This window comes from Triticum urartu, chromosome 5A (genome assembly GCF_056163025.1).
Source record: "Triticum urartu cultivar PI428250 chromosome 5A, HENAU_Tu73, whole genome shotgun sequence".
NCBI lineage: Eukaryota > Viridiplantae > Streptophyta > Magnoliopsida > Poales > Poaceae > Triticum > Triticum urartu.
In genome coordinates, this window is record NC_141877.1 from 675,925,520 (window position 1) to 675,997,608 (window position 72,089).

Genomic DNA, 72,089 nt, shown 5'->3' on the forward strand with positions numbered 1-72,089 from the left:
AGAAGAGCGAGGGGCAAGTTTGTGGGGGCTAGTGGCGATGGTGTTAGGGAAACAAAGACATCCAAAAACACGCATGTGATCGTACGTGGGGTGTTTGCCGAGGAGACGGAAGTAAGGAGTCTCGGATGCAATGGCAGTGAAGGGTCGTCGGTTGAGAATGTAGGTTGCGGTGTGGAGGGCCTCAACCCAGAAGGCGGGGGGTAGTGTGGCATGTATGAGAAGGACTTGAAGTATGTCATTGGTCGTACGGAGTAGGTGTTCGGCTTTCCCATTTTGCGGCGAGGTATAAGGGCATGAGAGGCGAAGGGAGGAACCATAGCGGTAGAAGAGGTCGCGTAGGGAAGTGGTGAGGAATTCGCTGCCATTGTCGCATTGCATGCGCTGGATGGGAACATGAAATTGCATGAGGACGTACGCGTGAAAATGATGGATTACTTCTACATGGTATCAGAGTAAGAGGTCTCGAGTTCAAGACCCGGCTGGCGCAATTAAAATTGCAACCCACTTTTGGTCCACGTTTAGGCCTGAGGGAGCCACGCGTGAGGGGGAGTGTTGACGTATAATGTGCTGCCTAGTATCTTTCATCAGATCGGTCTTTTGGTTGCATTGGCTAGAGCATGCACTTCTACATGGGAGCCGTGCCCACGGCCACGACCGCGCCCGTGGCCACGCTCGCGACCGCCGGTGTCGCAATCGGTGGCGGGAGGGGTGGTGTCGCCTTTGCCCCTGTCGGTGGACGTGCCCGAGGATCCCGAGGACCCCAAGCCGGATCCGATGGTGAGGGCGGTGGTGGTGGCCTCCGGGAGGGCGTCGAGGTGAGCGCGCTCATTGGTGGAGATTTGCTCCATCAGCAGCCGGGAGCGCGCCTGCACGAACGTCGGGAAGGGTGTCTGCATGGGGAGCAGGGTCACCATGATCTGAAACTTGCGGTTGAGGCTGCAGATGAGCTGAAGGGTCAATGTACGGTCGGTGATGCGCTCGTCGACGTTGCCGAGGTCCGTTGCGAGGGACTTGAGACGCCGACAGTACTCGGCAATGGAGAGGTCCCCCTGGACCAGATTGCGGAATTTCACGCCGAGGATCACCGCGTGACCAGCTTCATTGTCGCGGAAGAGAAAATGCAGTTGCTGCCAAATGTCGAAGGCGGTGCTATTCGGCGTGGCGACCACGTCCAGGAGTTCGTCGGCAACGATGCCGTGGAACCACAGGACGATGATTAGCTCATCGTTTCGCCACATGGCGCTTTAGAGAAGTGGCTCGGTGGCCACATCGAGATGGTGATGCACTGGATACTTGCAACAAACGACGTAAAAGATCTGGCACCATTTGGAGTAGTTACCCGATTCGAGTTCGAGCCGGTGGTGGGAGAAGTGGTTGATGGAGGGTGGCAGGCCAATCGCAGCGGTGGAGGAGCCGACGTCGGGAGCGTCGGGACGGAGGGCCAGGGCGCTGCTGGAACCGCCGGGCGCGAGCTGTTGAACGGGGATGCTCCCCGCCGTTTGGAGAGCAGCCGCGGTGGGCTGCGCGGGTGGCGCGGACGCCGGGGCCGAGGAAGTAGGGGCGGCCTCGGGCACGGCCTGTTTGCTACGGAGGACATCATGTGCGAGGAGAGCCGCGCGGGGCGCGGTCGGTCGAGAAGGGGTCGCCAGGGACACAGGCGGAGGAGCTGTGGCTAGAGGGAAGAGGGCGAAGGGGTTGCTCGCCGGCGTGTCGAGGTCGCCGCCGGAGCGCGTGCGGCTAAGGAATTGATGCATGGCGGAAGCGAGGGGATAGGATTGGATGAGCGTCTGATACCAAGCTAGGTTTAGTAACTCTCACACTCTGTATTCCTTGGCCTCGAGGGCTTATATGGTGTTACAAATGAGAAGTACAGAGGGGGAGGGAGAGTACAATGACAGCCCTGTATGGCAGGGCGTGCGGGGCGCAGCAGGCGCATGACCTACTCTAGTCAGTTGGAGACGTGGGGGAGTGGAAGAGGAGGCCGTTAGACTAGCCACAATGGGTAGTAACATAGAGCAGTAATATGTTCATGTTACTATATCTATAGTGGGGAGTAACATATGTGTGGTAAAATGCAATACTTTATTTATTATGCTATAGACTTATCTTGTTTTGATATAACTCATACTAGTAGTAACTAGCTATGTTACTACATGGCTCTCTTTCTTCATTTATTGCTTGTCACATCATCTATTTTATCTAGATATGTGTGATGTTACTACCTATGTTACTCTCACTATTGGTAGTCTTAGCCACCGGAGGGGCGACCTGGAGTGCTGTCGAACAGATATATCTTTACTTGGTCAAATTTCTCTCGCAGTAGCTGAGAATTTGCAGGATGAGGCGACGACATTAATGGACCTGCCTAACCAAAGGGGAGAGATATGACGATCTTAGTAAGAGAGTTAGCATCATCTTGCTAAAAGTTTTATCATGAATAGTTCATGGCATAAATCTAATTATGTCGGTTGCCTTTCCTGCCTAGGTCATGACACCAAACCTCACCTGCCCCCCCTTTTTTTAGAGTAAATAGTGCATCCAGTGACTAGGTTGGGAGGCCACTCATAAACTGATTGATTTGTCAGAGGTGTGCATTTGTAGGTTTGATAAAAAACTGATCAAAATATTTCCATCAGGCGAATAAAATGCTTATATAAAAAGCTTTTGTTACAAAGAACCAACTCAGATAATAATCATTTCTTGTATATTTGTGCATGTTGTCTATATATGTCGGAGCTGGTTTTTGAACCTGGTGTTCGGTGTGCCTAGTTTCTAAAATGTAGCAAAAATCATATTTCTAGTTCTAAATTTAAGAAGAACAAATAACAATCATATGTTTTTTTGATGAAATAGCCCCCCCTTCCCCGCTTTGTATTACAAAGCAAACATCACCGATACAATCAGATAGGTGCCGGAGCGGAAGCAACACAGGCACACCTAAAAGAAACAAAAGAGAAAAAGAAAAGAAACAAATGCCGACACTGGCGGATCAACAAAAATGAAGAAGCTTCACGACCGCCGCACCCATCGGGGATCCTTCACTAAGCTCCTATACTCTGAAATGCCGGTACCAATCAACACTCCAAGAAGGGACGCGATGATGACGACACTGCTGCCAAGGGTTTCCCCCGATACGCGACGAGGATAGAGGAAGGGTACCCCCGACGCCCTCCAGGAAGGTCCGGCGGCACCCTCACGCACCATCGCGTCGGTGTCGGCTCGGCCGACAGGGATTTCTCCCGATCCCAACCTTCACCTCGGGCGCTCCGGGTCACACCACCAAACAAACCACCACTCTGCGCCAAAACGGTCTTGAAGCTTCCGCATCGTCTCACCAGGACACCGCGAAAGGGGCCTGCTCAATGAAGAAGAGGAGCCGGGACTCAGAACAACAACATCGTTGGCACACGGGAGGGCCCAACCTCCACCGTCAACGACAGTAACCGACCGGATGCAACAGCAGGAGCATACAAGGCCTGTAGGCCCACAGGCCCGGCCGGGTCCGCAAATGCCCGTAAATCTCTTGCCGTCACGCTGCAGAAGGCATGCCGTCGGCGCCACCACCACGAGTCCAAGCTCCTCCTCCTCTGCTCCACGCAGACGTCGAAGCCATGCCAATGGCCGGCCCGCTAGGACCCAGATGGGACTGGGAGGGGACACATCTGGGCCGGGGGCATGCTGCCGGCCACCGCACGTCACCGCGCCGTCCCGTTGCCAAGGGGCAGCACCACCACCTCGCCCGCCGCTGGTGACCGCCGCCGGGTCGCCGCCTAGCCGAGCAGCACCGCCGCCGTCCCCTGCCTCGGGAAGGGGAGCCACGCGCGCGGGGGCAGGAGGTCTCGCCGCCGCCAACACCACCCGAGCCAGCGCCGGGGGCGTCCGCCGGCGGTGGTGGGGATGAGCTGGAGGATGGGGACGGCCGAGAGGGAGAGCAGGGGTACGCCGTCCCGGCCACCTCCCGAGGAGGCGGCGCAGGGGCAAGACCGGGAGGGGGGAGGAGGAGGGGGGCGCGGGAGGGGCCGGGGTGCCCGCGCCCGGCGGCCGGAGAGAATCCCTAGCGGAGAGCCGCGAGGGCTGGAGCTGCGGGGCATCTCATATGTTTTTTTAGAGAATAAGACGCCTCATCAATTTTCATTAAACAGCCGACTAATCAGATTTACAAGATTTTCGAACCAAAAGGAAGCTAAAACAAGGCATGCAAGAAAATAGAGCTAACAATATATTTGCCACCGGACTTATCATGAATAATGTTAGCACTAATTTTGATTCAATGTATCCGCATATTTAGTTTTGCTATTTGCATGTAGTCGTAGATGGTTTAGGGAGTAGCTAGCCGGCAAGGTTTCAGTGGAGGCGCGCGAAGGACGCGAGATGCCGGACTGCCGTGCGATACGGCGAGCACGGCGAGATGCCGATGACAGTGTGAAGCTGCAGTTCTGCGCGAGACAACAAGGTCGTGCGATACGGCGATGTTGTGTGAAGCAACAAGACGCGTGATGGAGTCTGACGGCCGGCTGGAAGAATAGCTAAAGCTGAGAAGATTCGGTGAGTTTGTTAGTGCATGCGATATACTAGCTAGCCTCCTGCGTGGGTTTGCACGATGGCCGGTCTTGTGTATATCCTGGAGCGATTTCAGGGGATAGAGACAGAGTCATGTGGTTAGTCTGTTAGTGGTGCGTGCGGGCGTGCATGGTGTGTGGTGACCGAGAGTGCTGACTAGCCAGGACGTGCATAAGGCTCTCCTATGTATAAATAGTTCCATCGAGTAATGAGAATTAAAGGCCGTGAGGGCTGGTGAGAAAATGTAGCCATTGTGTTAACCAAGGAGAGAGCCTCCCGGCAAAGCTAGCAGCAGGTTTCTTCCTTGGCGTGTGTGTGTGTTTCCTGAGAGTTTCTTTCATGGGTGTGTGTTTGAGAGAAACCACAAAAAGAAGAGTAGTCAGAGGTAGAAGAAGGAGCGGCGCTGCAAGGAGAGGCAGCGCCAACAAATAATACTATGCACAAGATACAATTATACATTTAACGATGTGTGTTAACAACTTAACATACATACGATTAAAAAAATCATGGTTAGAAATGTAATGGAATATCATGAGTCATCCGAGTGATATGAAAAAAAGAAAGAAAAATATTAGATTGCTTAGAGACGTTAGAGTCTAACACTATAAGATGGAGAAGTAGTTATCGGATGGGGTCAATGAGGAAGAAATCAAGGCGTGTCATTCCATGCATGAATGCACCTTGCTAGCACAGCTATTATATACTCTCCCCGCCTCGAATTACTTGTCGTCTGATTTTAGGCACGGCCTTTCTTGACTAGGCTCAACTTGTGTGATTTGTTAGAGTACAAAATGCATCTAATGATATTAATCCGGGTGGCCACTCATAAATGATTAATTTCTTGGAGGTATGTGTTGGTAGTCTTGATACAGAAAAGATGTTTCCATCAAACAAATAAAAAACTTCTAGGCGTCAAAACCTAAGCCATCTCCACCGTCGGCCATAGGGCCCCGTCCTATCATCCTTCCCTTGCCGCCATCGGTCGGCACCATGCTGACAAAGCACCGAGTGGCGGTAGTTAGCGATGGCGTGTCCCTCCCCCCCCCCCCCCCCCCCAACTCCCCCATCTATGTGGGTTACTCTAGACCCCAGCAGTGGTGCCACTGCTAGCCCATGCTGTCGGAGGTGGGCCAGTTGCTTGAGGAGGTATGCCATGACTAATGGGGCCGTGTTCCACCTCACTTGTGTCTGTGGATCAGGGAACTTTGACCGAAGTTGACGCTTCCCCAAATCAAGGGCAGCATCATGGTCATTGACCTATGAGGGGTGATTGCGGCATGCAAGGTATGGCCGCACTCCACTGCTCGTGGGTGAGGCTCCTCCGATGGTGAGCTCCTCCATGCACCAACCTGGTGTGGTCATATGGGCTCACTAGCAGTCTTGGGCTTGACCGGATCTTGTTGTGGTTGTGGGCTTGGGTCGGGCCAAGCCTTGCTAGGGTTTGATGTCCTCCAACGATGATCTTGGACCAGCATGTTGGTGGAGGTGCGTAGGGCTGGAGTGTCGGACGCCGGGGCGGCGGCCTTAGATGGCAGGTTGCACGTTAGCTCTCCATTGAGTAGCATGTCGGTGTTTCTTGGCCATGGGGGTGGCAAGGTGCATTGTGGCTAGTAGTCTTGGTGAAGTTGTCACCGTTGGTGGTGGCGAAGGGCTTATCCTGATCTTAGAGTTCTCGACCTATTGTGGTGGTTCTGGTGGCCTGATTCCCCCTTGGCAAGGTGTCTGGGAGGGTCTGAGTGAAAGCTCGGAGCCTCAACGCCCGTGGCCGTGATGCTTGCGGGTGTCATGTCCCTCTTGGGTGCATCGCCATGGTTCTCTCCTCCCTGGTAGTTCAGGATGAATACGCTTGTCCGCCCCGACAGACATGGTGGTAGTGGCGCATTGCGTTGTGACCCTCGTGGGGGTGTCGCCGGTGAGTGACTATCTTTCATCGCGGCTGCGTGTTCAAAATGGTGGGGGAGATCCAATCGACCCTACCTCAACTCCAGTAACTCGTTATATCATTTGCACGCATCTTTTACACACGACGGCGTCCTCCCTTCGTCCTGCCTGCTTGCCGATGTGGATGTCACTTCTTGATTCAGAGCAAGAGGGCAGAGGGTCCTCTCCAGCGGTAGTTGGGCCGTGACGGTACAACAAAGCCGAGTGGTTTCTCCTAGGTGGCATGTGGTATGATGTTAGTGGCGGTCCTGGTTGGGTAGGTGGTCCGGCCTCTCCTGTGCTTCTTCTCGGCGGCATGCTCGAGGCATCTAGTTGTGCACTTTCTGTGCTTGTTAGCATGTTTGGCTTGTTTTGCTATGCTTTTCTTTGATCATCTTGTATGAGGATTTACTCTACACCATGTATCGTTTGGCTATGTAGCTTCATTTATAAAGCGAGCAAAATTTTGTTTCAAGATAAAATGATTGTATCAGCAGCTTGTTACGAAGAAACAATTCAAATAATAATCATATTTGGTGGTTCAATAATAATCGCTTCTTTTGTATATTTATGCATGTTTACCATATATGTTGGAGCTGATTTTGGATCCTGGTCCCCGGTGTGCCCAATTTCTAAAACTTAGCAAAAATCATATAGTACTTAACATAAGACAAAAAAATAACGGTCATATGTTTCTTGATACAACAAGCCACCTCATCGATTTCCATTAAATAAACCGTCAATCAAACATACAAGTGTTTTGAACCAAAAGGAAGCTAAAACAAAACATGCTGGAAAATCAAGCTAACAACAACTAAAGCAAGTTAGATAGCAAAGGGACCATAACTTACTTATTACATGCACCAGAAAGTGAGATACCTCAACAACAACTCCAGGAAGCAACTTTTGCAAAATTCAACATTCACATATCAATCCTGAGCACAACCGGGTTCCAACCATGGCATACTTCACATGTATTGCAAGATAATCCTTCGGACGTACGGCATCTTCGCCTACTCCACGAGCTCAAGTCCACTACTCCCTCTTTCTACTACGACGTCGACATCATCGAGGAGATTCCATTCTTTGGGACTATTGACCTCGATGAATACCTCAAGTGGGAATGCAAGATGGACGACTACCTCAAGCTACATCAAGTACCCTTCGACGATCAAGTGAAGTGCGCCACAAGTACCTTCCACGACTATGCATTGACATGGTGGCTTCATAGACCTTCAACAAGCTTCACCATGACGTGGCCCACGATGCGGCAAGAATTTGTGCCTTCCACCTACACGGAACATCTTCAACGCCAATTGGAGAACATCATACAAGGATCCAAGTCCCTTGACGAGTACTTCAAGAATACGAAGGAAGCCTTGCGACGTGCCGGCGTGGACGACCCCATTTGGGTGAAGTTCTACTTCATGATGGGATCGAACAACGCCATCTCCAAGACTATCTTCCTCGAGAACTACAAGTCCCTCGACGACAAGTACATTGGTGCTCTCAAGGCGGAGCAAGAACTCATGAAGCTAAAGTCTACTCGACCCCGAGCTCACTTCGCAATGACCATGCTACATGACAGCGAGAGTGATGATGTGCCATCTTCGGCCTTCATCCATGACGAGAGCGATGATGTGCCATCTTCGGCCTTCATCCACGATGAGAGTGGTGATGTGCCATCTTCGGCCTTCAACCACGGCGATGACTACGAGACGGTTGAGCATGGGATTTTCCCTTCGACCACGCTGACGTATGATGACTTGAGTGACTTTTGCCACCATATTGAGAGAGAGCGTGACTTCACCACTAGCCCCATATATGATGAGTTGCCCCAATTCCCATGTGAGGAGAGCCACCACCCCCACCACTTGAGTGAGATGAGTGACTCCACCATATGTGACATTGAGTGCACCTACCTTGAGGGAGTGAGTGAACCACCACATAGAGAGAGTGAGGTAGTTGATGAGGCATATGAGGCCATTTTGCTTTCTAACAACTTAACGTCTCCCTCTATTGTGTCTTCTTGTTTGGTGCTAGGTCCCATATATGATGACGCGCCGATCCTCGATGACTCCGTCCTTCCTTTGGACATGACGATGGCCATGGTGGACTATGATGCACCCCCACATGGTTCCATCAAGATGAAGATGATGACCACCATTTGGTCTTTCCCACCTCACGTACATCACATGACTGGAATGAGAAAGGTAACGTAGGTGAAGGTGATGCTCTTGTCCCACTAGTGGACGTTCTTGACATTGATTGCTTGCATGATGTTGATCCCCCTATTGCCATGATTCATGCTAGTATGATTTCCCCATGCGATGATTTACCCATTTATGATGAGTTTGATGATTGCCATGTGGAGTCTATTAGTTGTGATGCCATGTTGCATAGGATCACTTGTGATAATTCTCTTGGTCACATCATGTTTGCCAATCCGCTTGACTTGTCATATGCTATGCATGAGATCCATCATATGTCTTATTTGCAATCTCATCGTAGTGACTATGCATATGCCATTAAAATAAACCCAATTTGCACATATGGCATAGATGACAAGCCTATGGTTATTGGCATTTGTTTCTCATGTGATGATATTGACATGCTTCCTTTGCATCATTTATCTCATATGCCATGCCATAGCCACCTAGCTTCGGATATGCATTGTTTTGGATGTCGTCCATTTTCTCCATATGATGTTTCCAATATTGCTCATGAGGAGACCCCCATAGTTTCCTCATACATTTTAGGAGATTTTGATTCATCCCATTCATTGCATGATCCCAATACTTGTGTGCACAATATGCTTTCCATGAATGATCTACCATATAATTGCATACTTGATTTGCGTCCTCATCATGTCATACATAACAACTATTCTTTCACGATGGAGACATGTTCTTATACCATGCATCAAATTTCTTTAAGCGATGCTTATCTTGTGCTAACTCACACACGCACATATAAATTATGGAAACCACTGACATATGTCCCTTGTGTGGTTCGGAATGCGAGGATGGATTCCACGCAATGTGTAGGTGTCCCCGTGCAGTGGAGCTATGGACAGCGATGGCTAAAGACTGGATGCTCCCGGACATCCAGTTTGTTCGTCACACAGGCCCGGAGTGGCTTTTTGATGTGCTTGAGCCGCTGTCGGAATCGTCCCGCATGGCTCTCTTCATGACAATGTGGCGTTCGTGGCATGTCCGCAATGAGATCACTCACGACAAAGCTCCTCCACCAACTGAAGCATCTCGTCGATTTCTGCACAGCTATCTAACATCGCTTTTATGCATCCAGCAGTTTCCTATGAAAGATATGTGCAAGGGTAAAATGGTTCTCATGGAACCAGTGATCCAAGCTGCACCTGGGATTAGTAGCAGCAGCAGCAGCACACACGGCGGTGTACATGCCTATAGCAGCAGCACACACGCTGGCGCATGGACATGCAGCAAGACACATGGAGGTGTACGTGCTTGCAGCAGCAACACACACGGAGGCGTACGTGCATGCAGTAGCACCGGCCCGCCAGATTCCAGCAGGGACGATGCGCCAAATGCTAGCCCAGCTCACCCACCAGCTGACAGATGGAGTACGCCACCTCAAGGATGGCTCAAACTCAATGTTGACGGTGCTTTTCTAGCGCAGGCAGGAAACGGCGGCTCTGGCATGGTGCTCCGGGACAACTTAGGCGGCATCATTTTCACTTCCTGCTGTCATTTATTCATATGTGATAATGCTCTTGCTGCGGAACTAGAAGCATGTAAAGAGGGAATCGCGCTAGCTTTGGAGTGGAGCACACTTCCGTTTATTCTAGAGACGGACAGTACCGAAGCTGCTGCGATGATTTCAAACCCTTCAGGGAATAGATCACGACATGCTGCCATCATTCAGGAGATCGCCTCCATGATGAGAGGAGGTAGAGAGGTAGTGGTAAAAGCTATTAGAAGAGGGTGTAATCATGTTAGCCACCATTTGGCTCAGATGGGTAGATGTGAGATAAAGACGGCCGTATGGTTACGGTCAGGCACTGAGAGGGTTGTAAACTTGTGTGAACTGGACTACCGCGATCCAGCTTAATTAATATACAACCCTTTTCCCCCGCAAAAAAATGTATGGTTTAATTAGATGCTCCGGAGAGCTATACGTTGTTCAATGAGAACTATGTATGTACTTTGGTTTTAATGTGATGATGAACTTCTATTAATTTGGTCACTTATCTATCCATGATGTTCTGTAATGGTTTTTGACACACTTAATTATATATAATGCATGTAGATGAACCGGCAATGGATGTACGGTGACTGACACACCTCTGAGTACATTAAGGGCGTGCATAATTTTCTCGAAGTGGCTGAGGCGAACAAGCACAATGGTTTTATGTGTTGTCCATGCCCTATATGTGGGAATACAAAGTCTTACTCTGACCGAAAATCCTTCACAGCCACCTGCTTTATAAGGGTTTCGTGCCACACTATAATGTTTGGACCAGGCATGGAGAAATAGGGGTTATGATGAAAGACAGCAAAGAAGAAGAGGACGATGACAACTATGTGCCCCCTGAATACGATGATGCTGCAACGGGGGAAACTGCTGAAGATCAAGAGGAACCAAACAATGTGCCTGATGATGATCTCTGCCGTGTCATTGTTGATGCAAGGAAACAGTGTGGAAGTCAAAAGGAGAAGCTGAAGTTCGATCACATGTTAGAGGATCACAAAAAAGGGTTGTACCCCAATTGCGAAGATGGCAACACAAAGCTCGGTACCGTACTGGAATTGCTGCAGTGAAAGGCAGAGAATGCTGTGCCTGACAAAGGATTTGAGAAGGTACTGAAAATATTGAAGAAGAAGCTTCCAAAGGATAACAAATTGCCCGACAGTACGTACGCAACAAAGAAGGTTGTATGCCCTCTAGGATTGAAGGTGCTGAATATACATGCATGCCCTAATGCCTGCATCCTCTACCGCGGTGCGTACGAGGATTTGAACACATGCCCGGTGTGTAGTGCATTGCGGTATTGAACAAGTCCGGTACCAATTCCACTATTGTTTCATCTCACATTGAGTGATACGAGATACATCCTCAATGTTGGGAAAAGGTAGCTTGGTATTGTTTATCTCATTTCCTACTCACCTTTGCTCGAGTCTTGTGATGGATAGGCAAAGCACATCATCTCCAGTCTACAACCACGACGATGAGTTTGATGCTATGAAGAACTTCATCGACGCCAAGATGGACAAACAAATGGAGGATCTCAAGGCCCTCATCAAGAACCACAAGCGATCTTCCTCATCTTCAAGAAGACGCTCAAGTGCAAAGACTCCCGAGATACCATCTTCAACAAGTACACAGAAGCATCGACATCGACATGACCATGATGAGCGAGCTTCAGGACACACGTTGGCTGCTCTGCCAACCCCATGCACACGGGACTTCGACCCCCGTGCAAATGGGACCCCGTGCACACGACCTCCGGCAACCCCGTGTGCACGGGCTATTCAGAGCCGCGACATCAACTACAAGGCTGCGGCTTATTCAACACCTTTGGCATCTTCGCCAAGTAACTTGAAGGCATCTTCGCCTTCGGACGTACGGCATCTTCGCCTACTTGAAGGCATCTTCGCCTTCGGACGTACGGCATCTTCGCCTACTCCACGAGCTCAAGTCCACTACTCCCTCTTTCTACTACGACGTCGACATCATCGAGGAGATTCCATTCTTTGGGACTATTGACCTCGATGAATACCTCAAGTGGGAGTGGAATATGGACGAGTACCTCAAGCTACATCAAGTACCCTTCGACGATCAAGTGAAGTGCGCCACAAGTACCTTCCACGACTATGCATTGACATGGTGGCTTCATAGACCTTCAACAAGCTTCACCATGACGTGGCCCACGATGCGGCAAGAATTTGTGCCTTCCACCTACACGGAACATCTTCAACGCCAATTGGAGAACATCATACAAGGATCCAAGTCCCTTGACGAGTACTTCAAGAATACGAAGGAAGCCTTGCAACGTGCCGGCGTGGACGACCCCATTTGGGTGAAGTTCTACTTCATGATGGGATTGAACAACGCCATCTCCAAGACTATCTTCCTCGAGAACTACAAGTCCCTCGACGACAACTACATTGGTGCTCTCAAGGCGGAGCAAGAACTCATGAAGCTAAAGTCTACTCGACCCCGAGCTCACTTCGCAATGACCATGCTACATGACAGCGAGAGTGATGATGTGCCATCTTCGGCATTCATCCATGACGAGAGCGATGATGTGCCATCTTCGGCCTTCATCCACGATGAGAGTGGTGATGTGCCATCTTCGGCCTTCAACCACGGCGATGACTACGAGACGGTTGAGCATGGGATTTTCCCTTCGACCACGGTGACGTATGATGACTTGAGTGACTTTTGCCACCATATTGAGAGAGAGCGTGACTTCACCACTAGCCCCATATATGATGAGTTGCCCCAATTCCCATGTGAGGAGAGCCACCACCCCAACCACTTGAGTGAGATGAGTGACTCCACCATATGTGACATTGAGTGCACCTACCTTGAGGGAGTGAGTGAACCACCACATAGAGAGAGTGAGGTAGTTGATGAGGCATATGAGGCCATTTTGCTTTCTAACAACTTAACGTCTCCCTCTATTGTGTCTTCTTGTTTGGTGCTAGGTCCCATATATGATGACGCGCCGATCCTCGACGACTCCGTCCTTCCTTTGGACATGACGATGGCCATGGTGGACTATGATGCACCCCCACATGGTTCCATCAAGATGAAGATGATGACCACCATTTGGTCTTTCCCACCTCACGTACATCACATGACTGGAATGAGAAAGGTAACGTAGGTGAAGGTGATGCTCTTGTCCCACTAGTGGACGTTCTTGACATTGATTGCTTGCATGATGTTGATCCCCCTATTGCCATGATTCATGCTAGTATGATTTCCCCATGCGATGATTTACCCATTTATGATGAGTTTGATGATTGCCATGTGGAGTCTATTAGTTGTGATGCCATGTTGCATAGGATCACTTGTGATAATTCTCTTGGTCACATCATGTTTGCCAATCCGCTTGACTTGTCATATGCTATGCATGAGATCCATCATATGTCTTATTTGCAATCTCATCGTAGTGACTATGCATATGCCATTAAAATAAACCCAATTTGCACATATGGCATAGATGACAAGCCTATGGTTATTGGCATTTGTTTCTCATGTGATGATATTGACATGCTTCCTTTGCATCATTTATCTCATATGCCATGCCGTAGCCACCTAGCTTCGGATATGCATTGTTTTGGATGTCGTCCATTTTCTCCATATGATGTTTCCAATATTGCTCATGAGGAGACCCCCATAGTTTCCTCATACATTTTAGGAGATTTTGATTCATCCCATTCATTGCATGATCCCAATACTTGTGTGCACAATATGCTTTCCATGAATGATCTGCCATATAATTGCATACTTGATTTGCGTCCTCATCATGTCATACATAACAACTATTCTTTCACGATGGAGACATGTTCTTATACCATGCATCAAATTTCTTTAAGCGATGCTTATCTTGTGCTAACTCACACATGCACATACACATCATGATGGATGATGTGTACATTTACCATGCACACACGTTCTTTCATTTTTGTCTCTTTTGTGTTGGTACCCATGAACACTCGTCAACCTCACAATCCCATGAGTTGACGAAACGAGCTCTAGAGAGCAATGATGACTTGGGATTCCATGGATTGTCCTTACCACCGTTCCCCTTGCGCAACGACTTCACACATCTCTTCTACATGGCCCTCACATGGTTATGGGTTATTTACCACCTCTCACTTTATTCCCATATTGCCATGTTCACTTTGCATGATATGCTCTTTCCTATGCCTGTGCCATGCATTTGTGACCCATGCTTTGAATTACACATGATGCTTGATTCTAGTACTTTTATGTGTATTTGCAAGCTTGGTGGAGATATCACTTGTTATTACCATGTTTGCTTTGTGCCCCATGCCTATAATGATACTATGATCTTGCTTTGTGTTCGTGCTTGCGATATGTCATGCGCATTGCCTATGCCTATGATTTTCTCACATGACATGATTGCCATGATTTCCTCTAGTATGTTTCATCTTCGCACTACTAGCTTGCATGACTTGTTTACTATGATTGCTTTCCATGTTGCATCCAATTCTTGGATTACTTGCTCCTATCATATCTTTGGTCGCAACAATGTCACTTATTCACATACGCCATCTCCCATTGCTTGTCACATGATTGACTTGATTGCCTCACTCATGATGAACAATTGCTCTTTCCATTGTGTTGAGTGCCACACGATTTTCGCTACACCCCATGCACATTATGCTTGGATTGTCTTGCATTTGACCCGTGTGTTTAGATCCTTCATTTCCTTTGGTGTTGTGAATGATTCCTATGCCTACCATCGCCCTTTTGTTGAGCACATTGCGCACTCTTTCTACGACCATGAGGTAGATGCTTATTCTCTTAACACACATATTTGCATCACTTCCTCCCATTTGCATGCTTGTTCCCATGATGTCCTTGATTGTGCTCAACTTATATGCTTAAATGCCATGCCACACTTCTTTGTCAAACCATATGCTTTGCATGATGACGACACTTATTTGGTGACTCACCTCTTGAATGCTTGGTTTTGCTTTAATGCCAACCACATTTGTTTTTCCAAGTGCTTGTTATTATTGCTCCTTTTGAAGGAATTACAAGATGGTGCGACATTGGAGAGTGCCCATTTCAAGCTACAAGATGATGAATGCTTGGTGATCGTCAACTTCTACAAGGCAACACAATCTCTTTCCCATGGTGATTTGGATTTCGATCCGAGGTTGGATCTTTCCCGGGGGGGGGGATGATGTGGAGCATCCTATGGACACACTACTAGAGAAAGGCTAATTAGTGGCGCAGCTGTTTTGGCCATTAATGGCGCACTACAGGTGCGCCACTATTATCACGCCATAAGTAACAAATAGTAATGGCGCACCTCTGGTGCACCATTACTGTGCCTATCTGGCTTAGTAATGGCGCACCACATAAAAGTGCACCATTACTAACAATTTTTTTTCAATTTTTTTTCAGAATTTTTTTCTTAATCTCGGATCACTATGGCTTAATCTCAAGTCAAATCGCACTCTGTGGTCCGGGCAGTTACCGGGGAGGTCACAGTCTGTGTTCCAATTAATCAGATTATTTCCTGGGCATATCTTTTGATCCTCTGATCGCCTCCCTCGGGAAGCCAACCAGAGTCTCAGGGGCTACTATCTATACACAGGTGTATTTTGTGAATAAAACACAATCGAACATGTTCTAGTACAAACCTCGAAGCCTCTTAGCAGGCCCATGAAGGCCCCATTCAATCCGCTTTTCACGGATAAGACCTTTTCAACCACTGTGCCAATCAGGGTACGATGTTCCTCTAAGACAAACGCCTGCCGCGGCATGTTTGTCAATATATCCGACGCTTCTGGGTCTCTGGAAGCTGCTAAAGGAGTACGGCCTCCCTTTAAAGGAATCCGTTTATTCGTATCCGGCTGTAGACCGGACTGCTCGGGACCTCCATTGTTGGTCTCCGGACCCTGGGCCACCGAAGTATCACCTTCGGGTAGTGTCGTCGTCATCCTTTGCACCACTTGATCGGGGGAGACCCACCGCGACTACACCTCGAAGTCGTCTGCCCTATTGGGCAAGGAGACCAGTGGATGCGTCTCGCTTTCCATCATCTCCGGGAGAAGGTCCTCCAAGGAAGAGGATTGTTGGAGAAGACTGCGTGCCGAACTACAAAAACATATATTCTAGACGTTACAAGAAAGGAACGGGACATATTTGAAACACCCTTGTTCACTTACGATTTGGCCTGAGGTTTGTCCTCGTCATGGGACTGCGCGATGACGTCGTCCTCCAAGCCCGAGCCACCTGACAGAGGCATCTGGCCTCGCTTAGGAGCCTTTTCCACCCAATTTTCGGAGGAGGCCCTTCTCTTTCCATGGCGGGAAGAGATGTTGACTTCCCCTTCATTTTTATCTTCGAACGATGGAATCTTGATTCCCCCGGAAATAATGTCTGATATACTTTTGGGATGGAGGCCATCTTTGGTCCTCCCACTCTCCGCCTTGCTCTCCCTCACAGGCATCTGGTATGGAGCCGGGGCCAGCATCCTTGTTAATACGGGACCCACTGAGCCTTCGGGAAGGGGGGCCGAACACCTAATTAGTTCCGCTTTCTTTATCCAGCCCTGGAAGAAGATAGTTTGCTCAATAATGTATTACGGCATACTTACATACAAAGTGTTCGAAAGTCAAGTGCTTACCGGGGTGTCTAGACGGTTGCAGTCGAGGCCGGTGTCCACAGTGGTGTCCGGCCAATGTTTTCGTTTCCCAAAAAACAACTTCCACCTCCCTTTGTGCGTAATGCGAAGAAGTGTTGGAGGGTTCGTGGTCCTTCTGGATTAAACTACCACATGCGGAGAGGCCTACGTTGGCATGGCAGAGCTCGGCGGACTAGCATTACTTAAACCACGTCGACAAGATCGATGTCCTTCTCAAGGAGGGTTCGGATGCGGCTCTGTAGAGTCTGCACTTCATCAACTGATCTCCAGTCCAACCCCTTATTGATCCATGATGCAAGCTGTAATGGAGGGTCGGAATGAAATGCAGGTATAGCTGCCCACTTGGTACTACGGGGTTCCGTGATGTAAAACCACTCTCTCTGCCATTGGTTGGAAGTTTTGGTGAAAGAGCCTTTTGGCCAGAGAGTGTTGGTAAGCTTGCTTACTACAGCACTGCCACACTCTGCCTGTTCCCCGTCGACTACCTTCGGCTTCACACTAAAGGTCTTGAGCCATAGGCCAAAGTGTGGGGGGATTCGGAGGAAGGCCTCACACGTGATGATAAATGCTGAGACGTGGAGGAGAGAATCCGGAGGTAGATGGTGAAAATCTAGTCCGTAATAAAACATTAGCCCCTGGACAAAGGGGTGGAGAGCGAACCCTAGCCCTCGAAGGAAGTGAGAGACGAATATGACCCTCTCGCCTGATCTGGGGGTTGGAATAACCTGTCCTTAAGCAGGAAGCCTGTGGGGGATCTCTGCGGTCAGGTATCTGGCCGCCCGAAGCTTTGCGATATCCTCCTCTGTAATGGAGGAAGCCATCTATCGACCCTGAGGGCTGGGCCCGGACATGATGGGGAAGCTTGGAGCAATGAAGTCGAACCTTGGGTGCTAGAACTTGAGGTTGGATAGGCTGAGGAGAGGTTTGGAGTAAAAAGACAGCCCTTCATTCCTTTATAAAGGCACCGGGTATTGAACGCCTCCTCCTGAGCCTGAAGACTTGCCTATTCCTAAGGAATCTTTCCAACAGAACGGTTGGGTTACCCACACTCATATTGATGAGAATCCCGCAATAAGGGGACACGATCTCTGCTTCGACAGGACGTGCCAATAACAACAACGCCTCGAAACGTGGAACGGCGGGATAGGAAACGGTTCGAAATAAATAACCGGGTGAGCGTGATGTCACATTATAAAAATTATCAGCAGATTGGACTCGTAAAATACTATACTCTACGGCTGTGGTACTTGTGTTGCAGGTCCGGTCACTGTCGTTTCGTACGAAGACTATCCTGAAGTATTCGGAAAGGGGAGCCCGCCTTGCAATGCCGAAGACAATCTGCGTGCCGGACACCTCGTTATTGAAGCCTGGTTCAGGGGCTACTGAGGAGTCATGGACTAAGAGGTCCTCGAGCGTCCGGCCTGTTGGACATGGGTCGGACTAATGGGCTGTGAAGAAACAAGACCGAAGACTCTCTCCTGTGTCCGGATGGGACTCTCCTTGGCATGGAAGGCAAGCTTGGCGACCCAATATGAAGATTCCTTTCTCTGTAACCGACCTTGCACAACCCTAGTCCCCTCCAATGTCTATATAAACCGGAGGGCTCAGTCCGGATAGAGGCTCAATGATTACCATAGTCATACATGCTAGGCTTTTAGGGTTTAGCCATCTCGATCTCGTGGTATATCAACTCTTGTAATACTCATATTCATCAAGATCAATCAAGCAGGAAGTAGGGTATTACCTCCATAGAGAGGGCCCAAACCTGGGTAAACATCGTGTCCCCTGTCTCTTGTTACCATCGACCTTAGACGCACAGTTTGGGACCCCCTACCCGAGATCCGCCGGTTTTGACACCGACACTCACTGCCTCTTGACAAGGTGGTCGGGCGAAGCCCTACCGTCGCTGGCGGCGGTGAGGCCTCTGGCTCTTCTTGCTCGTGTGGGGTTGGTGAGGGTTGGCGACCAGAGCCAGAACATGGTCTGTGTGTGTGTGGGGGGGGGGGTGCCGCGGCAATACAGTGGGCGAACACGGTGCTCCGGCGCCCTGCTGCCCACTTGCCCGATGGTTTGGTGGATGGGCGTGTCTGGGTGCTGGCGACAGTGGTGATCTAGGCTTCCAGATCTTGATCCAGACGATGCAGGTTGCGGGTGGCTGCCCTCGCCATGGCCTCGGCTGGTGGTAGTGGAGGCGTAGCAGCGATGGGATAGAGGGCAGGTTGGTCACCTCCAGTAGCTCTTACGGCGAACAACGACGAGCTCAAAGGTGGGCATCCCTCGGTGAGCAGTTTTGGTCGATGGCGGTGTTTCATGGGGTTGTCCTTGCCAGTGGTCAGGTGTCATTGGTGGTATCGCGTGGAGCTACATCAACCGCCGAGGTGGGGTAGCACATGGGTTGCTCGGTGTTGAGGTTGGCGAGAGGGATGGCGGCGCCGACATGGTCGGGCCACCCATCACCGGCACAAGGGTGTACTAGACGTGGATGCTTCCTCTCCCCTTCCTCCTGCTTTCTATGCCTCAGCGCGCTGCCATAGCTCCGGCATTGTTCTAGGCGGGACATACTCTTCGGCCCCGTCGGTTGGGGGCTGCCTTTGGACCAAAGCCAAACACTTTGGCTGGTCTTGGAGGGGTTTGGATGCAGGGCAGCGGCCCTGGCGGCGGGAGGTGCGACATTCGTAGGCGGATCATGCGTCTCAGGTGCGGGCGGGCAACCATGGCCACACGGCTGGCTTGGTTGCGGGTGTTTAGTGGAGCTAGGGTGTGACAGAGGTGTGTAAACGCTAGGGTGCACCACTTGCCCAATCCGTGTCCTGGCCGATGGTGACATCATTGATATGTTGACGTTGTACCCTTCCTGTAGGCTCCATCGCCGTGTTCCGACTCCTTTCATCATGCTTCAGATGAAAACTTGATCTACATGTGGTCGTACCCTTCTGGGAGACACCATTTTGGAGCCCTGGCTTCATCGTTGTCCGTATCACCTCTACGTTGTGGTTCATGGTGGAGGTCTCCGTCTGCTCCAAACGGTCTTCTTTGCATATCTGTAGTTAGCTTGGTAGTCGGTGGGGTGGTGTGTCAGTGCCCGACACCTTTGTATCTTGTCTTGCGTGTGTGTTGTGTGCGGTGGTGACGAGTGTTTATATCGGCCTACTCGGTTGTAACGCGGTGATGGTTGCTTTATAATATAAAGCGGGGAAAACCCCTTTTTCGTCATAACCAATGGTAGACATCATAGTGCCGCACATGTATAGCACACAAGCACTATATATGTAGAATTTCCTGAGGTGTTCAACCAAACCAGCAAACCTACATTAAATTACTAGATAATCGTTTATTGTATTGGAGAAGAGGAAAAGAACCCTGAATTTCCATTTGTTATGGGAAATACGACGCATAATAACCAAAATAGCATACGACATCATATCAGAGTGATGAAAAAAGATATTGTTGATTATTCATAACATTGAAATACATTGGTGGCTTACAGACACACAGCGGCATGACATACTATCCATTTATTTTATAGATAGGGATGCTCGAGAAATTCAACCAAATATTTGGTTTATGCACTAATCTTCTGTGTAATCAACAAATGACTGACTTAGTTGTGGTTGTTCTCCCAAAATTGAGCCTGGAGATAGTCTATTGTATTCTTTTCCACCTGAAATGCCTTGGCAAGAACATCATCTGAAATTGGTGGGTCTGACCCAAACACTGCATTGGCAATTGTGATAGCCCCTGGGTTCTGGCTGCTAAGCGCGGCAATTGCAACAGCGGGCTGGTGGGGGTTGGGGTTGAATTGGAAGTGGATGAGCCCCACGGGGAAGACAAACACATCACCTTTGTTGAGCACCTTGGAGAAGAACTTGTTTCTGTTGGGGGCGGGCTGGTTGGATGTGACAAAGCCAACATACAATGTCCCCTCGAGCACCGTGAGGATCTCGGTGGCGCGAGGGTGCGTATGTGGTGGGTTCTGACCCAAGGGAGCATAGTCGATGCGTGCAATTGAGATGCCGAGGGTGTTGAGTCCAGCAATCTGCATGACGTTGATCAAAGTGACGTTGGATCCAACCTTGTTGGTCACCCTAGGCTTGTCGAGGTTGGCTGCCTTGAAGAAGTCGTCTGCGTTAACTTCCATCGGGTTCTTGCAAACAAATCCATTGACACGCACTGGTGCATAGAGGAGATGTAACATGTAAACTCAGATCTTAGCAAGCTGTTTCGACTTGAATATAATTTCTAGAAATTCATTTGGTGAAAACATGATGAGAAACCACATAGTACCTGGCGAATGCATGTCGGCGACACAAAAGTCCTGGAGTGGGCCAGGATCGGAGGCAATGGCCTGCCATGAGACCAAGGCAAGAAGAGCAGCAAGGAGAAGGATGGAAGAGGAGGTTGCCATTAGAGTTTAGTATCGTTGGCTCGTCTTTTCTCTTGTGTTCCTGTTTGTGTTTGTGGCCTGAGTGATGCTTTGAACATGCAGGGTGTGTATGTGTTTATATAGGCGCAATGAGCCGTGTGCGAAACTCGGGAGCAATAGACATAGTCAGGTGGAACCGACCAACAGATTGAAATGGTCTCTGGCTGCTGATTAAACTATTTTGCATAAACTTTACAAGTTCCCCTTTACACGTTTTCCCTTCAATGAAGCCATGTAGCGTATACAATTACAGATAGATAAAGCAACTCTATGTGATGTAAGACTCAGTAGTAACTTTATTGTTTCTCCATCTCACCCGAGTCTCCACAATGCATGCATGGCTAATTCCAGGAAAGTTCACCACCCGTCACCATTATTATTTAAGGAAAACATTTATAAACAAGAAACATCCGGCAAGATAAACTAATGAATTTCACTAGTTTAATTAGGTATCTAAGTATCCTGCGTTTCTATCATACTATCATATACCTGGTCATAGTCTGAACTGGTGCGCGCAAAATCAGTCAAAGAGCAGTTGAGAAAAGCCAAGTCATGTAAGGCAACAATCGTTTTCTAGCTCAAGGCGGACATGCACAGACAAAGTCACCTACTAATGCGTGGGTTTCATGGGTGCAAGACTTCTAAAGACATATAGAGTGACTACTACTCATGTACTTTCCGCAAGTTGGTATAGAATGTGTAAAATCAAGCTTTTCAAAGATTTGTCGTGAAGCCCACATAACAATGCACCTGCTATTTTGTAGCAGCCCTTGCTTTCATCACTTCAATCAGATATTTACTTAGTCAAATTTCTCTCGCAGTGGTTGAGTATTTGCAGGAAGAAGCAACGACATTAGTGGACGTGCCTATCTAACCAAACGGAGAGCTATGACAGTACATCCAACGACTAGGCCAGGCGCCACACGATCATAAACCGATTAATTTCTTGGAGATGTGCGTTTAAGTTTCCATACAGACAAGACATTTCCATGATACAAATAAAATGCTGCTATCACAAACTTGTTACAAGGAAATGCAGAGTTTCGTAGTCGGCTTCCTGCAGCGCGACCACAGCAAAGTCGACGGCACCCGGCGCCGGCTGCGACATAGGTCGCACGACCTCCACCTTGGAGCATGTAGTCGCAGCCGCAACCATCACCTGCTCCTTCTCCTACATCATGAACAATTTATGATTTTTCAAATAAAATTCAAAACTCACAACTTTTGTAGTCCCGGATTAATTTGAAGAAGGAAACACAGAAACAGAAATAAGAAAAGAAAAAACGCCCGACCCATGAACGTGTGCGGGGTGGAGGAGGCACTCTCGCTGTTAAGAAAAAAAGTAGGGGAAAACAGCGAGAGAATCCCTAGGAAGCTGTGTCTATTTTTTTTGGGTCTCAACACTGTATAGAACATGGAAACCAATTTTTTAGGCGACTCACATGTACTAGATAAAATCATAAAACAACCTCTACATATCCTAAAAGCCCTCTATGTAAGCATGTCAGTTCCGTTAGTTATTTACACATCTGTTTGAATTTTTGTGAATATTTTCTAAAATTTACATTTTCAAATTCCTGAATATGTTTTGTGTACATGATCATTTTCCTAAAATCATGAGTATTTTTTTGCGAACATTTTTTCGAAATCATGATTTTTTATAATATGCAAACATTTCTAAAATACTGGACACTTATGATTTTCAAACATTTTTGAATTCATGAAAATTTCATGATTTCTCAAAAGCAATGCATAAAGTTTTTTTAAATATTGGACATTTTATGATTTTCTAAACATTTTTGAATTCATGAACATTTTATGATTTTTCAAATAAAATTCAAAACTCACAACTTTTGAACTCCCGAATTAATTTGAAGAAGGAAAAACAGAAACAGAAATAAGAAAAGAAAAAACACTAGAGAAAAAGTAGGGGGAGAAAAGGGGAGTACTGGGATCGAACGTGAAAGACAACAACTATAGTCATTGCGCTATGCGTGTGCCTCTAGGGAATGTATCATGTGCACCCACACTTATGGTGGTACCGGTGCACCCGATGCCATAGAATATTATAAAAAAATCTAAAAAAAGTCTAACACATTAACACAACATCAATGTATGCTGTCCGAAAATTTCGTATCAAAATTGGAAACACTTTTTAAGATACAAAAATGACAAATTTGACAACAGTGTGATCATGGGCCAAATCTAAAGCGCAAGTTATGTTACATACTATCCAGTGTAGAATTTGTCATTTTTGTTTTTCGAGTTATGTTTCAAATTTTGACTTGAATTTTTGAGACAACCTACATTGATGTTGTGTGAATATGCTAAACTTTTTTTCATAATTTTTTTGAACAATTTAAAAGCGTGATATGAGTTTGATGCACCGGTAGCACCACAGGCTCCGGTGCACCACATATTTCCCCGTGCCTCTAACATATGTAAAGGTATCACTGTATAAGAGCGAACCTGACGACAACAACTTTGGATTTTTTTTTGAATCGTTTTCTTCACTTATTGTTGGCATTGTGGGTAATTTCTGACAACTTTAAGGGTAATTTTCGTGACATACCGCCAGAAGCAATAGCCGCTTTATTATTAGGGAAAGATGTCTAACTCACTTTGGTTTCTAGTACGTCTCATATACTTGGTCGTGGTGAAAACTGGTGCGCACGAGGACATAGCCAAAGAGCAGTTGGAAAAGCCAAGTGATACAAATCAATCATTTTCGTCCTCGAGGCGACATAGACAAAGTCACCTGCTTAGCTTGATCTACGTGGGCTTCCTGGGTCTATGGCTTCTAAACCGGAAAGTTCCTTCTGCATAACGATGTGTGCTAACAACTTAACATACATACGATTAAAAAAATCATGGTCAAAGATGGGAATATCATACCATCCTCCAAAATCAAGGACAAAACTTTGGAATATGAGTCATCCGGTGATATCAATAAAAATATTAGACTGCTTAGAGACGTAGAGTCTAACAATATAAGATGTCGAAGTAGGTTACGGATTGAGTCAATAAGGAAGAAATCGAGGTGCGTCATTCCATCATGCATGCACCTAGCTAGCACAGCTATTATACTATATATGTATCTGTCCTTGTCATCATCACATTAATCAGATATTTACTTGGTCAAATTTCATTCAAAGTGGTTAAGTACATTAGTCTACGTACGCGTAAACAACGACGATGGAGAGCAGAAACAATTCATTGTGATCTTATTAAGCGTAGTTAACATCCTCTCGCTAAGAGTTTGATCATGACCAATTCAGTGCATAAATCTGACAATCTAGTTGGCCTTTCTTGACTAGTCTCACAACACAACTCAACATGCGTGATTTGTTAGAGTATAAACAATGCATCCAATGACTAGGCCGGGTGGCCACTCATAAACTGATTAATATCTTGAAAGTGTGTGTTGGTTGTTTTGATACAGGATGTTTCCATCAAATGAATAAAAAGCCTCCAGGAAACAAAACTAGGCCGTCGTCTTCCTGGACGACACGATGGCGATCTCCACCGCCGGCCGTATGCCCCCATTCTCTCATCCTCCCCTCACCGCCATCGGTCGGCACCGCACTGGCAAAGCCCCGGTCGGTGATAGGCAGCGTTGGGGTGTCCTTCCTCTCACCTCAACTTCCCCATTTATGTGGGCTACCGTAGACGATGACAGCAGCGCCGCTGCTATCCTACGCTGGTGGAGGTGGGCCACTTTCCTGAGGCGGCCGACGTGCCGCGACCCATCACAAGTAGAAAACAGGGCTTTGGTTGAGGCCTGGCTAGCCCATTAGTCCCGGTTCAACCACGAACCGGGACCAACGGAGGCATACGTCCCGGTTAATGAGCCAGGGGGCCGGCCGGGCCTCGTGGGGCATTGGTCCTGGTTCGTCTGGACCCATTTGTCCTGGTTCCAGGCACGAACCGGGACCAATGGTCCTCGCTCCTGGCCCACATCATTGGTCTCGATTCGTGGCTGGAACCGGGACAGAAGGGGGGGCCTTTAGTCCCGGTTCCTGCCACGAACCGGGACCAATGAGGTGGCTATATATACCCCATCGCCGGCGAGCAGAGCACTCCACACTGCTCTGTTTTTTCTGGCCGGCGAGGGGAGAGCTTTGTGGTGCTCTAGCTCACCTCCTGTGCATATGAGGTGTTCGATGAAATGCCCGAGCCACGCTAGTTAAGCTTTCTCCTCTCGAAGCTCGACCTCAAAGATCCATTTTCCTCGAGATTTGTCTAGGTTTAGCGGTCCGTCAAGTCTCGTCCCCGTATTCACCGCCGTCGATCGCCCGCGCCGATCTCGTCGCCGGCACCACCGTGATGAGCCTCTTGCTCTTATCTTCTTTCTGAAAGAAAAAAAAATTCTTACTTGTATGATTAGATAGATACTTGTCTAATTTTCTTACTTTTATTATTGCTTGTTATTATATAGTGCGATGGTTTTGGTATCCGCCCCCGTCGGCCCTCGTCCTGGCTATGATTCAAATGTGGTATATATTATCTTTTATAACTATTTGGTTCATTTATTCTTTATGACAATTATGCCGACCACCATGACATAGATTTTATTTAACTAGGAGGTATGTCAACCGGAAATTCAAACTGACCCTATTGTCGAGAGGTTAAATTTAATTGAAGAAGAAAACAATTACTTGAAGGAAAAAATAAAAAAATTGAGGAGGAGAAGATGATATTGGAGTTGCATGTTGTGGATGTCATCGATGATCACAAGATCAAGATGGATGCAATGCGGTTGGAGATTAGAAAGATTAGAAAATATGCCATTCATACCGATGCTTGGTATCATTATGCCATTGGATCAATTGTTACATTGATTGCGATTATGATCACATTTGTTGTTGCATTGAAATGTTTTACATAGTTTCAATGTATGGTTTAATTAGATGCTCCGGAGAGCTATACGTTGTTCAATGAGAACTATGTATGTACTTTGGTTTTAATGTGATGATGAACTTCTATTAATTTGGTCACTTATCTATCCATGATGTTCTGTAATGGTTTTTGACACACTTAATTATATATAATGCATGTAGATGAACCGGCAATGGATGTACGATGACTGACACACCTCTGAGTACATTAAGGGCGTGCATAATTTTCTCGAAGTGGCTGAGGCGAACAAGCACAATGGTTTTATGTGTTGTCCATGCCCTATATGTGGGAATACAAAGTCTTACTCTGACCGAAAATCCTTCACAGCCACCTGCTTTATAAGGGTTTCATGCCACACTATAATGTTTGGACCAAGCATGAAGAAATAGGGGTTATGATGAAAGACAACAAATAAGAAGAGGACGATGACAACTATGTGCCCCTTGAATACGATGATACTGCAACGGGGGAAGCTGCTGAAGATCAAGAGGAAACAGACAATGTGCCCGATGATGATCTCCGCCGTGTCATTGTTGATGCAAGGAAACAGTGCAGAAGTCAAAAGGAGAAGCTGAAGTTCGATCACATGTTAGAGGATCACAAAAAAGGGTTGTACCCCAATTGCGAAGATGACAACACAAAGCTCGGTACCGTACTGTAATTGCTGCAGTGAAAGGCAGAGAATGCTGTGCCTGACAAAGGATTTGAGAAGGTACTGAAAATATTGAAGAAGAAGCTTCCAAAGGATAACAAATTGCCTGACAGTACGTCCGCAACAAAGAAGGTTGTATGCCCTCTAGGATTGAAGGTGCTGAATATACATGCATGCCCTAATGCCTGCATCCTCTACCGCGGTGTGTACGAGGATTTGAACACATGCCCGGTGTGTAGTGCATTGCGGTATTGAACAAGTCCGGTACCAATTCCACTATTCTTTCATCTCACATTGAGTGATACGAGATACATCCTCAACATTGGGAAAAGGTAGCTTGGTATTGTTTATCTCATTTCCTACTCACCTTTGCTCGAGTCTTGTGATGGATAGGCAAAGCACATCATCTCCGGTCTACAACCACGACGACGAGTTTGATGCTATGAAGAACTTCATCGACGCCAAGATGGACAAACAAATGGAGGTGCTCAAGGCCCTCATCAAGAACCGCAAGCGATCTTCCTCATCTTCAAGAAGACGCTCAAGTGCAAAGACTCCCGAGCTACCATCTTCAGCAAGTACACAGAAGCATCGACATCGACTTGACCATGATGAGCGAGCTTCAGGACACACGTTGGCTGCTCTGCCAACCCCGTGCACACGGGCCTTCGACCCCGGTGCACACGACCTCCGACAACCCCGTGCGCACGGGCTATTCAGAGCCGCGACATCAACTACAAGGCTGCGGCTTCTTCAACACCTTTGGCATCTTTGCCAAGTAACTTCAAGGCATCTTCGCCTTCAAACGTACGGCATCTTCGCCTACTCCACGAGCTCAAGTCCACTACTCCCTCTTTCTACTACGACGTCGACATCATCGAGGAGATTCCATTCTTTGGGACTATTGACCTCGATGAATACCTCAAGTGGGAGTGCAAGATGGACGACTACCTCAAGCTACATCAAGTACCCTTCGACGATCAAGTGAAGTGCGCCACAAGTACCTTCCACGACTATGCATTGACATGGTGGCTTCATAGACCTTCAACAAGCTTCACCATGACGTGGCCCACGATGAAGAAAACGACGCGGCAAGAATTTGTGCCTTCCACCTACATGGAACATCTTCAACGTCAATTGGAGAACATCATACAAGGATCCAAGTCCCTTGGCGAGTACTTTAAGAACATGAAGGAAGCCTTGCGACGTGCCGGCGTGGACGACCCCATTTGGATGAAGTTCTACTTCATGATGGGATTGAACAACGCCATCTCCAAGACTATCTTCCTCGAGAACTACAAGTCTCTCGACGACAACTACATTGGTGCTCTCAAGGCAGAGCAAGAACTCATGAAGGCAAAGTCTACTCGACCCCGAGCTCACTTCGCAATGACCATGCTACATGACAGCGAGAGTGATGATGTGCCATCTTCGGCATTCATCCACGACTAGAGCGATGATGTGCCATCTTTGGCCTTCATCCACGATGAGAGTGGTGATGTGCCATCTTCGGCCTTCAACCACGGCGACGACTACAAGACGGTTGAGCATGGGATTTTCCCTTGGACCACGGCGACGTATGATGACTTGAGTGACTTTTGCCACTATATTGAGAGAGAGTGACTTCACCACTAGCCCCATATATGATGAGTTGCCCCAATTCCCATGTGAGGAGAGCCACCACCCCCACCACTTGAGTGAGATGAGTGACTCCACCATATGTGACATTGAGTGCACCTACCTTGAGGGAGTGAGTGAACCACCACATAGAGAGAGTGAGGTAGTTGATGAGGCATATGAGGCCATTTTGCTTTCTAACAACTTAACGTCTCCCTCTATTGTGTCTTCTTGTTTGGTTCTAGGTCCCATATATGATGACGCGCCGATCCTCGACGACTTCGTCCTTCCTTTGGACATGACGATGGCCATGGTGGACTATGATGCACCCCCACATGGTTCCATCAATATGAAGATGATGACCACCATTTGGTCTTTCCCACCTCACGTACATCACATGAGTGGAATGAGAAAGGTAACATAGGTGAAGGTGATGCTCTTGTCCCACTAGTGGACATTCTTGACATTGATTGCTTGCATGATGTTGATCCCCCATATTGCCATGATTCATGCTAGTATGATTTCCCCATGCGATGATTTACCCATTTATGATGAGTTTGATGATTGCCATGTGGAGTCTATTAGTTGTGATGCCATGTTGCATAGGATCACTTGTGATAATTCTCTTGGTCACATCATGTTTTCCAATCCGCTTGACTTGTCATATGCTATGCATGAGATCCATCATATGTCTTATTTGCAATCTCATCATAGTGACTATGCATATTCCATTAAAATAAACCCAATTTGCACATATGGCATAGATGACAAGCCTATGGTTATTGGCTTGTTTCTCATGTGATGATATTGACATGCTTCCTTTGCATCATTTATCTCATATGCCATGCCATAGCCACCTAGCTTCGGATATGCATTGTTTTGGATGTCGTCCATTTTCCCCATATGATGTTTCCAATATTGCTGATGAGGAGACCCCCATAGTTTCCTCATACATTTTAGGAGATTTTGATTCATCCCATTCATTGCATGATCCCAATACTTGTGTGCACAATATGCTTTCCATGAATGATGTGCCATATAATTGCATACTTGATTTGCGTCCTCATCATGTCATACATAACAACTATTCTTTCACGATGGATGACATGTTCTTATACCATGCATAAAATTTCTTTAAGCGATGCTTATCTTGTGCTAACTCACACATGCACATACACATCATGATGGATGATGTGTACATTTACCATGCACACATGTTCTTTCATTTTTGTCTCTTTTGTGTAGGTACCCATGAACACTCGTCAACCTCACAATCCCATGAGTTGACGAAACGAGCTCTAGAGAGCAATGATGACTTGGGATTCCCTGGATTGTCCTTACCACCGTTCCCCTCACGCAACGACTTCACACATCTCTTCTACATGGCCCTCACATGGTTATGGGTTATTTACCACTTCTCACTTTATGCCCATATTGCCATGTTCACTTTGCATGATATGCTCTTTCCTATGCCCGTGCCATGCATTTGTGACCCATGCTTTGCATTACACATGATGCTTGATTCTAGTACTTGTATGTGTATTTGCAAGTTTGGTGGAGATATCACTTGTTATTACCATGTTTGCTTTGTGCCCCATGCCTATAATGATACTATGATCTTGCTTTGTGTTCGTGCTTGTGATATGTCATGTGCATTGCCCATGCCTATGATTTGCTCACATGACATGATTGCCATGATTTCCTCTAGTATGTTTCATCTTCGCACTACTAGCTTGCACGACTTGATTACTATGATTGCTTTCCAGGTTGCATCCAATTCTTGGATTACTTGCTCCTATCATATGTTTGGTCGCAACAATGTCACTTATTCACATACGCCATGTCCTGTTGCTTGTCACATGATTGCCTCACACAGGATGAACAATTGCTCTTTCCATTGTGTTGAGTGCCACACAATTTTCACTACACCCCATGCACATTATGCTTGGATTGTCTTGGATTTGACCCATGTGTTTAGACCCTTCATTTCCTTTGGTGTTGTGAATGATTCCTATGCCTACCATCGCCCTTTTGTTGAGCACTTTGCGCACTCTTGCTATGACCATGAGGTAGCACTACTAGGGAAAAGGCTAGCAGCAGTGCGGGTTTTAGGCCTATCAGCAGCGCGGGTACCCGCGCTACCAATAAGGCGCTACAGCTAACGTATAGCAGTAGCGCTGGTCCACCCGCGCTACTGCTACACAAGTGTTGCAGCAGCGTGCTTAAAGGAACCTCGCTGCTGCTAATAGCTATAGCGCGCTTCCCCTGTGCGCGCTACTGCTACAACCGCGCTGCTGCTAACTTTTCTGCACTCGCTACTGCTAATTTTAGTTGTTTTTTGTTTTTTTGGCATATTTGTTTTGTATTTGAACAGGCTTTATAGAAGAATCTTTAGCACATACAAATGTCATCATGATACACATACAAATGCCTGCGAGACCACAAATGTAATCATAGCATATACATACAAATAGTCTCGTCATAATCATCATCCAACACAAAGTGGTATCTTGTCATCATCTCGAAAATAGCGATACATGCAAGTCTCGAATACTTGCAATTACAACGTCATCCATCTAAACAAAGGTATACGCGAGAAGAGCTATCACTATGAGTGAGAGCGGAACTATGCAATACATGGATGGCGGTTACGAGTCCTCTCTCGCGCTAGCGTGAACCTCAAGTAACTAGCTTCTCCTTCTTGTCTGCTTTTGAAGCCTTTATGGCTGGCGTCCGAGAACCCATTCACTTGCGCCTGACACTCATGCCACTCGTTGTACACCCCCGGAACCTTCCCTTTGTACATGACATAGCAGTTCCATCTCGCCATCAAGAAACTAGGTACCTGTTAGAGATGCATGTTCATGAAGAGGATGTACAATCATATATATGCAACAAAATATACTAGAGAACACCGAAAAAGAAAGGGTTAGCAACTAGATGCAACATACAGTACGCAAATTAATTAACTAGAGGTACGCAGGTCATCGTACGGAAACTAACAAAGTAGCGTTACGCAAGTTCGGCAGGGATCGTGGACATCACAAAGTTGCATCACTACAAATAGTATACAAGTTCAACCGACACATATCATCATCATCGGCATCATAAATCACTAGAAGTTCCATCCTTCCATACCATCGAGGATGGACCCTAGCTTCTTGAATGGCGTGAGGTCTAGACGTTGCATGCCTATGCGAGTTCGGACGTCAGCTCGCGATATAGGGCCGTGGTGGAACATCCCCTCCTCATCGACGACTTCTTTCATGATGATCGTCGCAATGTTGCTTTGGATGCGAAAGAAGACATCTCTAAGTTTATAATCCGCTTCTCCATGAGATTCTAGCCACTTGTGGATATGATCATCATTTCTGCTTCTCATGCGAAGCTTTTGGTGATCCGTGTTGAACTGATTCATGAGATGGAGGATGTACAATCCATCCTTATTGCTTGGTTTTGGGACTTGGATGCAGGAGAAGTTAGTTTTATGCGCGAAACCCATCTTCTTGTTCCTTTGTTTCCTGATCTGCATGTGGCCACCTCTAAAGCTGAAGCCTTGGAGAGCATCATCTAGAATATTCATTATGTGGGTGTAGTCTTTTTTCTCGTAGTCTCTGGAATGGTCAAAATACACGGCGTGGGAGACTTGCGGATAAAGAACGATAAGGATGGCGCGCCCGTTGCTGCGGGGAAAAGACACCTCAAATTATTCCCCATAGAGAGAGAAGGAATGATTGAAATGTATGAAAGGGTTTATCGAAACTGACTTACTTTGGATGATAAGGCACGAGGACAATTTCCCGGTCCTTATTCTGTACCATGAAGTTTTGGAGGTAGTCCCTAGCAGTTTCACGCTCAAAGTCGCCGAGACTCAAGAAAGACTCGTGCATGTAGTACGGATCCGCCACACAGATTTGCGAGACTTGTTCACTGTTCATGACAGAGCTCATATGTAGCACAAAAAGGCAGACGATTGTAAAATCGAGCCGCCTTGCCAGAAACATCTCAAAGATATGGTCAAACCGCAGGAAGAACACCTCCGCGGGCCGTGTCTCGACGTAGCACTTCCCCTCAGGCACACGAGCCGCGTATGTCGGATATCCTGGATCCTTTGAGGCTAGTAGGCTTTTCTCAGTCGACAGCACATGGTCGTGCAGTCTCCTGAGATCCCCTGTTAGTGCCTCAAGTGGTTTCGGCGGTAGCATCGGCTCGCCCGTGAGATGGAACATGGCCGCACCTTTCACGGGTACACGCTCTTCAGAATGCATCGTTTGGCTGCTATGTGCTCTGGCTTGTTTGGAGGCAGCTATCTTCCCTGATCTCTTTCTCTCCTTTTTCTTGGGCACACCTTCTAGACCCTTCCTTAACCCCTGCCCCAGTGTTCCCGGGCTAAGTACTGTACGACCCTCGCGCTAGGATAGTTGAGCCTGTGTTGAGGCGGCATCTTCAGGCGTGTCCTGTGAGGATTTCATGAAGAGAGACTTTTTGCAATCCCTGCTACGACCTTCCTGCCCGGGCATATCATCCATATCCTCATTAGCAAGCTGATAGCCCGATTCGTCATATGGTTGACTCATCAATTCTATGTCACAGTCATACGCGTTTGTATTGAGGAAATCCATAGGGTCGACCTCCGTCTCATCATCCATTCTCTGTTCTACAGGACAAATTACATCAGCCAGCACTATTGCACCCCCTTCATCATGTCGTCCGCCGCTCTCACCCGGCACTACAGGAGCTGGTATTTGCGTAGGCGGGGTGGTGGTCTCCGCACATGCTTGTTGATGTGTGGTTATTGGTGTGCTCTCGGCCGGCTCCAGACGAATAAGATTCTTCGGCCATAGCAGCACCCAACCCTTGCAGCTTCCAATCCGCGGCGGGGTCTCGTCGTCCGCTCCCACATGCTGTACTGGAGGAGGTAAATCCTCGTGCCCCGATTTCACACTGGACAAGCTAACCCTGAAGTGCCCAGCAGGGATCGGCTGGTTGTGGAACGTGGGTTGCAAGGGGTCCATTATCATCCCCTTTCCGACGTCCACCTTCTGGCCTTTGATCAAGTAGAGTATGGTGCACGGGGTTTCTTTCGCCTGCAAACACATCTGTGGCGTAAAACATCCGAAAGGCAACAAAAATGGAATATTATATATATATATATATATATATGTTGGTGCGACATGTAATTACCGTGACGGCGTCGAGCTCAACCAAAGACGAAGGCCCACCAAGCGCGCTAGAGACTGAGGATGGGCTGCTATGAGCGGGAGCGGCTGCGAGAGGAGGCCTAGTTGCGTGAGCAAGTGATGGTGCGATGGTGTTGTTGTTCATGGAGTTGCTCCCGACGAAACTGGGCAACGGGAAATCATGTACCGTCTTGTCTGGATTTTCCTTCGTCCAGTTGATGATAACTGGAACCAAGTTAGTAGCAAAATCATTTCTCCAGGCACTTACAGCTGCATTGACTGCCTGCTGTAGCAACTCATATTTGTCCTCGGCTGCTTTTTTCACGTCCTCAGCTGCTTTTTTCTCGACCGCAAGCTTCACCTTCGCGTCGATGTTCGCCTGACTAAACTTATTTTTCTGCTTCTTGGCCTCCGGGCCCTCGTTGTAAAACACCTTCCACGTGGCGCCATCTCCAGCGCCGTGCACACGACCATATTGCGGCCGCTGGCCCAAAGGGAGTCCCTTAAGTTCGTTCAGGGCCCGGTTGAGAGGGGTGTCCCACTTGGGCCTCATCGGAGAAGTAGGGTTTTCGGCTGCAAGCTGGTGTTGCTTCTCCAGTAGTCTAATCAATTTCCTCGTGATCTTGTCCGTGTAAAAACCTTTTTCTCCTTGTCCCACTTGTAGCGGGCCCTGATGAAGTCATGCTCCAAGGGGTTGGTGAACTTCGCGAAGGGGTCTGGGAGACCCGCGGCTTCACATTCCGCGTCCTCCTTATACCATATGGGCCTTTTACCGAGGTAGCCACGGCTTCCGAGGCGATGCTTCCCTGTGTTCCTTTGCTGAAGGCTCTTTAATTACGCAGCCTTAGCCTTGGCGTCCTCGGTAGCGCAAGTGTCCTTGAACTTTTGGAACTCCTCTTCCGTAAGTGTCGGATTTTCCTCCAGAATCTTGGACAGGGGTTCCTCAGCCTCAATAGCTCGTTTCACCCTCAATTTCCAGGAGGCCAAATCATTGCTAAACATGCCCATGGCGTGATTGTTAATCTTTTTCATCTTCGGATCATCCCACGGCTGTTCTATGTTATCATCCCGATCGGGGAACTTGAATCTCTTGTGCCACTTCGTTAGGAGCAACTGCGTCAAATGTTCTTTACTCCTTAAGTCATCGTCATTGATGCTCGCACATTCCTGTAGGATGCATCCTACTTGGTTCCCATAGCACTTGCGAGGTTCTTCCGGCTCTAACAGCTCAAACTTGCCAGGTGCCATCTTTGTGATCACAAGTCGTCCAATCCCTAGTTTGTTAGGTTTTCGTATCCTCTGCTTCATATGCCCCTTTTCGATACCGGCATCGGCGCCGGTATCTTCCCCGGCGGTACCTTCCCCACCGGTCTCGGCGCCGCCATCGGTGCCGGCGCCGTCGGTGTCGGTGTCGGCGTCAGTACCATCATCGAGGCGGACCTGCAAACCTTGCTTAGCAGTCAAAAAGTCGAGGTAGTCTTGTTCACCCTCATAATCCATCTCGTCTGCATCTTGGTCAGAAGGCCCAGTTTCTTCGTTGTTCGACATGTTTTCTATGATTAAGTGTCCTCATTTATTTCTAAAAGTATGAATAAATGAGAAATGAGATAAAAAAGAAATCTATGTGCCAGCACTCGATATGCCAACTATGTAGCACAAATCATGCCTTTATTCACGGGAAATTTCGGCATGACCTTTGCTAAAAAATGGACATATCGAGCGCCTGAAATTCACCGAAACGGAAATGAATCAACATTCTGGCGTAACATAGGCAACTCGGATCATTTACCAAAACATGACATGTCCAAACCATGACATATCCACATATCACATGTCCAGTTCAAATTTGCATATAAATTCAGCAAATTTTGAAACCTATCTAAATTCATAACTAAATAGATAACCTAATTAACATAACTAAAACCTAAGTAAATTAACCCTAGCTAGCAGAGAGGGAGAGAGAGAGAGGTCGTTTACAGAGGGTGCAGGGCGAGGAGGCAGGCCCGACGACGGCCGAGGTTGGGAGGGGAGGAAGTAGAGGAGGGAGGCGAGGGCCGACGGGTCGGGGGCGAGCGCCGGCACCGGGGGCGAGCGCGCCTGGGTCGGGGGCGCCGGGGTCGGGGGCGAGCGCGCCGGGGTCGGGCGCGGCGGGGTCGGGGGCGAGCGTGCCGGGGTCGGGAAACAGCTCGCCGAGGTCGGGGGCGGGCGTGGCGATGCGACGGGGCGGGGAAGAGAGAGTGGGGATTTGGGGGAAAAGAGGCGGGATGAAGCAGGGAGAGGGAGAATTTTGGGTTAAGTGGACGTAGCAGTAGCGCGTTTACACGAAACGCGCTACTACTACCTCGACTAGCTGTAGCGGTTTTCTGCAGAAACCGCTACTGCTACCTTGACTAGCTGTCGCGATTTTCTGCAGAAACCGCTACTGCTACCTTGACTAGCTGTAGCTCTTTTTCACTAAAGCGCTGCTGCTATAACCAGTTTTCCTTTTTTCTTTTCCTCAGCATAATAGGAACATATATATTACATCATTGGACCCTTGCATAATAATGGCTAAGTGTGTATACAAAATAGGAACATATATATATATATATTACATCATTGGACCCATGCATAATAATGGCTAATTAAGTGTTTATACAAAATAGGAACATATATATATATATATTACATCATTTGACCGATTCCTCAGCGCTGACGTTTTTGTTTTTGAGTCAGCTTCTTTCCCTTCTTGTTCGTCGAAGAATAATTGAGCCCCTCATTGTGACTTTGCCTTTTCCATGGAGTACGATTTTTCTTTGATAATGTAGTATTGATTCTTCTTTTGATGTATACTTCATCATCATCGTCATCTTCCCTCATTGGGTTGCCATACTGATTATAGTCTTCCTCGTTGGTGACTCCATCCATTCCAATGATGTTTCTTTTGCCTTTCCTCACGACAACACGACTGGGATTGCATGAGTCGGTTATGAAGAAGCATTGTGTCATGTGCTTAGCGTGTACCCATGGCTTGTTTTTTGCGATAGCGTTCACGGTAGCGCTCTTGGTGTCGGGTATAGTCATGGTAGTGAAAATCCGGCTTTCTCTTTCGACATTCTTAGCCCATCTGACACGGAACATCGTCGTGTTGTGCAGTCCAGAGTAGTCAAGCTCCCAGATCTCCTCGACCCTTCCATAAAATCGTTCAGTTGCGCCGTTGTCGTTGCCGGTCATGCATTTCATCGTCACCCCTGAGTTCTGATATTCATCACTGTCCATATCTTTGGCCTCCGTGTAGAACGTGTATCCGTTGATATCATATGCCTGATAGGTTACGAGGTTGGGCGAGGGGCCATGTGCTAAGGCGTATATGAGCAATCCGTCCTTAGAGCCCTCCTCCGGGGGATTAGCAATACTATGCTCTTTGAACCAATGCAGGAAAGTGGAGTTGTGCTCTCTAGTAACTTCGGCGTCCGTCCTACATACCCCCCGGTCACGATACTTCTTTGCGATAATTTCTTTGTGCAGTGCCACGAACAGGGGCGAAGCTAGCTATATGGCGTGGTTTGGCGAACGCCATACCTAAGCTGCCGTGCAAATACGTATATATACTAGTGTATTAGCCTGGCGTATTTTTCAGGTAGTGGGGCGTGCGCGTGCCTCCTATTGGGCTTGTTACTGCCGATTGAATGACGGGCCGTGCCCATGGGCTATGGGCTGAAGGACACAGACGATCGATCACATTTTCACGACTGCTAGGCAGACTACGACTCTACGAGACGAGAATACGAGTCGTTCGTTGCTACTTTCTCGCAAGACGGAGGCGGCGCGGCGGCGCTTTAGAGGCTAGGGCACGGCCGCACGGACGCATGGCAGCGGGCAGCCGGCAATCAACCATCGGACACCGTGGGCGCGAAGGCAGCGACAGGCAAGGCGGCGAGCCGGCGACAGGCTCCGAGATCAGCAAGGCGGCGGCCGCGACTCGGCAAGTCCGCAGGGTTTGCAGATGACGCCGCCGAAGAAGAGGATTAAGTATGTAATGAAAGGTATAATTTAGTTGTACTTCTTCGGTTCTTCCCCTTGATCGCATCATTTCAATTGTGTCATGTATGTACTCAGGTTACTTGCTTGAACATTTATTTAATTATTCTATTGGTATTGCTCCAACCTCCAATTAGTTTCTCTTGTGTTCTCTTATACAGATTTAAAGAGTATTTTTGCCAAAGCCAGTGGCACTAGCACCTCAAGCCCAGCTCCAACTTTGGAAGTAGTCGTTGAACGACGAGAAGAGCGTGCGCATCAAGAGAATGTGCGGATTGAAGTTTCAGCATCTGTTCAAGAGGAAGAGAATGAAGGCGAAAATTATATTGAGAATGAACCAATAGCTAGAGACGGGGGAGAAGGCAAGTTCATTGAGGAGTTACATCCTGACCACATCCAGCCTGATCCCGGGCTTCGTATTCCAATTAATAATTTTCATCCCAACATTAGAGATGAAGTTAGATTGGCTTATGTGGCAAAGGGTCCAACTCGACCGGTCGGTCATACGTACGAACGTGATCATTTTGACAGGGCCTTTTGTGAAGCATGGTATGAAAAAAATCCTTGGTTGGAATATAGCGTGGAAAAGAATGCAGTCTATTGCTTTTATTGTTTTCTTTTTAGACAAGATCCGGTGGATGAAAAATTTGGTCATACTACCTTCACCAAAGATGGCCACAGTACTTGGAAGAATGCATACAAGGCATTTCCTCTTCATGTTGGTGGCCCCAGGAGTATCCACAATCAATCAAGGACAGCACATGAAGATTTTAAACATCAAAGCTCAAGTCTGAAGCGTAAGGTTACACTCTATAACAAAGAATCATTAATCAAGTACGAGACCCATTTGGAAACATCTTTGGGGATTGTAAGTTTTCTTGCATTGCAAGGTGAACCATTTCGTGGACACAATGAATCTGCCCTTTCCTTAAATAAAGGTAATTTTCTAGAGATGCTTGATTGGTACAAAGCAAGAAAGGAGGAAGTGAGAATTGCGTTTGATGAGCTATGCCCAGGAAATGCACAAATGATTTCTTCAACAATTCAAAAAGCACTTGCCAAAAGTTGTGCAGATGGGGTCCGAAGAGCAATAAAACAAGAGATGGGGGATAATCTTTTTTCGGTTCTTATTGATGAATCTCGTGATACATCAGTAAAAGAACAAATGGCCTTGGTTGTGAGGTAAGCCATTGGTTACTTTATTATGTGTTCCATCTTTTGCCTGGTAATCGCCTTTTTTTCTAATTAACTAATTGTATTATTTCTTCTATGCCTTACAGGTATATGAGCAAGGGAGAAGTTATTGAAAGATTTTTGGGTATCAAGCATGTCAAGGAGACAACAGCAGAAGCACTAAAGAAAGCATTGGTTGAGGTTCTTGGTAAGAATGGGCTACTTATTGCAAATTTACGAGGGCAAGGGTATGATGGAGCATCTAATATGAGGGGAGAATTCAATAGTGTTCAAAAACTTGTCCGAGATGAAAACCCATATGCTTTCTATATGCATTGTTTCGCCCACCGATTGCAGCTAGTAGTTGTTGCTGTCTCAAGATGTTGTTCTTCCATTGAGGATTTCTTTGAATATGTGGCCTTGATTGTGAACGCCGCTGGTTCGTCTTGCAAGAGGAAGGATATATTGCTTGATAAGCAACGCATAAATCTGTTGGCTAAGTTAGAGAGTGGAGAAATTTTCTCAGGAAGAGGGAAAAACCAAGAAACATCATTGGCTAGACCAGGAGATACAAGATGGGGCTCTCATTATAAAACACTAGTTCGTATAGAATCGATGTGGGATGCAGTTATACAAGTGTTAGCTATTGTTCATGAGGATGAGCGTAATCCATCTAGGGCAGGAGGTTTGGTGCAGATAATGGAGTCTTTTAGCTTTGTGTTCATCATGAAGTTGATGTTGCAAATCCTTCGCATTACAAATCAGTTGTCACTTCTCCTCCAACGGAAGGATCAGAATATTGTTCAAGCCATGTCTTTGGTTACAGATGTGAGGTCTTCCTTGGCCAACTTGAGGAACCATGGTTGGGAACCACTCTTTGAAGATGTCAAGATCTTTTGTAATGTTAATGATATTCCGGTTCCAAATATGGATGAAGCTGTACCGAGATTTGGCCGATCAAGAAAAGGAGGGAGAAATAATGTTACTCAAGAACATTTTTTTCATGTTGATACCTTCTATGCAGCGATAGATGCTATCACCACAGAGCTGGATCATCGCTTTAATGACATGGCTTCAGAACTGCTATGTGGATTTTCTTGTCTTGACCCAAGAGACTCATTTTCCAAGTTTGATTTGGACAAAGTTGCTAAGCTTACAGACATCTATGATGCAGATTTCTCCAATGATGACCGTAAGCGTATGAAAACCGAGCTCCAGTTGTTCATCAACCACATGAGAAGACATGATGACTTTAGAGTTTGTTATGATCTTGCAAGCCTAGCCAAGAAAATGTTTGAACTTGAAAGAAATGTTATGTTCCCTCTGGTTTATCGCCTTATTGAGTTGGGGTTGCTTCTACCGGTGGCAACGACATCGGTTGAAAGGGCCTTCTCAGCAATGAAGATCATCAAGACTGATTTGCGCAGCAAGATGTCCAATGGTTGGCTTGATGACTTAATGGTGTGCTACATCGAGAGAGAGATATTTAAAGGACTTGATCTTGCTAAAATTAAGAAAGAATTTCAACATGAAGGTAGAAGAATGCCATTGCCACGTTCTACTTAATGAGAGTAAATCTTCATTATGGGTATGTATTCTTTCTAACTATCTTCACTTGCATAATGTTGTTTCTATCATTATATCCTACTAGTTACTAATTCATGATTTATCTCTGGTGTTTATGTTTTATAGGTCATTTTTATGCCGGTCTAGGTAATATAAATGGTTTTTTTGGCACTCAATCATCCATGTAATCTTCATCAGCTGAGGTATTTAGAGTGCCAATAGTTAAGTTTTGATTTCGGTTTTATTTGTTGAACACCAAGTAATGTTTATCGAGAATTCTAGTGAGCACTTCCATAGTTGAATTATACATGGTTTTTTTTGTTCATACACTCCGCCACACCTAGAAATTATTCCTGCGTTCGCCACTGGCCACGAAAGGATCTACCTCGTCTAGGTGTTGTAGCACTACCAAGTTTGCTCTGTCAAAGTCGCTGCGTCGATCTGAGTATGCCACGTGCAGTTCCCTGCGACCGTTGCAGTGACCTTCTCCTTCGAGCCTCCCATCGTGCTTGTTAACGGGCAAACCAACACTAACACCAGGCGGCTGGTCTGCGCCATATAGAAAATTCTCACAGAAAGAGATGCACTCTTGTGTCAAATAGCCCTGGACGATGCTTCCATCCGGACGGGACATGTTACGAACGAATCCTTTGATGATCCCATTCATCCTCTCAAACGGCATCATGTTGTGCAGGAATGACGGCCCCAGGTCTATTATATCATCCACAATATGGACACACAGATGCACCATCACGTCAAAGAACGCGGGCGGGAAGTACATCTCAAGCTCATTCAGTATCACAACGATCTCTTCATGTAGCCTTCGGAGCTGCTTCACACTAATCGACTTTCGAGAGATGACGTCGAAAAAGTTGCAGAGACCAATAAGCGTGTCACGGACGTGCTTGTCCATTATCCCTCTAAGGGCAACAGGTAATATCTGCATCATCATCACATGACAGTCATGAGACTTCATCCCGCTGAACCTTTTCTTGTGCGTGTCTAGATATCTACTTATCTTGCCACAGTAACCGGAACTAACTTTGACTCCGTAAGGCACTTAAAGAATTGATTGATCTCAGCCTGACTTAAGGTGAAGTAAGAAGGGGGGGGCAATAATCCTCATTCTTTATTTTATTGCCCTTCTTCTCCCGTGCCTCTGTCTCCGTCTCTGTCTCGTCTGACATTTTACGTGGCGGCATGTGCAGATCTTCCCTGATTTCCAAATCTTGCAAGTCTTTTCTTGCCTTCGGCCCATCCTTGGTCTTATCCGGCATGTTCATCAGTGTTGCGAGCAAGCTCTCAAGGACATTCTTACAGATATGCATTTGATCAAGGCAATGAGGTGTATCGAGTTTGTGCCAGTACTCCAAGTCCCAGAACACAGACCTCGTCTTCCATACCTTCAGCAGCGGCTCCGGCGCCTTTCTCATCGTCTTTCCCGGCGCGGGGCACTCCTTCTAGTTTTTGAACAACTCATCGATTTCGGCACCGCTCCGCTTACGTGGAGGTCCTCGATGCTCAGCGTGACCATTGAATAGATCTCCACGGTTTCTCCACGGGTCGTCCTGTTCGAGCCATCTTCGATGCCCATGTACACGATTTTCCCAGACCCGCCATCTTTCCTTGACGTTAGCTGCTGAGACGTCGTATCATCCATGCACCGCGTGCATCCGCAATATCCATGGCACACCTGGCCTGCCACATATTCGTAACCAAGATAGTCGTGCACTGTCGTGATCAGCGTGGCTCTCATGTTGAAATACTTGCATTTGCTGGCGTCCCATGTCTTGGCCTGTGTTTTCCATAACGTGTCTAACTCCTCCTGAACTAGCCCCAGATACAAATTAATATTATTTCCTGGTTGTTTCGGCCCTTGAATAAGCATGCTCATGTGAATGTACTTCGATTTCATGCACAACCAGGGGGGAGGTTGTACATCCATACAAACACGCGCCATGTGCTATGGTCGGTGCTCTGGTTGCCAAACGGATTCATGCCATCGGTACACGCGCCGAGCACGATGTTCCTTGCATCACATTCAAAATACCGATAGAAGCTATTCAATGCTCTCCACTGGCTTCCATCCTTGACGTGTCTCAGCTTCGGATCATCTGCATCGTCGGGCTTCTTCCTCTCCGCGTGCCAGCACATTAGCTTTGCTTCCTTGGGATCTACAAAATACCTCTGGAGATGGGGAGTGATTGGTAAGTACCATACCACTTTCTGGAGACATTTCTTCCCGGCCTTCTTGTATCGAGAAGCATTGCACACCGGACAACTTGTTTTTTCCGCGTGCTCCTTCCGATAAATTATGCAATCATTGATGCATGCATGGTATCTAACGTGTGGCAGATCAAGAGGGCACATGATCTTCTTGGCCTCATCAACACTACTAGGACACAGATTACCCTCGGGAAGAACATCCTTTAGGTACTTGAGATGCTCATCGAGGCTAGTGTCGGTCCATTTGTTTTTAGCCTTCGTCTTCAGCACTTGGAGCCTGAAACTCAAGCGGGTCACCTCAGGATTGCAACCATCATACAATGGAGTGGTCGAGTCTACCACCGGTTGCTCCAGCTTAGCCTCCTCTCTAGAAGCAGCTCTCTCAGTACTCGTCTCCTTGCGAAGCAATGCTTGAACAAGAGGGTCCCGCATGATTGAACTTAGTACCGACGAACTCTGCTGCGTGGAGTCCATGTCGTTCTCTCCGCCGCCATGTCTGGCCCCTTCTCCGCCGCCATGTCCGGCCTCTTCCCCGCCGCCATTATCGATCATCTCTTCGTCTTGCCCCGTGTCATCATTGCCTGCCCCGTCGGCATCCTCAACATCGTCATCCTCATCTTCAGTTATCCACCGAGTATAGCCATCCATGAAACCAGTCATGAGCAGGTGCGCTTCGACACGACCATCGACATGGGGGTCAAGCCAAACTATTCCTTTGCATTTTTGACACGGACATAAAACCTCTGTCAGGTTATTTTCCTTCATGTCCTGCACCGCCGACCACAACCACCTGTCCACCATCGTTCCACTAACCATCGTGAACTCTGCACGGTAATAATAAACAAATTGATTATAAAAATGCGTGCATTCATCAAAGTCATACAAAAATTCGGCATGACGTTCCTTAAAAGTAGGACATATATAGATCTAGAGTTTGCCCGGAATTCGCGAAACGGAACCAAATCGACATTTCGGCAAAACATAGGCAACTCAAATGCACAATTTGGCGTCAACTCATGCCACACACACAATTTTCATAAAAATATCACACACACATGCATAAACATATTTCCATTTTGCAAAAGCATGAAATATTAATCACACCTCTATCTCGAGATCGAGCACACGGTGGAGATGATGATGTAGGGAGGTCAAAAGTGCACAAAGCTCTTCTTGACAAAGAAAGATCTAGTTAGGGGGCAAATAGGTCACTTAACTAAATGCTACATCTACCTAGCTAGCTAATTTGGGAGGAGACAACTTCAACTAGTGGAGGGGGGAGGAAAAAGAGAAAGGAGATGAATTAATGGAGGTGGTGTAGTTATAGCTAGGAGTAATGAAGAGAGAGAAAGGTAGGTAGAAGAGGGAGAGTAATGGGGGGAGAAGTATTGAGGAAGAAGAAGAGTGAGAGAGGGAGGATGTGGGAGGGTAGGGGAAAGGGAGGAGAGGAGATGGGGAGGGGGAGGTGGAAAAGGTGGTGGGTCCTGCGTCTTAGCAGTAGCGCGGGAGAGAAAGCGCGCTGCTGCTAAGAGCGTAGCAACAACGTGCTTTCCTGTCACGCGCTACTTCTAAACGGGCCAACCCTGTGCACATTTTCAAAATTAGCAGCAGCGAGGTGACAAAAAAGCGCGCTGCTACTATGGCATTAGCAGCAGTGCGCTCCCTGGCACCGCGCTACGGGTAAACTTATGTCGTTGTGTACTGTCGGTGGATTTTTGTAGCAGTGCGGTTTAAGCGTCACGCGCTACTGCTAAGTTTGCACCAGTAGCGAGCTTTCCGTAGCCGCGCTGCTACTACTTAGCAGCAGCGCCTGTTTTTATGCCGCGCTGCTGCTAAGATTCTGTGTATAAGGTTTTCCCTAAGAGTGTAGATGCTTATTCTCTTCCCACACATATTTGCATCACTTCCTCCCATTTGCATGCTTGTTCCCATGATGTCCTTGATTGTGCTCAACTTATATGCTTAAATGCCATGCCACACTTCTTTGTCAAACCATATGCTTTGCATGATGACGACACTTGTTTGGTGACTCACCTCTTGAATGCTTGGTTTTGCTTTAATGCCAACCACATTTTTTTCCAAGTGCTTGTTATTATTGCTCCTTTTGAAGGAATTACAAGATGGTGCGACATTGGAGAGTGCCCATTTCAAGCTACAAGATGATGAATGCTTGGTAATCGTCAACTTCTACACGGCAACACAATCTCTTTCCCATGGTGATTTGGATTTCGATTCGAGGTCGGATCTTTCCCAAGGGGGGGGGGGATGATGCGGAGCATCCTATGGACACACTACTAGAAAAAGGCTAATTAGTGGCGCACCTGTTTTGGCCATTAATGGCCCACTACAGGTGCGCCACTATTATAACGCCATTAGTAACAAATAGTAATGGCGCACCTCTGGTGCGCCATTACTATCCCAGATAGTAATGGCGCACCTATAGTGCGCCATTACTATGCCTATATGGCTTAGTAATGGCGGACCACATAAAAGTGCGCCATCACTAACAATTTTTTTCAATTTGTTTTCAGAATTTTTTTCTTTAGATTTTTTTTCTTAATCCCGGGTCACTATGGCTTATTCTCAAGTCAAATCGCACTCTGTGGTCCTGGCAGTTACCCGGGAGGTCACAGCCTGTGTTCCAATTAATCAGATTATTTCCTAGGCATATCTTTTGATCCTCTGATTGCCTCCCTCGGGAAGCCAACCAGAGTCTCAGGGGCTACTATCTATACACAGGTGTATTTTGTGAATAAAACACAATCGATCATGTTCTAGTACAAACCTCGAAGCTTCTTAGCAGGCCCATGAAGGCCCCATTCAATCCACTTTTCACGGACATGGCCTTTTCGACCACTATGCTCATCAGGGTACGATGTTCCTCTGAGACAGACACCTGCCGCAGCATGTTCGTCAATATATCCGACGCTTCTGGGTCTCCGGAAGCTGCTAAAGGAGTACGGCCTCCCTTTGAAGGAATCCGTTTATTCGTATCCGACTGTAGACCGGACTGCTCGGGACCTCCATTATCAGTCTCCGGACCCTGGGCCACCGAAGTATCACCTTCAGGTAGTGTCTTCGTCATCCTTTGCACCACTTGTTGATCGGGGGAGACCCTCCGCGACTACACCTCGAAGTCGTCCGCCCTATTGGGCAAGGAGACTGGTGGATGCGTCTCGCTTTCCATCATCTCCGGGAGAAGGTCCCTCGAGGAAGAGGATTGTTGGAGAAGACTGCGTGCCGAACTACAAAAACATATATTCTAGACGTTACAAGAAATGAACGGGACATATTTAAAACACCCTTGTTCACTTACGATTTGTCCTGAGGCTTGTCCTCATCATGGGACTGCGCGATGACGTCGTCCTCCAAGCCTGAGCCACCCGACAGAGGCATCTTGTTGTGTGAAGCCAGCCCCTCCCGGCAGCCAGACTGAGGACAGTCTAGATGGTCGTCGGCTTGACGAGTGGGCTGAACGTCTCGTCGTAGTCCACGCCAGCCTGCTGTGTGAAGCCGCGAAGCACCCAGCGCGCCTTGTACCGGGCGAGAGAGCCGTCAGGATGGAACTTGTGTTGAAAAATCCACTTCCCTGTGACAACATTAGCACCTGCAGGACGGGACACCAAACTCCAAGTGTTATTCTGCATCAGTGCGTTATATTCGTCGATCATAGCGTTCTACCAGTTTTCATCCCAGAGGGCAACACGGCAAGAGGAAGGGATGGGCCTAATGGAGGAGGAGGTAGAAGAGGAAGCAGCGAGGGCTTTAGGTTCAGCAAACCCGGTTTTGGCCCGCGTACGCATGTGATGGAGATTGGTGGGTGGTTGCACTGGCACGGCGCGTGGCGGGAGCGCAGGAGCAATGGGCGAACGCGTGGGTGTTATGTGCATGTGAATGGGAGGGGCCGGGAGAGGGTGCATGCAGCGGCGGGGAGCCGGGGGAGTGGGATGTGCATGCACATGGGATGGTGGATTCGGGGAATCTCGGGTTGCTGCATGGGGGGGGGGGGGCGAAGCGGGCGGGGTGGGGCGCGCCGATTGGGTGGGCTGATCTGCGGGCGCAGGCAGGTGCGGGAGCGGGCGCGGATTGGGGGAGAGGATCCTAAGGACCCGGCACGTGGGCGTGGGGATCGAGGCGAGGGGGATCTCGAGGAGGGCACGGGCGGATGCGGATTGGAGGGAACGACGACGCGAGGTTCGATGAAGATTTGTGGCCCGAGATCTTCTGCGACCGGGTGACGGGCGGGCTGCGGTCTGTCGGGAGTAGGACGGTAGGGAAAAACGGGTTCGTCAAACGTGACGTGAAGGGAAATTATCACCATGCGAGTGTCTAAGTCCAGACACCGATAGCCCTTTGTGTTCCAAGGGATACCCGAGGAAGACCCAACGAGAAGAGCGAGGGGCAAGTTTGTGGGGGCTAGTGGCGATGGTGTTAGGGAAACAAAGACATCCAAAAACGCGCATGTGATCGTACGTGGGGTGTTTGCCGAGGAGACGGAAGTAAGGAGTCTCGGATGCAATGGCAGTGGAGGGTCGTCGGTTGAGAATGTAGGTTGCGGTGTGGAGGGCCTCAACCCAGAAGGCGGGGGGTAGTGTGGCATGTATGAGAAGGACTTGAAGTATGTCATTGGTCATACGGAGTAGGTGTTCGGCTTTCCCATTTTGCGGCGAGGTATGAGGGCATGAGAGGCGAAGGGAGGCACCATAGCGGGAGAAGAGGTCGCGTAGGGAAGTGGTGAGGAATTCGCCGCCGTTGTTGCATTGCATGCACTGGATGGGAACATGAAATTGCGTGAGGACGTACGCGTGAAAATGATGGATTACTTCTACATGGTATCGGAGTAAGAGGTCTCGAGTTCAAGACCCGGCTGGCGCAAATAAAATTGCAACCCACTTTTGGTCCACGTTTAGGCCTGAGGGAGCCACGCGTGAGGGGGAGTGTTGACGTATAATGTGCTGCCTAGTATCTTTCATCAGATCGGTCTTTTGGTTGCATTGGCTAGAGCATGCACTTCTACATGGGAGCCGTGCCCACGGCCACGACCGCGCCCATGGCCACGCTCGCGACCGCCGGTGTCGCAATCGGCGGCGGGAGGGGTGGTGTCACCTTTGCCCCTGTCGGTGGAGGTGCCCGAGGATGCCGAGGACCCCAAGCCGGATCCGATGGTGAGGGCGGTGGTGGTGGCCTCCAGGAGGGCGTCGAGGCGAGGGCGCTCATTGGTGGAGATTTGCTCCATCCGCAGCCGGGAGCGCGCCTGCACGAACGTCAGGAAGGGTGTCTGCATGGGGAGCAGAGTCACCATGATCTGAAACTTGCGGTTGAGGCTGCAAATGAGCTGAAGGGTCAACGTACAGCTAGTGATGCGCTCGTCGACGTTGCCGAGGTCCGTGGCGAGGGACTTGAGACGCCGACAGTACTCGGCAATGGAGAGGTCCCCTTGGACCAGATTGCGGAATTTCGCGCCGAGGATCACCGCGTGACCAGCTTGATTGTCACGGAAGAGAAAATGCAGTTGCTGCCAAATGTCAAAGCCGGTGCTATTCGGCGTGGCGACCACATCCAGGAGTTCGTCGGCAACGATGCCGTGGAACCAGAGAACGATGATTAGGTCATCGTTTCGCCACATGGCGCTTTAGAGAAGTGGCTCGGCGGCCACATCGAGATGGTGATGCACTGGATAGTTGCAACAAACGACGTAAAAGATCTGGCACCATTTGGAGTAGTTACCCGATTCGAGTTCGAGCCGGTGGTGGGAGAAGTGGTTGATGGAGGGTGGCAGGCCAATCGCAACGGTGGAGGAGCCGACGCTGGGCGCGTCGGGACGGAGGGCCAGGGCGCTGCTGGAACCGCCGGGCGCAAGCTGTTGAACGGGGACGCTCCCCGCCGTTCGGAGAGCAGCCGCGGTGGGCTGCGCGGGTGGCGCGGACGCCGGGGCCGAGGAAGTAGGGGCGGCCTCGGGCACGGCCTGTTTGCTACGGAGGACATCATGTGCGAGGAGAGCCGCGCGGGGCGCGGTCGGTCGAGAAGGGGTCGCCAGGGACACAGGCGGAGGAGCTGTGGCTAGAGGGAAGAGGGCGAAGGGGTTGCTCGCCGGCGTGTCGAGGTCGCCGCCGGAGCGCGTGCGGCTAAGGAATCGATGCATGGCGGAAGCGAGGGGATAGGATTGGATGAGCGTCTGATACCAAGCTAGGTTTAGTAACTCTCACACTCTGTATTCCTTGGCCTCGAGGGCTTATATGGTGTTACAAATGAGAAGTACAGAGGGGGAGGGAGAGAGTACAATGGCAGCCCTGTATGGCAGGGCGTGCGGGGCGCAGCAGGCGCATGACCTACTCTAGTCAGTTGGAGACGTGGGGGAGTGGAAGAGGAGGCCATTAGACTAGCTATAATGGGTAGTAACATAGAGCAGTAATATGTTCATGTTACTATCTCTATAGTGGGGAGTAACATATGTGTGGTAAAATGCAATACTTTATTTATTATGCTATAGACTCATCTTGTTTTGATATAACTCATACTAGTAGTAACTAGCTATATTACTACATGGCTCTCTTTCTTCATTTATTGCTTGTCACATCATCTATTTTATCTAGATATGTGTGATGTTACTACCTATGTTACTCTCACTGTTGGTAGTCTTAGCCACCAGAGGGGCGACCTGGAGTGTTGTCGAACAGATATATCTTTACTTGGTCAAATTTCTCTCGCAGTAGCTGAGAATTTGCAGGATGAGGCGACGACATTAATGGAACTGCCTAACCAAAGGGGAGAGATATGACGATCTTAGTAAGAGAGTTAGCATCATCTTGCTAAAAGTTTTATCATGAATAGTTCATGGCATAAATCTAATTATGTCGGTTGCCTTTCCTGCCTAGGTCATGACACCAAACCTCACCTGCCTCCCTTTTTTAGAGTAAATAGTGCATCCAGTGACTAGGTTGGGAGGCCACTCATAAACTGATTGATTTGTCAGAGGTGTGCATTTGTAGGTTTGATAAAAAACAGATCAAAATATTTCCATCAGGCGAATAAAATGCTTATATAAAAAGCTTTTGTTACAAAGAACCAACTCAGATAATAATCATTTCTTGTATATTTGTGCATGTTGTCTATATATGTCGGAGCTGGTTTTTGGAACCTGGTGTTCGGTGTGCCTAGTTTCTAAAATGTAGCAAAAATCATATTTCTAGTTCTAAATTTAAGAAGAACAAATAACAATCATATGTTTTTTTGATGAAATAGCCCCCCCTTCCCCGCTTTGTATTACAAAGCAAACATCACCGATACAATCAGATAGGTGCCGGAGCGGAAGCAACACAAGCACACCTAAAAGAAACAAAAGAGAAAAAGAAAAGAAACAAATGCCGACACTGGCGGATCAACAAAAATGAAGAAGCTTCACGACCGCCGCACCCACCGGGGATCCTCCACTAAGCTCCTATACTCTGAAGTGCCGGTACCAATCAACACTCCAAGAAGGGACGCGATGATGACGACGCTGCTGCCAAGGGTTTCCCCCGATACGCGACGAGGATAGAGGAAGGGTACCCCCGACGCCCTCCAGGAAGGTCCGGCGGCACCCTCAGGCACCACCGCGTCGGTGTCGGCTCGGCCGACAGGGATTTCTCCCGATCCCAACCTTCACCTCGGGCGCTCCGGGTCACACCACCAAACAAACCACCACTCTGCGCCAAAACGGTCTTGAAGCTTCCGCATCGTCTCACCACGACACCGCGAAAGGGGCCTGCTCAATGAAGAAGAGGAGCCGGGACTCGAAACAACAACATCGTTGGCACACGGGAGGGCCCAACCTCCACCGTCAACGACGGTAACCGACCGGACGCAACATCAGGAGCATACAAGGCCTGTAGGCCCACAGGCCTGGCCGGGTCCGCAAATGCCCGTAAATCTCTCGCCGTCACGCTGCAGAAGGCATGCCGTCGACGCCACCACCACGAGTCCAAGCTGCTCCTCCTCCGCTCCACGTAGAGGACGTCGAAGCCATGCCAATGGCCGGCCCGCTAGGACCCAGATGGGACTGGGAGGGGAGACATCTGGGCCGGGGGCATGCTGCCGGCCACCGCACGTCACCATGCCGCCCCGTTGCCAAGGGGCAGCACCACCACCTCGCCCACCGCTGGTGACCGCCGCCGGGTCGCCGGGCCGCCGCCTAGCCGAGCAGCACCGCCGCCGTCCCCTGCCTCGGGAAGGGGAGCCGCGTGCGCGGGGGCAGGAGGTCTCGCCGCCGCCAACACCACCCGAGCCAGCGCCGGGGGCGTCCGCCGGCGGTGGCGGGGATGAGCTGGAGGACGGGGACGGCCGAGAGGGAGAGCAGGGGTACGCCGTCCCAGCCACCTCCCGAGGAGGCGACGCAGGGGCAAGACCGGGAGGGGGGAGGAGGAGGGGGGCGCGGGAGGGGCCGGGGTGCCCGCGCCCGGCGGCGGCGGAGGGAATCCCTAGCGGAGAGCTGCGAGGGCTGGAGCTGCGGGGCATCTCATATGTTTTTTTAGAGAATAAGACGCCTCATCAATTTCCATTAAACAGCCGACTAATCAGATTTACAAGATTTTCGAACCAAAAGGAAGCTAAAACAAGACATGCAAGAAAATAGAGCTAACAATATATTTGCCACCGGACTTATCATGAATAATATTAGCACTAATTTTGATTCAATGTATCCGCATATTTAGTTTTGCTATTTGCATGTAGTCTTAGATGGTTTAGGGAGTAGCTAGCCGGCAAGGTTTCAGCGGAGGCGCGCGAAGGACGCGAGATGCCGGACTGCCGTGCGATAAGGCGAGCACGGCGAGATGCCGATGACAGTGTGAAGCTGCAGTTCTGCGCGAGACGACAAGGTCGTGCGATACGGCGATGTTGTGTGAAGCAACAAGACGCGTGATGGAGTCTGACGGCCGGCTGGAAGAATAGCTAAAGCTGAGAAGATTCGGTGAGTTTGTTAGTGCATGCGATATACTAGCTAGCCTCCTGCGTGGGTTTGCATGATGGCCGGTCTTGTGTATATCCTGGAGCGATTTCAGGGGATAGAGACAGAGTCATGTGGTTAGTCTGTTAGTGGTGCGTGCGTGCGTGCGTGGTGTGTGGTGCCCGAGAGTGCTGACTAGCCAGGACGTGCGTAAGGCTCTCCTATGTATAAATAGTTCCATTGAGTAATGAGAATTAAAGGCCGTGAGGGCTGGTGAGAAAATGTAGCCATTGTGTTAACCAAGGAGAGAGCCTCCCGGCAAAGCTAGCAGCAGGTTTCTTCCTTGGCGTGTGTGTGTGTGTTTCCTGAGAGTTTCTTCCATGGGTGTGTGTTTGAGAGAAACCACAAAAAGAAGAGTAGTCAGAGGTAGAAGAAGGAGCGGCGCTGCAAGGAGAGGCAGCGCCAACAAATAATACTATGCACAAGATACAATTATACATTTAACGATGTGTGTTAACAACTTAACATAGATACGATTAAAAAAATCATGGTTAGAAATGTAATGGAATATCATGAGTCATCCGAGTGATATGAAAAAAAGAAAGAAAAATATTAGATTGCTTAGAGACGTTAGAGTCTAACACTATAAGATGGAGAAGTAGTTAACGGATGGGGTCAATGAGGAAGAAATCAAGGCGTGTCATTCCATGCATGAATGCACCTTGCTAGCACAGCTATTATATACTCTCCCCGCCTCGAATTACTTGTCGTCTGATTTTAGGCACGGCCTTTCTTGACTAGGCTCAACTTGTCTGATTTGTTAGAGTACAAAATGAATCTAATGATATTAATCCGGGTGGCCACTCATAAATGATTAATTTCTTGGAGGTATGTGTTGGTAGTCTTGATACAGAAAAGATGTTTCCATCAAACAAATAAAAAACTTCTAGGCGTCAAAACCTAAGCCATCTCCACCGTCGGCCATAGGTCCCCGTCCTATCATCCTTCCCTCGCCGCCATCGGTCGGCACCATGCTGCAAAGCACCGAGTGGCGGTAGTTAGCGATGGCGTGTCCCTCCCCTCCCCCCCCCCCCCAACTTCCCCATCTATGTGGGTTACTCTAGACCCCAGCAGTGGTGCCACCGCTAGCCCATGCTGTCGAAGGTGGGCCAGTTGCTTGAGGAGGTATGCCATGACTAATGGGGCCGTGTTCCACCTCACTTGTGTCTGTGGATCAGGGAACTTTGACCGAAGTTGACGCTTCCCCAAATCAAGGGCAGCATCATGGTCGTTGACCTATGAGGGGTGATTGCGGCATGCAAGGTATGGCCGCACTCCACTGCTCGTGGGTGAGGCTCCTCCGATGGTGAGCTCCTCCATGCACCAACCTGGTGTGGTCATATGGGCTCACTAGCAGTCTTGGGCTCGACCGGATCTTGTTGTGGTTGTGGGCTTGGGTCGGGCCAAGCCTTTCTATGGTTTGATGTCCTCCAACGATGATCTTGGACCAGCATGTTGGTGGAGGTGCGCAGGGCTGGAGTGTCGGATGCCGGGGCAGCAGCCTTAGCTGGCAGGTTGCACGTTAGCTCTCCATTGAGTAGCATGTCGGTGTTTCTTGGCCATGGGGGTGGCAAGGTGCATTGTGGCTAGTAGTCTTGGTGAAGTTGTCACCGTTGGTGGTGGCGAAGGGCTTATCCTGATCTTAGAGTTCTCGACCTATTGTGGTGGTTCTGGTGGCCTGATTCCCCCTTGGCAAGGTGTCTGGGAGGGTCTGAGTGAAAGCTCGGAGCCTCAACGCCCGTTGCCGTGATGCTTGCGGGTGTCATGTCCCTCTTGGGTGCATCGCCATGGTTCTCTCCTCCCTGGTAGTTCAGGATGAATACGCTTGTCCGCCCCGACAGACATGGTGGTAGTGGCGCATTGCGTTGTGACCCTCGTGGGGGTGTCGCCAGTGAGTGACTATCTTTCATCGCGGATGCGTGTTCAAAATGGTGGGGGAGATCCAATCGACCCTACCTCAACTCCAGTAACTCGTTATATCATTTGCACGTATCTTTTACACACGACAGCGTCCTCCCTTCGTCCTGCCTGCTTGCCGATGTGGATGTCACTTCTTGATTCAGAGCAAGAGGGCAGAGGGTCCTCTCCAGCGGTAGTTGGGCCGTGACGGTACAACAAAGCCGAGTGGTTTCTCCTAGGTGGCGTGTGGTATGATGTTAGTGGCGGTCCTGGTTGGGTAGGTGGTCCGGCCTCTCCTGTGCTTCTTCTCGGCGGCATGCTCGAGGCATCTAGTTGTGCACTTTCTGTGCTTGTTAGCATGTTTGGCTTGTTTTGCTATGCTTTTCTTTGATCGTCTTGTATGAGGATTTACTCTACACCATGTATCGTTTGGCTATGTAGCTTCATTTATAAAGCGAGCAAAATTTTGTTTCAAGATAAAATGATTGTATCAGCAGCTTGTTACGAAGAAACAATTCAAATAATAATCATATTTGGTGGTTCAGTAATAATCGCTTCTTTTGTATATTTATGCATGTTTACCATATATGTTGGAGCTGATTTTGGATCCTGGTCCCCGGTGTGCCCAATTTCTAAAACTTAGCAAAAATCATATAGTACTTAACATAAGACAAAAAAATAACGGTCATATGTTTCTTGATACAACAAGCCACCTCATCGATTTCCATTAAAGAAACCGTCAATCAAACATACAAGTGTTTTGAACCAAAAGGAAGCTAAAACAAAACATGCTGGAAAATCAAGCTAACAACAACTAAAGCAAGTTAGATAGCAAAGGGACCATAACTTACTTATTACATGCACCAGAAAGTGAGATACCTCAACAACAACTCCAGGAAGCAACTTTTGCAAATTCAACATTCACATATCAATCCTGAGCACAACCGGGTTCCAACCATGGCATACTTCACATGTATTGCAAGATAATCCTAGGTGTTCACCCCAGCATCAAACATATATTTAATTGTCATATAATAATCTATTATTTCGGAACAAGGGGAAATGAACCCAGAATTTTGATTTATTATGATAAATATGACACATCAGATTCCAAAAGAAGCAAATGAGATCATATTAGTGTGATAAATACAATATTGTCAATTATTCAGAAGGTAGAAATACATTCACTGATTACAGACACACAATGGCATGACATATGCTCCATTTATTTTATAGATTAGGATGCATATCTAGGAACTCAACCATGTCCTTCGCTTGTGCACTGGTCTTCCGGCTAATTAACAAAGGTCTGACTTAGTAGTGGTTGTTCTCCCAGAACTGAGCCTGGAGATAGTCAATTGTATTCTTTTCCACCTGAAATGCCTTGGCAAGAACATCATCTGATATTGGTGGGTCTGACCCAAACACTGCATTGGCAATTGTGATAGCCCCTGGGTTCTGGCTGCTTAGCGCGGCAATTGCAACAGCAGGCTGGTGGGGGTTGGGGTTGAATTGGAAGTGGATGAGCCCCACGGGGAAGACAAACACATCACCTTTGTTGAGCACCTTGGAGAGGAACTTGTTTCTGTTGGGGGCGGGCTGGTTGGATGTGACAAATCCAACATACAGTGTCCCCTCGAGCACCGTGAGGATCTCAGTGGCGCGAGGGTGCGTGTGTGGTGGGTTTTGACCCAAGGGAGCATAGTCGATGCGTGCAATTGAGATGCCGAGGGTGTTGAGTCCAGCAATCTGCATGACGTTGATCAAAGTGACGTTGGATCCAACCTTGTTGGGCACCCTAGGCTTGTCGAGGTTGGCCGCCTTGAAGAAGTCATCTGCATTAACCTCCAACGGGTTCTTGCAAACAAACCCATTGACACGGACTGGGGGCACAAGAGATGTACATGTAAGCTCAGATTTTTACAAAGTTGTTTTGACTTGCATATAATTTCCAGAAATAGATTTCAACATATGCATTTGGTGAAAACATGATGACAAAACGGATAGTACCTGGTGAATTCATGTCGGCGACACAAAAGTCCTGGAGTGGGCTAGGATCAGAAGCAGTGGCCTGCCATGAGACCAACGCAAGAAGTGCAGCAATGAGAAGGAAGGAAGAGGAGGATGCCATTTCGTTTTAGTGTCTTTGGCTCTTCTGTTCTCTCGTCTTCCTATTTCTGTTTCTGTCGTGAGTGACGATGGTTTGAACATGCAGGGGATGCATGTGTTTATATAGGCTTAGAACTTGTGAGCAATAGACAAAGTCAAGTGCACCCCATCAACAGATTGAAATGGTCTCTGGCTGCTGATTAAACTATTTTGGATAACTTTACAAGTTCCCTTTTAAGACACGTTTTCCCTTCAAAGAAGCAATGTGAAACTTTCTCCTGAGTCGCCACAATGCATACAGGGCTGGTTCCAGGAAAAGTCACCACCCATCACTATTTAGGAAAATATTTTTAAGATAAATAAATGAAATTTCACTAGTGTAATTAGATACAGTTATCATATACTTGGTCATAGTCTGAACTGGTGGTCTGGTGCGCATGCACAAAGTTAGTCAAAGAGCAGTTGAGGAAAGCCAAGTCATATAAGGTCAACAATTGTTTTCCAGCTCGAGGCCGACCTTGACAAATTATGTCACCTACTCATGCGTGGGCTTGATTCATGGGTAGCTAGTGGATTGTGCCGACAGGGAAGACATCGAGGTGCGTCCATCCATGCACGAATCTACCTAATACAATTGATATAGGTAGCAGCCCCTGTTATCATCACGGTAGTCAGATATGTATTTACTTGGGCAAATTTCTCTCGCAGTAGTTGAGTATATGCAGGAAGAGGCGACCACATTAATCGACCTGCCTAACCAAAAGGTTAGTCCCAAAAATAATATAAAAGTGGATAATAAAACCCATAAACATTCAAAGCAGTAGATAATATAACATGGAGCGATAAAAAATTATAGATACGTTGGAGACGTATCACCTGCCTCCTGTTACCATCCACCTTAGACGCACAGTTCGGGACCCCCTACCCGAGATCCGCCGGTTTTGACACCGACGGCGACCTTCCGAACTCCAGGCGTGAAGGGAGCAAGACTCCCAAGGGCTCCAAGTTCGGCCCCCGGCCGAACGCCGCGCCGGTACCTCTAGTGGTTCCGGACTCCGGCAGGCGGCCCCCTTCCAAGAGGGGCAAGCCGCCCGTGCCGGTGACCTCTATCCATCCAGAGGCACCGGACAACCTGCTGGGAGCGCTTCGCGGCGCTTGCATCGACGAAGAGCACCGCACTATTATGAGTGCGGTGATCAAGAAGGTTCAGTCCACCAAGAGGGGACTGACTGAAGCCTGTGCCAGCCTTCTAACAGGCTTTGAGATAAATATTTAAAATATAGGAAAATATTACCACATAGACAGTAGCCCCTGATGCTCTGTTTGGTGTTCACAAAGAATAGCCGAATAGAGGATCAAATAATATCTGCAGGAGTCTAATATAAATATGTCTGTATGCGTATGCAGGCTTTGCTGCTGACCTCTGCCGCACTGACTGCGGAGGTCGCTGCACTGAGGCAGAGCCTCGAGCGGTCCGAGAAAGAGCTCGGTCTTGCCAAGAGGCAGCTCGAGGAGAACAAAGGTAAGTAATGCCTTGTCGCTCACATGGATGTGCCAGGGGCCACGATCGAAGTGGCGGCCCGGAAGCAAGCGTTGTCCGAGGCCGAAGACAAAGCGGCCAAGGAGCGCACCGAGCGGGAAAAACAAGAGGCACGGGTGGGCGAGGTGCGGCAAGAGCTCCAGGCTCTCGTGAAGAAGCACGAGGCTTTGGAGCTTGACTCGAAGACGCGAGAGTCCCAGCTTGCCGCGACCCTCGAGAGCACAAAGCATGCCAAGGCTGAAGCCCAAAAGTCCGTCCAGGAAATTAAGACGATGAGGAAGATAGCGGTGGATAAGGCCTTCAATATGCAAAGCAAGCATGTGAAAGTAAATTACTTGTTACTTACCCGAGTCCGGAGCTCTTCAGGAGCATTCGCAGATTTGCCCCGCAGCGTGTCGGATGCCGTGAAGTATTACCGGGCCGAGGAGGGAAGCTCGACGGAGAAGTTGTTCTGGTCTCAGTATACTGGGACCAAACACTCGATGCCTGTGAGCGACCAGCTGAAGCAACTGGTCGAGCTGCACAAGGCGGCCGAGCAGGCCATGAGGGGCCTTATAGTCCGGATATGGCCTGGCGAATCCCTTCCCAACAGCTACTTCGTCCTGGTGAGGCGGCTTATGGATGCCTGCCCACGGCTGGAAGTCATAAAGCGGTCCGTCTGCATCGAAGGTGCACGCCGGGCTTTTGCCCGTGCGAAGGTGCACTGGGCCAAGATGGACGCCGAGAAGCTGGTGAAGGAGGGGCCGCCGCAGGGCAAAGAGCATCGCCACCCCGAAATGTATTATGAGGGTGTTCTGAAGGGTGCCCGTCTTGTGGCGGACGAGTGTGCGAAGCATGTAATTTTTGAATGAACTTGCTCGTGTGATACTGTATTATGAAAACTTGTTCATATGCGCTATGCAACGCTTGTTTGAATTTAAAATATTACCTTCTGTGCAGCTGTTTATTAAATCTGAGAGATGGCTAGTCGTTGGCTTCTGTCCCCATGCCACGAGTGCTGGGGTGTTTGGGATGAATCTGAGCACTCTGGTTCCCATTGTTGGGTCCTTCGAGGGAGGTGCTCAGCGTAACGAACAAGGCAATCAGACTATAATGCTTTATCAGTCTCACTTAGCCATAGAAGTCTACAATTTTAAATTTTGGCGAAGCCCTTAGTATTCGGAAGGCCGAATCCGGGGCGCTATACACGCCTTAAGCCGGACAAAGCCGACTCCTCGCTCTAAGCGGCATAAGTGTTTAGGGACTCGAGACCTCTCGAACAGCGACCAACTCTCGCCTTATCATGACAGTCATTTTTAGCTTTCTCTACTGAGGTGCTTGCCCAGATGAACCGGGGCACAATCGCAGTAGTTCTCCCAGTGCTACCTTAGCCGATATAGCGGAACATAAGGTACCAAAACACGGGAGCCGGGCAAACCCAACTATTGACCCAAGACATGATTCGGAGCCGATGCATATAATGCTATAAGTTCGGGGTGCCGCAGTGTCGAAAGTGTTCGGACTTCTCATGCCGTATTATGGGTATGCTTAAGCCCCTGGCGTATTGGCCGTACCAGAGTGTACGGGTGCTGAATGTCATGAAGGAACATATATATATATATATATATATATATATATATATATATATATATATATATATAAGAAAGAATAGAGAATGCGATAATAGTCTAGTGCTATGCATTGTTTATTCAAAAAGGTGCATCGAAGCAGAATGATACAAGTAGTGCGATAAGCAAAAAGTAGGACTATTTGACATGTCCCCTCCAAGGGAAACCTGAGGAATGATATTTAAAGCAAGTATTTAACTCGTTATCAGATACCACCTGGGAGTTCCGTGGTGTGTTGGGGAACGTTGCAGAAAACAAAAAATTTCCTACGGTTTCACCAAGATCCATCTATGAGTTCATCAAACAACGAGTGATCGGATGCATCTACATACCTTTGTAGATCGCGAGCGGAAGCGTTCAAAGAACGGGGATGAGGGAGTCGTACTCGACGTGATCCAAATCACCGGAGATCCTAGCGCCGAACGGACGGCACCTCCGTGTTCAACACACGTACGGTCAGCGTGACATCTCCTTCTTCTTGATCCAGCAAGGGGGAAGGAGAGGTTGAGGAAGATGGCTCCAGCAGCAGCACGACGGCGTGGTGGTGATGGAGCTGCAGTACTCCGGCAGGGCTTCGCCAAGCTCTATGGAGGAGGAGGATGTGTTGGAGAGGGAGAGGGAGGCACCAAAGGCAAAGGTGAGAGGTCCTCCATCCCCCCCCCCACTATATATAGGGGGGCATAGGGGGGTGCGCCGGCCCTAGGAGATGCAATCTCCTAGGGGGGCGGCGGCCAAGGGGTGGGGGGCTTGCCCCCCAAGCAAGGGGGCGCCCCCCTTTTAGGGTTTCCCCTACCCTAGGCGCATGGGCCCTAGGGGAAGTGGCGCCCCAGCCCACTTTGGGCTGGATCCCTTCCCACTTCAGCCCATGGGACCCTTCGGGATAGGTGGCCCCACCCGGTGGACCCCCGGGACCCTTCGGTGGTCCCGGTACAATACCGGTGACCCCGAAACTTGTCCCGACGGCCGAAATAGCACTTCCTGTATATAATTCTTTACCTCCGGACCATTCCGGAACTCCTCGTGACGTCCAGGATCTCATCCGGGACTCCGAACAACATTCGGGTTACTGCATATACATATCCCTACAACCCTAGCGTCACCGAACCTTAAGTGTGTAGACCCTACGGGTTCGGGAGACATGTAGACATGACCGAGATCGCTCTCCGGTCAATAACCAACAACGCGATCTGGATACCCATGTTGGCTCCCACATGCTCCTCGATGATCTCATCGGATGAACCATGATGTCGAGGATTCAAGCAACCCCGTATACAATTCCCTTTGTCAATCGGTATGCTACTTGCCCGAGATTCGATCGTCGGTATCCCAATACCTTGTTCAATCTCGTTACCGGCAAGTCACTTTACTCGTACCGTAATGCATGATCCCATGACCAGACACTTGGTCACTTTGAGCTCATAATGATGATGCATTACCGAGTGGGCCCAGTGATACCTCTCCGTCACACGGAGTGACAAATCCCAGTCTTGATCCGTGTCAACCCAACAGACACTTTCGGAGATACCCGTAGTATACCTTTATAGTCACCCAGTTACGTTGTGATGTTTGGTACACCCAAAGCACTCCTACGGTATCCGGGAGTTACACGATCTCATGGTCTAAGGAAAGGATACTTGACATTGGAAAAACTCTAGCAAATGAACTATACGACCTTATGCTATGTTTAGGATTGGGTCTTATCCATCACATCATTCTCCTAATGATGTGATCTCGTTATCAATGACATCCAATGTCCATAGTCAGGAAACCATGACTATCTGTTGATCAACGAGCTAGTCAACTAGAGGCTTACTAGGGACATGTTGGTGTCTAAGTATTCACACATGTATTATGATTTCCGGATAACACAATTATAGCATGAATAAAAGACAATTATCATGAACAAGGAAATATAATAATAATCCTTTTATTATTGCCTCTAGGGCATATTTCCAACAGTCTCCCACTTGCACTAGAGTCAATAATCTAGTTATATTGTGATGAATCGAACACCCATGGAATTCTGGTGTTGATCATGTTTTGCTCTAGGGAGAGGTTTAGTCAACGGATCTGCTACATTCAGGTCCGTATGTACTTTACAAATATCTATGTCTCCATCTTGAACATTTTCACGAATGGAGTTGAAGCGACGCTTGATGTGCCTGGTCTTCTTGTGAAACCTGGGCTCCTTGGCAAGTGCAATAGCTCCAGTGTTGTCACAGAAGAGTTTGATTGGCCCCGACGCATTGGGTATGACTCCTAGGTCGGTGATGAACTCCTTCACCCAAATTGCTTCATGCGCTGCCTCCGAGGCTGCCATGTACTCCGCTTCACATGTAGATCCCGCCACGACGCTCTGCTTGCAACTGCACCAGCTTACTGCCCCACCATTCAAAATATACACGTATCCGGTTTGTGACTTGGAGTCATCCAGATCTGTGTCGAAGCTAGCGTCGACGTAACCTTTTACGACGAGCTCTTCGTCACCTCCATAAACGAGAAACATTTCCTTAGTCCTTTTCAGGTACTTCAGGATATTCTTGACCGCTGTCCAGTGTTCCTTGCCGGGATTACTTTGGTACCTTCCAACCAAACTTACGGCAAGGTTTACATCAGGTCTGGTACACAGCATGGCATACATAATAGAACCTATGGCTGAGGCATAGGGGATGACACTCATCTCTTCTATATCTTCTGCCGTGGTCGGACATTGAGCTGAGCTCAATTTCACACCTTGTAACACAGGCAAGAACCCCTTCTTAGACTGATAAATATTGAATTTCTTCAATACTTATCAAGGTATGTGCTTTGTGAAAGACCTATGAGGCGTCTTGATCTATCTCTATAGATCTTGATGCCTAATATATATGCAGCTTCTCCAAGGTCCTTCATTGAAAAACTCTTATTCAAGTAGGCCTTAATGCTGTCCAAGAGTTCTATATCATTTCCCATCAAAAGTATGTCATCTACATATAATATGAGAAATGCTACAGAGCTCCCACTCACTTTCTTGTAAACACAGGCTTCTCCATAAGTCTGTGTAAACCCAAACGCTTTGATCATCTCATCAAAGCGAATGTTCCAACTCCGAGATGCTCGCACCATCCCATAAATCGAGTGTTGGAGCTTGCACACCTTGTCAGCATTCTTAGGATCGACAAAACCTTCCGGCTGCATCATATACAATTCTTCCTTAAGGAAACCATTAAGGAATGCCGTTTTGACGTCCATTTTCCATATCTCATAATCATAGAATGCGGCAATTGCTAACATGATTCGGACGGACTTTAGCTTCGCTACCGGTGAAAAAGTCTCATCGTAGTCAACCCCTTGAACTTGTCGATAACCCTTAGCGACAAGCCGAGCTTTATAGATGGTCACATTACCATCCGCGTCTGTCTTCTTCTTAAAGATCCATTTATTTTCTATGGCTCGCCGCTCAACAGGCAAGTCAGTCAAAGTCCATACTTCGTTTTCATACATGGATCCTATCTCGGATTTCATGGCTTCTAGCCATTTGTCGGAATCCGGACCCGCCATCGCTTCTTCATAGTTCGAAGGTTCACCGTTGTCTAACAACATGATTTCCAAGACAGGGTTGCCGTACCACTCTGGTGCGGAACGTGTCCTTGTGGACCTATGAAGTTCAGTAGCAACTTGATCTGAAGTTTCATGATCATCATCATTAACTTCCTCTCTAGTCGGTGCAGGCACCTCAGGAACATTTTCTTGAGTTGCGCCATTTTCCGGTTCAAGAGGTAATACTTCATCAAGTTCTACTTTCCTCCCACTTACTTCTTTCGAGAGAAACTCTTTCTCTAGAAAGGATCCATTCTTGGCAACAAAGATCTTGCCTTCGGATCTGAGCTAGAAGGTATACCCAATAGTTTCTTTAGGGTATCCTATGAAGACGCATTTTTCCGACTTTGGTTCGAGCTTTTCAGGTTGAAGTTTCTTGACATAAGCATCGCATCCCCAAACTTTTAGAAACGACAGCTTAGGTTTCTTCCCAAACCATAATTCATACGGTGTCGTCTCAACGGATTTCGACGGAGCCCTATTTAAAGTGAATGCGGCAGTCTCTACAGCATCGCCCCAAAAAGATAGCGGTAAATCGGTAAGAGACATCATAGATCGCACCATATCTAATAGAGTGCGATTACGACGTTCGGACACACCATTACGCTGAGGTGTTCCAGGCGGCGTGAGTTGTGAAACTATTCCACATTTTCTTAAGTGTGTGCCAAACTCGTGACTCAAGTATTCTCCTCCACGATCTGATCGCAGGAACTCGATTTTCCTGTCACGTTGATTCTCAACCTCACTCTGAAATTCCTTGAACTTTTCAAAGGTCTCAGACTTGTGTTTCATTAAGTAGACATACCCATATCTACTCAAGTCATCAGTGAGGGTGAGAACATAACGATAGCCACCGCGAGCCTCAACACTCATTGGACCGCACACATCAATATGTATGATTTCCAATAAGTTGGTTGCTCGCTCCATTGTTCCTGAGATCGGAGTCTTAGTCATTTTACCCATGAGGCATGGTTCGCACGTGTCAAATGATTCGTAATCAAGAGACTCTAAAAGTCCATCAGCATGGAGCTTCTTCATGCGTTTGACACCTATGTGACCAAGGCGGCAGTGCCACAAGTATGTGGGACTATCATTATCAATCTTACACTTTTGGTACTCACACTATGAACATGTGTAGCATTACGCTCGAGATTCATTAAGAATAAACCATTCACCATCGGAGCATGACCATAAAACATATCTCTCATATAAATAGAACAACCATTATTCTCGGATTTAAATGAGTAGCCATCTCGAATTAAACGAGATCCTGATACAATGTTCATGCTCAAAGCTGGCACTAAATAACAATTATTAAGGTTTAAAACTAATCCCGAAGGTAAATGTAGAGGTAGCGTGCCGACGGCGATCACATTGACCTTGGAACCATTCCCGACGCGCATCGTCACCTCGTCCTTCGCCAGTCTCCGCTTATTCCGCAGCTCCTGTTTTGAGTTACAAATGTGAGCAACCGCACCGGTGTCAAATACCAGGAGATACTATGAGTACTGGTAAGGTACACATCAATTACATGTATATCACATATACCTTTCGTGATGCCGGCTTTCTTGTCCCCTAAGTATTTGGGGCAGTTCCGCTTCCAGTGACCACTTCCCTTGCAATAAAAGCACTCAGTCTCGGGCTTGGGTCCATTCTTTGGCTTCTTCCCGGCAGCTTGCTTGCCGGGTGCGGCAACTCCCTTGCTGTCCTTCTTCAAGGATTTCTTACCCTTGCCCTTCTTGAACTTAGTGGTTTTATTCACCATCAACACTTGATGTTCCTTTTTGACTTCTACCTCTGCTGATTTCAGCATTGCAAATACTTCAGGAATGGTCTTTTCCATCCCCTGCATATTGAAGTTCATCACAAAGCTCTTGTAGCTCGGTGGAAGCGACTGAAGGATTCTGTCAATGACCGCGTCATCCGGGAGATTAACTCCCAGCTGAGTCAAGCGGTTATGCAACCCAGACATTTTGAGTATGTGCTCACTGACAGAACTATTTTCCTCCATCTTACAGCTGAAGAACTTGTCGGAGACTTGATATCTCTCGACCCGGGCATGAGCTTGGAAAACTATTTTCAGCTCTTCGAACATCTCATATGCTCCGTGTCTCTCAAAACGTTTTTGGAGCCCCGGCTCTAAGCTGTAAAGCATACCGCACTGAACGAGGGAGTAGTCATCGGTACGTGCCTGCCAAGTGTTCATAACGTCTTGTTCTGCAGGGAGAACAGGTGTGTCACCTAGCGGTGCTTGTAGGACATAATCTTTCTTGGCAGCTATGAGGATGATCCTCAGGTTCCAGACCCAGTCCGTGTAGTTGCTGCCATCGTCTTTCAGCTTGGTTTTCTCTAGGAACGCGTTGAAGTTGAGGACTACGTTGGCCATTTGATCTACAAGATATATTGTAAAAAAATTTAGACTAAGTTCATGATAATTAAGTTCATCTAATTAAATTATTCAATGAACTCCCACTTAGATAGACATCCCTCCAGTAATCTAAGTATAACATGATCCGAGTTAACTAGGCCGTGTCCGATCATCACGTGAGACGGACTAGTCAACATCGGTGAACATCTTCATGTTGATCGTATCTTCTATACGACTCATGCTCGACCTTTTGGTCTTCTGTGTTCCGAGGCCATGTCTGTACATGCTAGGCTCATCAAGTCAACCTACGTGTTTGCATGTGTAAATCTGTCTTACACCCGTTGTATGTGAACGTTGGAATCTAACACCCGATCATCACGTGGTGCTTCGAAACAACGAACTGTCGCAACGGTGCACAGTTAGGGGGAACACTTTCTTGAAATTATTATGAGGGATCATCTTATTTACTACCGTCGTTCTAAGTAAACAAGATGCAGAAACATGATAAACATCACATGCAATCAAATAATAATAGTGACATGATATGGCCAATATCACATAGCTCCTTTGATCTCCATCTTGGGGCTCCATGATCATCTTGTCACCAGCATGACACCATGATGTCCATCATCATGATCTCCATCATCGTGTCTCCATGAAGTTGCTCGCCAACTATTACTTCTACTACTATGGCTAACACGTTTAGCAATAAAGTAAAGTAATTTACATGGCGTTTCTCAATGACACGCAGGTCATACAAAAAATAAAGACAACTCCTATGGCTCCTGCCGGTTGTCATACTCATCGACATGCAAGTCGTGATTCCTATCATAATAGCATGAACATCTCATACATCACATATATATCATTCATCATTCATCACAACTTTGGCCATATCATATCACAAAGTACTTGCTGCAAAAACAAGTTAGACGTCCTCTAATTATTGTTGCAAGTTTTACGTGGCTGAAGTAGGGTTCTAGCAAGAACGTTTTCTTACCTACGTGAAAGCCACAATGTGATTTGTCAACTTCTATTTACCCTTCATAAGGACCCTTTTCATCGAATCCGCTCCAACTAAAGTGGGAGAGACAGACACCCGCCAGCCACCTTATGCAACTTGTGCATGTTAGTCGGTGGAACCGGTCTCACGTAAGCATACGTGTAAGGTTGGTCCGGGCCGCTTCATCCAACAATACCGCTGAAGCAAGATAAGACTAGTAGCGGCAAGAAAGTTGACAACATCTACGCCCACAACAAATTGTGTTCTACTCGTGCAACGAGAACTACGCATAGACCTAGCTCATGATGCCACCGTTGGGGAACGTTGCAGAAAAAAAATTCCTACGGTTTCACCAAGATCCATCTATGAGTTCATCTAAGAACGAGTGATCGGATGCATCTACATACCTTTGTAGATCGCGAGCGAAAGCGTTCAAAGAACGGGGATGAGGGAGTCGTACTCGACGTGATCCAAATCACCGGAGATCCTAGCGCCGAACGGACGGCACCTCCGCGTTCAACACACGTACGGTCAGCGTGACGTCTCCTTCTTCTTGATCCAGCAAGGGGGGAGGAGAGGTTGAGGAAGATGGCTCCAGCAGTAGCACGACGGCGTGGTGGTGATGGAGCTGCAGTACTCCGGCAGGGCTTCGCCAAGCTCTATGGAGGAGGAGGATGTGTTGGAGAGGGAGAGGGAGGCACCAAAGGCAAAGGTGAGAGGTCCTCCATCCCCCCCCCACTATATATAGGGGGGCCTAGGGGGGGCGCCGGCCCTAGGAGATGCAATCTCCTAGGGGGGCGGCGGCCAAGGGGTGGGGGGCTTGCCCCCCAAGCAAGGGGGCGCCCCCTTTTAGGGTTTCCCCTACCCTAGGCGCATGGGCCCTAAGGGAAGTGGCGCCCCAGCCCACTTTGGGCTGGATCCCTTCCCACTTCAGCCCATGGGGCCCTCCGGGATAGGTGGCCCCACCCGTTGGACCCCCGGGACCCTTCCGGTGGTCCCGGTACAATACCGGTGACCCCGAAACTTGTCCCGACGGCCGAAATAGCACTTCCTATATATAATTCTTTACCTCCGGACCATTCCGGAACTCCTCGTGACGTCCAGGATCTCATCCGGGACTCCGAACAACATTCGGGTTACTGCATATACATATCCCTACAACCCTAGCGTCACCGAACGTTAAGTGTGTAGACCCTACGGGTTCGGGAGACATGTAGACATGACCGAGATCGCTCTCCGGTCAATAACCAACAGCGCAATCTGGATACCCATGTTGGCTCCCACATGCTCCTCGATGATCTCATCGGATGAACCACGATGTCTAGGATTCAAGCAACCCCGTATACAATTCCCTTTGTCAATCGGTATGTTACTTGCCCGAGATTCGATCGTCGGTATCCCAATACCTTGTTCAATCTCGTTACCGGCAAGTCACTTTACTCATACCGTAACGCATGATCCCGTGACCAGACACTTGGTCACTTTGGGCTCATAATGATGATGCATTACCGAGTGGGCTCAGTGATACCTCTCCGTCACACGGAGTGACAAATCCCAGTCTTGATCCGTGTCAACCCAACAGACACTTTCGGAGATACCCGTAGTATACCTTTATAGTCACCCAGTTACGTTGTGACGTTTGGTACACCCAAAGCACTCCTACAGTATCCGGGAGTTACACGATCTCATGGTCTAAGGAAAGGATACTTGACATTGGAAAAATTCTAGCAAACGAACTATACGATCTTATGCTATGTTTAGGATTGGGTCTTGTCCATCACATCATTCTCCTAATGATGTGATCTCGTTATCAATGACATCCAATGTCCATAGTCAAGAAACCATGACTATCTGTTGATCAACGAGCTAGTCAACTAGAGGCTTACTAGGGACATGTTGGTGTCTAAGTATTCATACATGTATTATGATTTCCGGATAACACAATTATAGCATGAATAAAAGACAATTATCATGAACAAGGAAATATAATAATAATCCTTTTATTATTGCCTCTAGGGCATATTTCCAACATGGTGCGACATAGCTTTCTGCCTCCTTGGTTGTTGCATCGTGTGTCCGGCAATCGTACTACCGGACGGGGTTTCCAGAGATTAAAGTCCTGAAAGAGAGAAAAATAACAAAGCGGGAAGCCCCTAGTGCGGTTGAGCCGCGTCTTGGGGCGTGCCGTAGTCGTGCCCCCCTCCCTACCTGTGCCCATGGTATTTTCAATGCGTAATTATGTACGCGTGACACGGATTTCGCCGTTTGGCTGGTACTGGGGTGGGGGCCGCATTGCTATGCGAGCTCGGAACGTGCCAGGAGGTCTTGTTGCCGATTACTCCGGGCGCGCTTGAAGGTGTCCGGGTCTTGAATCGCCGAACTGGTGGATTGCCTTAAGAGGCTGCTTTGCGCTTCTGCTGCGAGGGCCGCAGTGTGCTCCTCCGTGCGGAGAGAGCGCTCTGTGTTTCCATTGACTGTGATGACTCCCCGAGGTCCTGGCATCTTGAGCTTGAGATATGCATAGTGTGGTACCGCGTTGAATCTCGCAAATGCGGTTCGCCCGAGAAGTGCATGATAGCCGCTGCGGAACGAGACTATATCGAAGATTAACTCCTCGCTTCGGAAGTTATCCAGGGATCCGAAGACCACTTCCAGTGTGACTGACCCTGTGCAATGGGCCTCTACACCTGGTATGACGCCTTTGAAGGTCGTTTTTGTGGGTTTGATCCTTGAGGGGTCTATACCCATTTTGCACACTGTGTCCTGATAAAGCAGGTTCCGGCTGCTGCCGCCGTCCATAAGGACTCGAGTGAGGTGAAATCCGTCGATGATTGGGTCTAGGACCAGTGCGGTGAATCTGCCATGACGGATACTAGTGGGATGGTCCCTGCGATCGAAGGTGATCGGACAGGAGGACCATGGGTTGAACTTTGGGGCGACTGGCTCCAACGCATATACATCCCTTAACGCACGCTTCTGCTCCCTCTTGGGGATGTGGGTTGCGTATATCATGTTCACCGTCCGCACTTATGGGGAGAACCTCTTCTGCCCTCCGGTGTTTGGCTGCTGGGGCTCCTCCTCGTCATTGATATGTAGCCCCTTATCTTTGTTTTCGGCGTTTAACTTGCCGACCTGCTTGAACGCCCAACATTCTCTGTTGGTGTGGTTGGCTGGCTTGTCGGAGGTGCCATATATTTGGCACGAGCGATCGAGTATACAGTCCAAACTGGACGGGCCCGGAGTGCTTCTTTTGAATGCCTTTTTCTGTTGACCGGGTTTAGAGCCTCTGAATCCGGCATTGACTGCCGTATCCTCGGTATTGTCGGTATTGACGCGTTGCTTATGTTTGTTGCGACGTGACCTGCCATTGCTATCCTTGGTATCTGAAGTACCGCGGTTCTTTGATATGTTATTGCTACGAGCCAGCCAGCTGTCTTCTCCCACGCAAAAGCGGGTCATGAGTGCCGTGAGGGCTGCCATGGATTTCGGCTTTTCCTGGCCAAGGTGTCGGGCGAGCCACTCGTCGCGGATGTTGTGCTTAAAAGCTGCTAGGGCCTCTGCATCCGGAAAGTCGATGATTTGATTTTTCTTTGTCTGGAATCATGTCCAGAATTGCCTGGCCGATTCCTCTGGCTCCTGAATTATGTGGCTCAAGTCATCGGCATCTGGTGGTTGCACATAAGTGCCCTGGAAGTTGTCGAGGAATGCAGCTTCCAGATCTTCCCAACAACCAATGGATTCTGCTGGCAGGCTGTTGAGCCAATACCGAGCTGGTCCTTTGAGCTTGAGTGGGAGGTATTTGATGGCATGTAGATCGTCACCGCGGGCCATGTGGATGTGCAGGAGGAAGTCCTCGATGCATACCGCAGGATCTGTAGTGTCGTCGTATGATTCGATATTTACAGGTTTGAAACCCTCTGGGATTTGGTGATCCATTACTTCGTCTGTGAAGCATATGGGGTGTGCGGCGCCTCTGTAGTGAGCTATGTCGCGATGCAGCTTGAATGAGTCTTGTCCGCTGTGTTCGGCCCGGATGGATTTACTTTTAATGTATCCAGCGTGACGGTTATCGTCTCGCGTAGTGGCGCACCCTCGTGATCCGTAGATCGATCTTGCATGTTTTGCTTTGTCCTCCAATACGTCTCGCAGGTCTAGCGTGTTTCCCCGTGCCTTGTCATTTTTATTTGAGTGGCATCGGGGTGCGGGCTGAGTTTTTGGCTGAAATGCCTCTCTATCGCGGCCACGAGGTGGCCGATCAGCCGCGTCATATGCTGGAGATGTAGGTGTTAATGCTTCCTCCTCCAGTCGGGGTAGCAACCTGCGCTTTGGGTAGCTCTTGGAGGGGCGTTTGAGTTCATATTCCTCGCCCGCAAGGACTTCAGCCATCTGTCAGCTAGCAAATCTTGATCAGCTTGAAGCTGCTGCTGCTTTTTCTTAAGGCTATTTGCCGTGTCTATAAGCCGATGCTTGAAGCGCTCTTGCTCGGCGGGATCCTCCGGCACGACAAATTCGTCGTCGTCGAGGCATGTAATTATCATCCTCCGCCTCTCCATCTGCCGCTCTCTCAGGAGGGCTGGCTTCTCCATCCTCCTGCTCTAAATCTTGCTGGAGGGGATTGTTGTCGTCTTCGGCACTGTCCGGAGTGCTATTATCTCCTGTGCCGGTGTCACCGCTTTTGCTTTGGCGAGACTTAGAGCGGCGCCGCTGACGTCGGCGCTTGGGTTGCTTCTTGGAGGGGTCATCCTCCGCTATCTCGTCGCCATTGCCTTCTTTGGGTGTGTCCACCATGTATATATCATATGATGAGGTGGCTGTCCAGTGCCCTGTTGGCAGTGGTTCCTCTTCGTCTCCCGCATCGTCGTCCATACCGTCGATGTCTTCGGAGTCAAAGTCGAGCATGTCGGTCAAATTGTCGACAGTGGCTACTAAGTGGGTGGTGGGTGGGCGGCGAATTTCTTCGTCATCCGCATCCCAATCCTGCCGAACATAGTTCGGCCAGGACTCTCCTGACAGGGAGAGAGAACTTAATGAGTTCAGTATGTCGCCGAAGGGCGAGTGCTGAAAGATATCCGCGGAGCTGAACTCCATGATCGGCGCCCAGTCGGATTCGATAGGCACGGGCGCAGGCGGTTCGGAGTCCGTGGCTGGGGAAGAATCCGGTAGTTCGGCGTCATGGCTCCCGTGAAGGGTAAGGTCGATACTCGGCTCGATCGCCGCTAAGAATACGACCTCAGTGGCGGGGTCTATCCACCCATCCATGGATGGCGCAATTGGCTCCGAATTGAGGGTCGGAGCGGTTGCCGGTGCGGTCTCCTAAACACTGTCAGATGGTAGAGCTAAATCATGCTCATCGTGACCGTGCGGCGCACTCGGCAGGGGCTCGAATCCGTCGAAGATCAAGTCTTCGCGGATGTCGCCCGTGTAGTTTAAGCTTCCAAACCTGACCTAGTGGCCAGGGGCGTAACTCTCGATCTGCTCCAGATGGCCAAGCGAGTTGGCCCGCAGTACGAAGCCGCCGAATACAAAGATCTGTCCGGGGAGAAAAGTCTCACCCTAGACTGCATCGCTATCGATGATCGAAGGAGCCATCAAGCCTAACGGTCACGACACAGAGGAACTCTCAATGAAAGCACCAATGTCGGTGTCAAAACCGGCGGATCTCGGGTAGGGGGTCCCGAACTGTGCGTCTAAGGCGGATGGTAACATGAGGCAGGGGACACGATGTTTTACCCAGGTTCGGGCCCTCTTGATGGAGGTAAAACCGTACGTCCTACTTGATTGTTCTTGATAATATGAGTAGTACAAGAGTTGATCTACCACGAGATTAGAGAGGCTAAACCCTAGAAGCTAGCCTATGGTATGATTGTATCTTATCCTATGGACTAAACCCTCCGGTTTATATAGACACCGGAGGGGGCTAGGGTTACACAGAGTCGGTTACAAGGAAGGAGATCTACATATCCGTATTGCCCAGCTTGCCTTCCACGCCAAGGAGAGTCCCATTCGGACACGGGACGAAGTCTTCAATATTGTATCTTCATAGTCCAACAGTCCGGCCAAAGGATATAATCCGGCTGTCCGGATACCCCCTAATCCAGGATTCCCTCTGTCGCTCCTCCATTTGTCCCCGAGTGCATTACACCAAAATGTCTAGCACACGGGAACGAAGGAGAAGCGACCCCAACGACAACAGTCGGGATTCTTCCTCCTCTCATATATATATATATATATATATATATATATATATATATGGTGGAACTCTCCCTCACTGATTCTTCTCTGACATATATTTGTGAACGTCGGTGATGGTAGCTCCTCTTTCGTTCCCGAGTGCATTACACCAAATTGTCTAGCACACGGGAATGAAGGAGA

General features: G+C 48.3%; 3 protein-coding genes and 2 pseudogenes across 3 annotated transcripts; 1 reads left to right on the forward strand and 4 right to left on the reverse strand.

The window, feature by feature from the left end:
- Positions 1-584: 584 nt before the first annotated feature.
- LOC147974013 (uncharacterized) lies at positions 585-1,754 on the reverse strand (annotated as a pseudogene).
- Positions 1,755-20,302: 18,548 nt separating this feature from the next.
- LOC125506494 (germin-like protein 8-5) lies at positions 20,303-21,356 on the reverse strand. Its single transcript, XM_048671299.2, has 2 exons — positions 21,158-21,356; positions 20,303-21,043 (listed from the first exon to the last, which is right to left on the reverse strand). The coding sequence occupies exons 1-2, from the start codon at positions 21,276-21,278 to the stop codon at positions 20,475-20,477; spliced, it is 690 nt and encodes a 229-aa protein (XP_048527256.1). The 5' UTR covers positions 21,279-21,356; the 3' UTR covers positions 20,303-20,474.
- Positions 21,357-27,232: 5,876 nt separating this feature from the next.
- On the forward strand, positions 27,233-40,692 carry LOC125507632 (uncharacterized). Its single transcript, XM_048672156.2, has 4 exons — positions 27,233-27,425; positions 37,826-38,846; positions 38,945-40,425; positions 40,530-40,692. The coding sequence occupies exons 1-3, from the start codon at positions 27,233-27,235 to the stop codon at positions 40,401-40,403; spliced, it is 2,673 nt and encodes an 890-aa protein (XP_048528113.2). The 3' UTR covers positions 40,404-40,425; positions 40,530-40,692.
- Positions 40,693-47,601: 6,909 nt separating this feature from the next.
- On the reverse strand, positions 47,602-48,771 carry LOC147974014 (uncharacterized; annotated as a pseudogene).
- Positions 48,772-54,619: 5,848 nt separating this feature from the next.
- On the reverse strand, positions 54,620-55,710 carry LOC125506496 (germin-like protein 8-5). Its single transcript, XM_048671300.2, has 2 exons — positions 55,522-55,710; positions 54,620-55,394 (listed from the first exon to the last, which is right to left on the reverse strand). Exons 1-2 carry the CDS (start codon positions 55,640-55,642, stop codon positions 54,826-54,828), a joined length of 690 nt encoding a protein of 229 aa, XP_048527257.1. The 5' UTR covers positions 55,643-55,710; the 3' UTR covers positions 54,620-54,825.
- Positions 55,711-72,089: the final 16,379 nt, after the last annotated feature.

Coding starts and splice junctions, on each gene's coding strand:
- LOC125506494 (XM_048671299.2), bottom strand. CDS start 21,278: ATGGCAACCTCCTCTTCCATCCTTCTCCTTGCTGCTCTTCTTGCCTTG. Junction 21,044..21,157: donor CGCCGACATGCATTCGCCAG/GTACTATGTGGT, acceptor TCTATGCACCAG/TGCGTGTCAATGGATTTGTT.
- LOC125507632 (XM_048672156.2), top strand. CDS start 27,233: ATGGATAGGCAAAGCACATCATCTCCGGTCTACAACCACGACGACGAG. Junction 27,426..37,825: donor CGAGCTACCATCTTCAGCAA/GTACACAGAAGC, acceptor TCTCTTATACAG/ATTTAAAGAGTATTTTTGCC. Junction 38,847..38,944: donor CAAATGGCCTTGGTTGTGAG/GTAAGCCATTGG, acceptor TATGCCTTACAG/GTATATGAGCAAGGGAGAAG.
- LOC125506496 (XM_048671300.2), bottom strand. CDS start 55,642: ATGGCATCCTCCTCTTCCTTCCTTCTCATTGCTGCACTTCTTGCGTTG. Junction 55,395..55,521: donor CGCCGACATGAATTCACCAG/GTACTATCCGTT, acceptor TTGTGCCCCCAG/TCCGTGTCAATGGGTTTGTT.